The 72,089-nt window shown below is 45.7% G+C and overlaps 1 long non-coding RNA gene across 1 annotated transcript; it reads left to right on the top strand.

Moving 5' to 3' along the window:
* Positions 1–23,174: 23,174 nt before the first annotated feature.
* LOC309636277 lies at positions 23,175–64,931 on the top strand. Its single transcript, XR_014249368.1, has 3 exons — positions 23,175–41,364; positions 41,681–53,446; positions 53,490–64,931. It is a non-coding gene; the product is annotated as an uncharacterized lncRNA (long non-coding RNA).
* Positions 64,932–72,089: the final 7,158 nt, after the last annotated feature.

Genomic DNA, 72,089 nt, shown 5'->3' with positions numbered 1-72,089 from the left:
ATCATTTCATGGTCCCAAATATATTTTACTATGAGGTTTTTTTTTTTTTAAAGCACCAGTAACTTGCATAACCTTTAACCTGTGAGTGTAAACATGCTAAATTTGGACAGGCAGTAAATTGTGACTCTAGTCTTAAAGCCACTTGGGTTAGCCTGGACAAATCTCTTAACCTCTCAGCTGGAGAATCTTTGAAGAGACTTTTGTGGCTTTAACATTCCCGGAGTCACACTGGGCACTTCCCAAATCCCACGGTGGGCGGGGTTGGTGCCCTCCTCTGGGCTCCAGGGTGCCCTGGGCTCCCTTCTGTTGGGCGCTGCTCCTCTGACCCTGAGGCTCTCCTCACTGGTTAGTCTCACACTCCACGGTGTGTTCCTCAAGCACAGGGACTGTGTCTTACCACTGTAGCATCTGTCATAGTTCAGGCAGCTGTAACAAGATATCATAGACTGGTATGTCTGAAACAGCAAACATTTACTTATTTATTTATTTATTTATTTTAAAATCGGGACTCTTTTTTTTTTTTCAAGATAGATTTTATTCATTTTATTTTATTTATTTATTTTTGGCTGCTTTGGGTCTTTGTTGCTGCGCGCATGGTTTCTCTAGTTGCAGCGAGTGGGGGCTACCCTTCGTTGCAGTGCGCGGGCTTCTCACTGCAGTGGCTTCTCGTTGCAGAGCACGGGTTCTAGGTGCACGGGCTTCAGTAGCTGTGGCACGTGGGCTCAGTAGTTGTGGCTCGCGGGCTCTAGAGCACAGGCTCAGTAGTTGTGGTGCACTGGCTTAGTTGCTCCGTGGCATGTGGGATCTTCCTGGACCACGGATTGAACCCGTGTCCCCTGCATTGGCAGGCAGATTCTTAACCACTGTACCATCAGGGAAGCCCAGCAAACATTTATTACTCATTGTTCTGGAGGCTGGGAAGCCAGCACAGTTGGGTTCTAGTGAAAGCTCTCTTCCTGGTTTGCAGACAGCTGTCTTCTTGTTGTAACCTCACATGGCAGAGAGAGAGAGAGAGAGAGAGAGGAAGAGAGAGCGAGCACTCTGGTCTCTTACTCTTCTTATAAGGGCACCAACCACATCATGGGGGCTCCACCCTCATGACCTCCCAAGGGCCTCACCTTCAAATACCATCACACTGGTGGTTAAGATTTCAGCACATGAATTCTGGGGGGACACAAACATGCAGTCCAAAACAGTATCCCAAGAGCCTCACACAGACCTGGACCATTTCCCAAGATCACAACATGAATGGTGCCCCCTGGAGTTGTACGATATGGTGGCCCATCTTATTAGCACTCAAATACTTGTTGAATAAGACATTTAATAAATTATAACATATTTCTGATTCAAAACTTTTTAAAATATTTTTATTCCAGTTAAGTTTGGTGTTGTTTTATAATAATGTAAAATGCAATGCTTAAATAGAAAATGACATTTTAAATTAAAGTCATGCTTTCAAAGAACTTAAGTTAATAGATTTTTTTTTTTCTGAATGACTCTAAGCATGACTTAAATATTCTAACAGGCCAATGGTTTATTGATCAGAAAACTTAGGTATTAAATTACTGGCTGAATACTGCCCTAGGAATCCCATTTGTCTTTAGATTATAGGGTGATTAATTTGATAAATATCCAAGATATATTTTCATCTTTTTAACATCTAAAAGCATAATCTGATGTTCATTGTTCTTCTATGCAGAGATGTTCTAAAGAAGGGTCTGACCCCCCAATTAAGCAATCGAAATTTTTTCCAAGTGTCAATATGCCCCAAATTCAGATTAGTGACAACATCTCACTTACGTGTATTTTTTTAACCTTGTTCTCTCTAGATTCTTCCCTTACTGGAGACACAAAATTCAACAAATCCTGTTGACTCTGGAAAGTAACAAAGACGGATTTAAGTTAATCCAGTGCTTGAAGTGGGACCCGGGGCAGCTTGCCAAGATCATGTTATTCTTTTGTTTGGAATCCTACCACCCACCACCCACTGCCAGGAAGCTCCCTCCTTCCCTTCTTACTCTCCTCTCTTCTTTCTTCCCATCTAGCTGCACGGGGTCCCAACCACCTGTGCCAAGCAGGAAAGGAGACCCCTGGGAGGTCACACAGGGGGAAGGGGGAGGCCCCTGGGCTCCGCAGACTGTGCCATCCTGGGGTAAGCCCGTGGAGACCTCAGGGCGGCTCAGTGTGTACGCAGATATATCAGTGCCGGGGCCTGACTGTAAGTGTTGGTATTGGGTTGAGTGATCTCACTGGTGCTGCCTTGCAGCTCCTGGCTCAGCCGGGTAGCTCATCCCCCGGGAAATCTCCGCTCTCTGCTCACCGTCCTTTTCCCCACTTCGTGGCCTCTCCTAGCGTGGCCTTCAGAGCCAGGGAGAATTCTCCATTTTGGCATCAGCCTTCTACTCTAGCCTGTGAGCTCTCAGAGGGAGGGAAAGTTCGCTTTCTTCTTCAGATCTTTAATCTTGGTGCAGAGCAGGCCCTTCACTGGCTGGAAAAGTGAATGAATGAATGAGCAGAAACCAAACGAGAGAGTGTGCACGGAAGTGCTTTGTAAACAGCAAAGCACTAGGCGAAGCACATGAACATCAGTGACTATTCTCTTTACATCCGCCGCTGCCAGGGCCGTGCCCAGGACAGAGCAGGAACTCAGCACCATCTTTGGAAATGAAGTCTGGAAGGCTGAAGGGAGCCCACGACGGCAGCCTGGGCCCCCAGGAAGCAGAGACTCCGGTGCCGTTCGGTGTGCAGATGTTCGCTCGGGAGAGCTTGTGGCACCAGACCTCTGGGAGGGAGGAGCAGGAAGTGGGACTGGCAGAGGGAGAAGTCGGGCTGTGACGCTAATGGCCCGATGACAGCCTTGGCTGTCCCCGTGGGGAGACCTGAGCTAGGATGGCCCTTCAGAGTTGTTCTGACTTGGGTCAAGATGGCCTGGCCTTTAGCCCCTGCACTGATGAGACATCGGATGTGGGTCGCCCAGGAAGGGGCACGACCTTGGGCCAGGCAGCCCTTCAATCCCCAGAGGTGTGTGCGGCGGGGGGTATGTCTGGCAGCACTACAGAGTCTACTACACCTGCTCTTATGGAATTCATGACCCGAGGGAGCATACTTGGAGCTGAGGAAGCTGGGCTTGGTGAATCCTTCACCCACAGTGGAGGCAGCCTTGAGCTTGAAAAACACAGCCTGGTGTATACATGGCGGGGGGCGGGTCTTTGCTGCTAAAGTGGTTCTGTACTAGGCCAGGTGCTGGGACCCTCAGTAGTCCAAGACTGGGCCTCTGGGGTGCTGGAACGTTCTGTCTCTCGCTCTGAGTGTGGGGTTACATCAAGTGGTGCACTTATGACATTGACTTTCCTATATACGTTATGTAAACTACATCTCAGTAATGCTCTTCAAATTATTTTAAAAGTTTGCAAGAAATGTGTCATGTTCAATCTTCCAGTCTGCCTCCTGTTTCTCCTTTTAAAAGAGAAAACATCATTGGGGTTTTATGACGCACAATTCTGCCAACCCCCAGATGGAAACAAACACTTTAAAACTAAACTATGAGCTGAGCCAGAACGTCAAAATAATCTTTGGCACAAAGCTGAATTTCACTTTACATTTGGACACCTCTCCATTCTCTACTCAAACCCTTTAACAGCCTCCCATCTCACTCAAAAGAAAAATTTAAAACTTTTTTTTGTGGGGAGTTGGAATTGCAACTATTTTTAGTTCTTTTCACAAAACTTTCACTGTGCCTCTACTCTGCCAGCCACTGCTCTGGCTCTGGGCTTGGAAACAAGGGTGAATGAGGCCCAATCCCTGCCCACAAGGGGCACACGGGAGCTTCCATGCACACGTGCCAGCTACGTGGTGGCCGAGCTGGGTGCGTGGGTTGGGGGGAGACAAGGATCAGCATGGACTTTCTGGAATAAGTTCTCCCTTGCCAGTTTGGAGAAACTGCGATCTAAATGGTCTGGCTTGTCTCCTGGAAACCTCATTTTGCTTGTGTTTGTTCTCCAAACTCCAGATCTCCCTGGCCACTCCACGGTGATGGCTCCTATGTTGCCTTTGTGCGTTTGTACTCTTGCCTTTGTACGCCCTTCCTTATCTTTCTGTGCAAAAAGGCGCTTGCCCTTTGATCCCCGGGCTTGCTGTTGGAGGGCCAGTGGCCTCCCCTGGAATCCTCTGCACCCGAGTCTCCTCTTACAAAGCCCTCGCTGCAGGGTCCCCAAGTTCCCTGGTCGGTGCTCCATTAAATTCATACAGCGTCAGCTACTGTTCTCTGGTCTCTTTTTTAAACGGCAGAACTGTACATCTCACCTTGTGGAAGGTTCCTTCCTCATCTCAGTCCTCTTAAACTTCCATGTAAGATTAGCCCACAATACCAAGGTGGGCGGGGCAGCCTGGGGGACCTGAGGGCCTGAGTGACACCTTCAGACTGAGCCTGACCGGCAATGACCCTCCCACCTCTTCCTTCAGCCCCACTGATCCCTTCGCTCAGGAAGGTGTAAAGAACCAGATCTTCTGTTTCCGTTCAGACCCCAAACAGCCTCAAAACCACAGGACACACACTGGTGATGTTTTGGGCTTTTCACTTTGTTGTCTGCCCACTCCCAACACTCCCACAGCCTTGCTCCCAGCTCCAGGGGAAAGAGTGTCCTGCCAACGATCTTTGGAGCATCAGGCATTGTCCCCGCATCCTTTCACTATCGTTTGGGAAGTTCTCAGAATAATCCTGGCCAGCAGGGGGTCTTGGAAGATGAGGACACTCAGCAGCCAGAGTGTGTGTTTGGTTTTTTTTAAATTTTTTTAAAAATCTATTTTATTTATTTATTTTTGGTTGCACGGGGTCTTTGTTGCGGTGAGTGGGCTTCTCATTGCGGTGGCTTGTCTTGTTGCAGAGTACAGGCTCTAGGCACGCGGGCTTCAGTAGTTGTGGCACGTGGGCTCAGTAGTTGTGGCTTGCAGGCTCTAGAGCGCAGGCTCAGTAGTTGTGGCGCACGGGCTTAGTTGCTCCGCGGCATGTGGGATCTTCCCGGACCAGGGCTCGAACCCGTGTCCCCTGCATTGGCAGGCAGACTCCCAACCACTGCGCCACCAGGGAAGCCCCAGAGTGTGTTTTGTTTCCGCAAACCCTGGAATTCATTTGTTTTTCTTGAGCCTGCCGCAATTCACAGCTGGGAAAAGAGATCCAGGACTACAACATCTGTCCAGCTTAGAATAAAAAAGTCACTGCAGATAATTCTGAAAGGCTGAGACTTAAGAAGTGATGATACCAAGAGGAAAAATAATCATTGCCATAGAAAGCCTTCCAGCCTGTCCACACACGTCAACCCAGCTGATTCTCACATGTCTGTCCCCTCCAGAGCCCCAGCTCCAGAGCCAGAGCAAGGAGGCGACTGATTATTTGTAAATTCAAACTGTGTAGACTGCCATTCAAAGTAATTGACCTCAAATCTTTTCTTTAATGTGTTTTTAAATCCCTGGGTACATATTTGCCGATATAACAGTCATAGCGAGGCTGCAAAGAGCTGGAATGAACCTAAAATACTTTTCACACACCTACAGGGTCACTTCAAACCTACCTATCAGCTCTCTATAGAGCCTCACACCTTGATGTTTCAGGGTCTGTGGAGGATTTGGTTGATCGGGAACTGACACAAGCTTTCTCTCACATTTTGAAATTGGCCAATCATAGGGGTGATTTCAAGTCAGCTTCATATTAAAGATGTTACAAAAAAAGAATGAGCTAACGCAGAAAGAGAATTCCTCCCAACATTGTTAATGCTACATACAATGACGGCAAATGCGATGTCAAAAATCACCTATCGTAAAGATATAAAAATGGCCGACAAGCACCTGGTTCAACATCACTAATCATCAGGGAAATGCAAATCAAAACCACCATGAGGTATCAGCTCATACCCATCAAGATGACTACTGTCAAAAAAATAGAAAATAGCAAGTGTTGGTGAGGATGTGGAGAAATCGTGTGCACTATTAACGGGAATGCAAAATGGTGCAGCTGCTATGGAAAACAGTATGGTGGGCCCTCAAATTTAAAAATAGAATTTCCTTATGATCCAGCAATCCCACTTGTGGGTATATATCCTGAAGAATTGAAAACAGAGTCTTGAAGAGACATTTGTACACCCAAGTTCATAGCAGCACTATTCACAATAGTCAAAAGTTGGAAGCAACCTAAGTGTCCATCAGTGGATGAATGAATAAAGAAAATATGAAATATATATATATATTATATACACAATGGAATATTATTCAGCCTTAAAAAGGAAGGAAATCCTATCACATGCTGCATCATGCGTGAACCTTGAGGACATTACAATAAGTGACATAAGCCAGTCACAAAAGAACAAATACTGTATGATTCCACTTATATGAGGACCCTAGAGCAGTCAAAATCCTAGAGACAGAAAGTAGAAGAGTGGTTGCCAGGGCTGGGAAAATGGGGGGGTTGTTGTTTAATGGGGACAGAGTTTCAGTTTTGCAGGATGAAAAGTTGCGTAGATTGGTTGCACAACAATGTGAATACACTTAACAATACTCAACTGAATACTTAGAAATAGTTAAGATGGTATGTTTTATGTTATGTGTATTTTACCATAATTTTTTAAAAATTACACGTGGTTGCCACCCCACTGTAATTGTCATTGACCATCCAGGAGTGTCCCGCTCAAGTGTGTGTGACCCAGGTGTGCCGAGTCCTTGACTGTCTCTTCCTGACCCATGCCCGCCATGGTCCCTGGACAGGGTCTGGCAAATAGGTGATCAGCACACTTTTACTGACTGTCTGAGGAAAAGAGGGAGAGAGGGAGGGAGGGGAAAAGGAATGAATAGAAAATCCACAAAAGATAAATTACAAAAGGACAGTAACCAAAGGAGAAAAGTTTCAGCTTCACCAGTAATCAAAGAAAAGCCTGGTAAAGCAACAATGAGTTTCCATTTCTCACCATGAAATGAGCAAAGATTTTTATTATTATAATTTAAATACTTAATGCTAGCAAGGATTCGTTGAGATGGATAACTTCAGACAGAATTGGTACATTTCTATAAGAAACGTAGTGGTACATATGAACAGCTCTTATAAAAATTCGTATCTTTTGACCCAATAATCCCCTATCTAAAAACATATCCTAAGGAATTGATAAGATACTTAGACAAAGATTTAGGGGCAAAGATGCTTATTACAGAGTCATTTATAATAGCTCAAAGACCAGAGCTAAATATCTGGCAAATGGAAAACTCCTGGGTACGAGATGAAAAATTTTGTAGCTACTAAAAATCATATCTTAGAAAAATATTGAATGATGTAGGAAATTGTTACAGTGATATATACATATAGATTATGCATGTAATAAGACCGGTTTTGTAAAAAAAAAAAAAAAAAAACACACATTGAAAACAGAGAGGAAATACATCAAAATATAATGCTTGATTTCTAGATGAGGTGACTAGTATTGATTTTCCTGTACCTTTCTATATCACCTAAATATTCTAAAATAAGCATTTGCTATTTTCTAATTAAGAAATATGATTAGAAAACCATACAAATTATGTCACCATCTAAGCATCTAAAAGGGCTCAGGGAAGGCAAAAATGACGAGGCATGTTCCCTGTCTTCAAGCAGCAGACAGCAGGGTGGGGAGACCTCCACCACGATGCTAGGAGCGTTGGTGTGCGGGTGACTGGACAGGGCGAGGGAAGTCTCTGCAGAGGGGCGGTGCTTGGGCAGCCGTGAAGGATTTGAACCTACGTCTCTGCTTCCACTGGGCTTGGTAGTGCTTCCCGCTGCCTCTTCTTCCCTGACATCGCTTGTCTTGGGCGCTCTGTTCTTACGGTGGGTGGACAGTGCTTTAGGGTTTATTCTCTCTGTGTAGGCTCAACTCAGCCAACATAGGATATTCTCCAAGGTTTATCTCCTTAATACCATGGCTGCAGCAGGCTTTCACGTCAGTGCTTATTTAAGGCATCACTTGGCTTGCATCCACCCTGGCAAGGATCACTTTGCTCAGAGAGCAGGGGCTAGGAGGTGGCAGGACCCACACTGCCTGAAGGGCCATTTCAACACAAGCCTGGAGTCCCAGGCTGCAGAGCTGGGAGGCAGGTGCCTTGATTGGAAAGTGGGGAAACACCCATAGCGGGGCAGTGACTTGTCCCAGACAGGATGCCAGCTCAGGGCCAGAGCCGGGACTCGGTGCTAGCTTTCCTGACACCCAGGCGGTGTGCACCCTGGTGCTGCTGGAGGGGCATGACCCTCGTTTTCCCCTGGAACACTGGACTCACTGCAGTGGTGCAAAAGGAGACCAGGGCAGGCTGCTGGGAACGTGGGGGTAGGTGGTGGCTGCTTTTAGTACTGGTATGAGAATGATGAAAATTATCTTCGTGTGCACATCAGGGGACCATCTAGATACCTTTTGAAATTTAAAATTGAAAGAAATTGCAACCTAAATACAATATAGCCATCTTCTATTTTGGTTTTATATAGTTTTTTTTTTTCTTGTTTATAAAAGAACCACAAGTTCTGGAAGTTTTAGCCAAAGCAATAAACAAATCAAAAATGTGAATTATGAGTGGTAGAAATAAGACAAACTAAATTATTTTTAGATATTATGTTTGCTTGCTTATAAAGCCCAGGGGCACTACCTAGAGAACTACTGCAGAGAAGAGAATGACACGGTCAAATGAGCCAAGGCAGCCCCTTGTCTGGCTGCAGACTCATAAGAAGGATGGATAGGATACAACCATATAACTATAAAACTATAAACATATATATGTGTATATATATGTGTGTGTGTGTGTATACGTGCATATTAGTTAAGCTAAATAGATACAGGTAAGGGTTGGTAGGAATAAGTGGAAATTATCAGGTGCCCTAAACAAAGCTAGAATGGTAACACGAGTGGATGCAGGTGCCTGGCATTTTTATGGGTGCTGGGGACACAAAAGTGGAAGAGAGACAGAGATCCTGCCTTCATGGGACTTGCATGCCATGGAAGGACATAGATATTAGTCAAAGAATCACACACCATGAAACATAACCATCGGGAAAGTGGTAAGAGGGAAGGTACCCGGGGTTCTGCAAGCATATAGTAAGGGGATTTCACCACGCTGGAGAAGTCAGGAAAGACACAGTTGCCACCTGCAGAGTGAGTGTAACTAACAAGTGAATTAAACAATGAAGAACAAAATCTAAAAGAACTGAAAGAAAACATCAAGGAATGATTTTGGGTAGGACTTTCTTTTTTCTCTTAGTATAATATTAAAGGAAAACATTGCTTGACTTGATCATATCATCACTTAAAGCGTCTTCATGTTGAGAAACTACCACAAAAGTAAAAAGTAAAGTGCAAATTGCAAAAACAATTTGCAATCTACATAAGCAAGAGTTGTCATTTTTTCATATATAAAGAGCTTTATCCATAAACAAGAAAAAGACACATGCACCTACACATAAATAGGCTTCAAACAGGACAGTTTCACACATGTATGTTAAAATAAGTAAATAAAAAGGCCAACAAACATACAAAATGTTCATCGTCAGTTGTCATAAAAGGCACATGAATTACAACAGTATGTCTTTATTTATTTGTTTTTGCCCATGAGATTGGCAGGGATTTAAATGCTGAGGAATTAAAATGTTAGGAAGGTGGCAGGGAACAGGTGGGAATATAAATTGGTACAATTTTTCTGGAGGGCAATTTGGCAAAATCTATCCAATGCTTTAAAAATATGCCTACTTGCTAATTTCACTCAGAGAATTTACCTTCAATCAATATGCGTTTGAGCAAAGATCGTGTGAAGGATATTCACCCCCAATGTTATTTACAACAGAGCAAAACTGAAAAAACGTTAACAGCCTAACAAAATGAAGGATGGCAGACTACTAGGCAGCCGCTGAAATTTACATTGTAAAAGAACCTCATTATGGGGACAAAATGTGTTGCAATATTTGGTTACCTGAGAAAAAAGCAGGTTACACAACAGAAGAATTTGAGTAGGGAGACCACAGACATGAACTACACGTGTATGGAAACTTGATATATGACCTATGGCCGGGTGGCATTACAAACCCGTAGGGAATAGATGGATAACTCAATGAATGGCTCTGGGGTAATTATTATCCATGTGAAAAAATAAAATGAGAGCGTTACGGCACACCACAGACAAACAAATTCCAGGTGGAAGGACAATCTGTGAAAAGAAACTAAAATTTTAGAAGAAAATATAGCATGATGTCTGTATGATCTCAGGAAGAGAAGAATTTCTTAAAAAACAAAGAGGACATACAAACCATAAAACAAACTTTTGGTAAATACTACAATGTTAAACATTAAAAAAAAAAAAAAAAAAAAAAAAAATCTGGGGGCTTCCCTGGTGGCGCAGTGGTTGAGAGTCTGCCTGCTAATGCAAGGGACACGGGTTCGAGCCCTGGTCTGGGAGGATCCCGCATGCCGCGGAGCAACCGGGCCCGTGAGCCACAGCTACTGAGTCTGCGCGTCTGGAGCCTGTGCTCCGCAACAAGAGAGGCCGCGATAGTGAGAGGCCCGCGCACCGCGATGAGGAGTGGCCCCCCCTTGCCGCAACTAGAGAAAGCCCTCGCACAGAAACGAAGACCCAACATAGCCATAAATAAATAAATAAATAAATAAATAAATAAATAAATAAAATTAAAAAAAAAAATCTGTACGAGACAATAGAGCCAAAAAACGGAAAGACAGCGACAGACTGGAAGGCAATGAATTCAATGCACATAAAAGATGAATTACTGCAGAATGTGTGAAGCAGTGCTGCTCAAACTGGTACCGACTGTCCTGAGTCAATCCCCAGCAAAGGTCCTTCAGCTAAGTCAATAGAATGAGATTGAGTTTGGTTCAGAAGCAAAGGAGAGCTTTATTCTTTGATCATGGAAAGGAGAGGTGCGCGAGCCGGGTTCTGGAGCACGCGCTCTCCAGGCAGGCCCTGGGCGGGGCCGCCGTACAAGGGTCTTGTCGGCCGGGAGGGGAGGGGGCGGGGTTCTTGCAGGGCGGGGCTCTCTCAAGGCGCGGCAGGTGCGCGGCTCACGCTCCAGATCCAGTGCGGGGCGGGCGCAGCCTCTCTGCGCACGGCCCGCCGCCGCCATCTTGAATCGTGGTGTCGAGCACAGCGCTTCTGCCCACGACCCTCGGGCTGAGGTCTCTGCGCGGCCATTTTGCACCAGGAACTCTGGTCTGAAGCGCCGAGTTCGCGGCCTCTTCACGCGGCCCCCTGTGAGGAAGTGACACCGGACTAAGCACGAAGGAAAAAAAAAAGGTTAGACTTTATTTTATTACCCAGATTCTATTTTTGTTTCCCAGGAATTGTTAATGGGCTTTGCAGGTGACAAAACTTTGTGCACAGGAATCACCAGGAGATATTTTGAAAATGCAGGTTCCGGTTGAGCAGGTGTGGGTGGGGCCTGAGAGTCTGCATGTTTAACAAGGTCCCAGGTGACGTTTATGCTGCTGGACCACAGACCACCTTTTGAGTAGCAAGGTTATAAAGGACTCCTACAGATGACTAGGAAAGAAGAAATAAGCCCATCCTACGTCCGGCAGAGGGTCTGAGCAGGCAGAGCTCACAAGACAAACCCAGTGAGCCATTACAGCGTCTTAGTTGGGATGGGCTTCTGCTGTCACATCGAGGCCCCGCGATAGAAGTTTATTTCTTGCTCATGTAAACGGGGCACATGTCCTAGGCAGGTGAGGGGCAGCGGCGGGGCTCTCCCCTCACAGCCCCCAGGAGCCCAGGCTGCTGGAAGCCCTCCCATCTTCACTATGGGACTTGCAAAGCTGCCCTAGGAACTGGGCAGCTGGAAGAAGAAAAGAGGTTTTTATGGGCCGGACCTGGAAATGGGGAGGACACTACTGATCGCCTTTTACTGGTTGGAACTCTGAGGCCACAGCCGACGGCACGGGAGGCCGGGAAGTGTAATCCACCTGGACCCGGGAAAAAGAGGAACCTCGTTGGGTGACCAGCTAGCAGTCTGCCACACATCTGAAGAGATGCTCAGCTCTCCAGTGATCAGGAAAATGCAATTAAAACCACAACAAGACATCATTTTACACCACGGCATTGGCAGAGCAAAGTATTAGGACTGGACGAGGCGCCATGCGCATAGAATAGTCTCTCCATCACCTCTCCATCCCCCTCACCTGGTTTAAGTTTTTATTCCATGCACGTATTACCCCCAACATACCATCAGTTTACTTATTTATAATGTTTATTATTTATTGTCTGTCTTCCATCTGACTGTCGACTCCAACAGGGCAAGGATATTTGTCTGTTACGGTAATTGCTATAGTCTCAGTGTCCACAGCAATGTCTGGCATACAGCGGGCACTCAGCAAGGATGTGCTGAATGGAGGTGCTCCAGGTGACCTTGTTCCAGTCACCCCAGCCTAGAACCCAGGCGCCTAACATGTGAGAGCGGGGGCCTCCTAGTGACTCAGCCCTCGGCCATTTTAGACACGTCCAGCCTATAGCTCTTCCCCGCTGAAGCCCCAGGATAAGCCTCCCTGCTAGGTCAGCCCAGATTCCAATCCAAAGTATCCATGAGTATAATCAATGGCTGTTGTTTACAGCCTCTGAAGTTGTTTTTGTTTATTTGTTTTCTTTTTAATAATCTTTTGTTTATTTTATATTTATTTTTGTCTGTGTTGGGTCTTCGTTTCTATGCGAGGGCTTTCTCTAGTTGTGGCGAGCGGGGGCCACTCTTCATCGCGGTGCGCGGGCCTCTCACTATCGCGGCCTCTCTTGTTGCGGAGCACAGGCTCCAGACGCGCAGGCTCAGTAGTTGTGGCTCACGGGCCCAGTTGCTCCGCGGCATGTGGGATCTTCCCAGATCAGGGCTCGAACCCGTGTCCCCTGCATTGGCAGGCAGATTCTCAACCACTGCGCCACCTGGGAAGCCCTGTTCTCATTTTTAAAATCAGTTTATTAAGGTATAACTTACGTTAAGTAAAATTCACCCTTCTATGTGTATGGTTTGGTGAGTTTTGACAAATGTATAGTCATGAAACCACCATCACAACCGATAGATAGAACATTTCCATCATCCCTCAAAGTCCCCTCCTAAGCCACTAAGCTTCGGCTACTTTGTCACACAGCAGTAGTAACAGGGAGCACATTCTCTTGGCTCTATTATGTCCTCGTTTGATGACTGTTTTTCCTGCTCTGGGAATCTCCTCTCTTGGGAGCTCTTGCTAAAGGTCTGTTTTCCTATTAGACCAGAAGCTCTGTGTGGGCTGCATAGTTGTTCCTAGCATAGTTCCTGGCACATAGCAGGTGCTCATTAAATCATTGTTTAGTAAATGGAATGTGATGGAGCTTGATGGTCTGGAGACTCCGGCTTCAATCATGCGTGAGAAAGTGACGTGACTTCTCAGCCTCATGCCGTTTGAATATCAGATAGTCATACTACCCAGCTAAAGGCGAAAGGCACAGAGCTGGTCCAGATAACTCCCTCAGTTATATCTCAATTTCTAATAAATATTTATCAAGCACCTAGTGTGTACTAGGTGTTGAGGATGTGAAGGGGAACATAAGCAGATACGGTCCATGTGCTCATGGAGTTTACCAGCTACTTGGGGGATCACATGTTAATGCAGTGATCACACAGATTACGTGCCCTGGTAAACGATGGTACGTGCCATAGAAGCCCCCCAGTCCTGAGCTAAATGGTTCTGTAATGTTCTCTGGCGCATGAATTGCCATGTTAGAATCGTTGCTCAGGAGGGGAATTGTCTTCTATCATGGTTATTTGCTATCAAGGTTAGGGATATTCTGAGAATCACCCTGTTTATAATAATAGTGGATTCTTCTGAAATAAATGTGTGGAAGGCAGAAATGGGCAAAACCAGCAGGCGGTCGCTTCCCTCTAATAATCTCTGGCTTTAAAATGACAAAATAGACCTTTCAGATAAACCCAGCAGCCTCATAGAAGTTGTCCTGAGAATTCAACCTGGGGACACTTGCTTGAGAACACTGGAAATTTCAACTGCCTTCCCCCTACACTTCAGTGACTTTACGGTCAGGGAAGAAGCATACTGTCTTATAAATATTTCCCATTATGGAACTTTCTGGTAAGCTCCTCAAGTAATTTTAGATCTCAGCTAGTTCTATTCTCCCTGCTGCCCAATACAATATCTTTCCGGGCTGCCGCACAGAAGCGATCTAGGGAAAAGAGAAATTAAGACAATTTCCCAGCGTTGTGTAAGCATTTGCTTGTGAATGCAGGCTGTCCTGCTGTTTGATAAATCAGATATGTAAGGAAAGCACGAGAATCAAAGTTCACATCCAGTTGGATGCTTTACACGTACGTTGCTAAGGTTGCTACAAAATGTGATAATATCCTTCCAAGTATATGACTAATGAGACTACGTATAGCACATCCGAGGCAGCTCAAATGTGTAATTATTGTGAGGATTTCACAGACACATAAATATAATGATCTTCAGCTAAGTAAATTGCTAGCTACCAATGAAATAAATAGGGTCCCTTCAGAATTTGAAATAATTTGGAATGGTAGGTGGTGGGAAATGATTCACCTTAGCTGTTATCTCTGGAACAGTAATGTAGAAATATATCTGCCAACTCTGGTGCGTTTACATTGTTCTTCATATCCTGCGGAGTTTGTCAGAAGAGCTCTGGGCCCTGCTGCCTTCGGCCCCCTTATTCTGATAGGCCTCTGCGCAGCATGGCTCAGCGCTGGGTAGGAGCAGCTAATATTATTTACCTCGGTAGGCATCCCAGCCATAATATTTTTCCAAGAAACACTGATGTGTTTAAAGGTCAGGTTGATACTGATTTGACGGAGTAACATAAATTGATCTTTCTAGCAGTAAAATGGTGTACATGACTTGGTTTAAAGGTTAAACTGTTTTTTGTGCACTGGATAAGTCAGAGATATAAGACTTTAGTACACAAAGTATAATTACCTGTTTAGACAGACAGGGAGATGTGGCCCAGGGTTTGAATTTTCAGAGAGAGGTTTGAAAACAGGAATCTATTGACATCTTGTCATTCTTGAATATATTTCATTATAGGGGGAAAAAATCCTACAAGGATGCTCAGTTAAAAGGACTGTCTCTTTCCTACTCCTAGTTATATGACTGTTGGGATTCCAGGAGTTCAGTTTTAGGGCAACAGGAGAGTCTAAGAATGTTCTCAGATACAAAGATCCCTCAGGGCCAATAAACTCCCAAATACAAAAATCATATAGTAGGTGATTCATTGGTAGATGAGTGAATTAAATGCATCTTTTTTTTTTTTTTAACCCACAAAGTTGGTTTTGATAAATAAGGAGAAGATTCTCTGTAACTAGAATCTAAACATAAGCCAATCTTGGATTCAAGGAGTCTCCTTCATTCATTCCTTCGTACACTTTTTTTTCATTCAAAAAAAATTTTAGTAAGAACTTACACATCACTGCACTATGCTGGATACTGAGATGAACTGGGAGGGCATGGTCCTGACCTTACAATGTACAGTCTGTCTGGGAAGAAAAGTAAAGTGAGAGGAGGTCATGGGAGGGGGAAGAGGACAGCAAGGGAGCGTGGTGCCCTGGCCTGGGGCTAGCACCTGGCCGCTCCACACATCCTCCTCCCCTCTCCCTGGGGAAATCGTGCCTCTTTTCCTCACGCAGGTGCTTTCCACGTCCCTAGTGGGTCCTGGGAGAGGCCTGGACTGAACCAGAGATGGGCCAGGAGCAGCCTCTTCCCCCCGACACCCCGCCCTCTGCTCCCCATTAGCGCCCCCTTTGCTCGCAGGTACAGGGCACCCCTGAGGCCCCACTCTCATGTGCTCTCAGCTGGGGCAGGAGCAGCTCAGGCTTGGCAGCCGGAGGGCGGGCTGTCATCTTCAACACTAGGATGGCGGTGGGGAACCGTGGGCGCTCTGTCCTTCAGGGGAAAGAGGAGACAGGGGCCTGCCCCAATGCCCCCCCGCACGCGAGGTCCCTGCACTTGCCGTGCACCCCCAACCCGGGACCCCCTCCACTGCTGCTGAGTTCCGGCCGCGGCTTAGCGGGTCCCCGACTTTGCCATCAACCCCCGCCAACCTTTTAGAGGTGAGAATCATCCCACAGCCTTATTCCTGTAGGCTGTGAAGTTTCAGTGTTAATCAATATGGCTGGGGGTCGTGTTAAAGGAGAAAAATGCTGGATGGCTGGGGGGTGGTGCAGGGGGGGAAGATGCGGGAGACAGAGGGGGAGTAATGGGGGGCAAGGGCTTTCCTATGAACCGTACCCCCCTATCTTCAGGTTTCTGGTGTGGGGATGGGAGGGTCGGGTCCTTGGATGTCGGAGAAATCTAAGTGGAAACCATCTGTTTCTGTAGTTTCTAGAGGGAGAGGTGAGGAGTGGTGGTACTTGTATTTAAATCATTTTAGTGACAGGAAGACCACTCGGCCTTACCCCAGTCAGTACTTACACTTGAGAAGTTGTTCTAATCTCTTTCTGCCCCTTTTCTGCCCAGGGGAGCTGTTCATGCCTTTCCTGTATGGTGGGGCACCAGGAGGGCCTGGGCCCAGGAGATGCAGATACAGGGAGAAGGAAATCTCCAGGTGCCCTTTAATAATCAGACTCCACTGGAAGGCCTCATTTGTGCCACGTTCGGGTGGTACACTTTGAAACGTATTCCATGGAAAGAACAACATTGTTAATTTTTTTTAAAAAAAGGAGTGAAATTCTATATAGCTTAGAAATACAAACAAGAATATAAACTGGATGGAGAGAGTTTCGGGATATGTAGGCTTATTTGGTTATGTTTCCACCTGTGCCCTCTACCCGCCTTGGATGCCACGTGGCTTCTCTGGCCTCTGTTGAGCATCTCTTGGGCAGAGAAGAAGCACTCAGGGTGTGTTTGATGAATGACTGAATGGTTCAAATACAAGCCAGAGTAATACAATGCCCTGCAGGGGGCACACAGGAGGATGCCTGAATTCCAGGTAGAGAGGCTTCCAGAGGTGGGAGCTTCACAGGGGGCTTCAGGCTGACTTCTAAAGTGCAGGGAGGAGGGGCAGAATGAGAAAGGGCAGGAAAGCACCAGGCGGGATGTATTGGGAGCTGAGTTTTTTTTTAATAGATGAAAAGTGCTTCCCCTGCTATATCTTAAAGCACGAATGACAATTTTCACTCCAGATTTTATGATGAAAGGGAAGGGCTAGCGTATCCCCAGAAATGGGGTAGAAATATTGGTGGAGGATCTGCTAGGAGATGGGCCCTGGGCTTGCCCTGTATCCCAGGAGTAAGCAGGACAGTGTCTCTGCCTCACTAAGTCACAGCTGAACCCTTCCCCCTCCCCCAGGCCACTGCCACCCCTTCTTTTGGACAGATAAGGAAGCTGAAGGACAGAAGAGGGGTAGTGACTTGCCCAGCAGGAGGGGCAGCACCTGGGCAGGCTTTTCCCCGCTGGATCTCACTAAGAACCTGTCCAGTTCCCTCTCGGGGGCAGCCAGGGCGGCCCCTGGATGTGTGGCCCAGGTCTCCCACAGAACATCAGGACTAGGGACAAAGGAGGCTCCCAGAGGTCAGTTCCTGCGCCTGGGCCCCGTCCAGAGCCAAGGCGAGGGGACTCTGAGGACCCTGACGATGCATTTCCATCCAGGGTTGCTGAGCATCTGCTGTTGCTCCCGAAGATCTGCAGTCAGTGTTCCCAGAAGGTATCTCACGACATCCCTAAAAAATGCACCAGGGCCGCAGCTCACCCTACAGATGTAGAAGTGAAGCCAGGGATTGCCCGTTAACAACGTAGGGTGGTGGTTGTCCGGGGAGGGGGGGGCGGTTCCTGGATTCCTGCTTGAGCCGTCGGCATTGGGGAGCAGCTGGAAGCATCAAGGACCATCTTTTTCCAGCATATTCTAAAGCAAGCGGGCAAGCTGGTGAGCAGCATTGTGCATAGGTGATAACTCAGCCGGAAACAAGTGTCATGATTCACGTGTCACGGCTAATGTCTAGCTAATATCCCCCAGCAGGGATGAGCAATTACAAATTCCTGAATTATCTTCCCTGTCTGTACCTCAAACAAACAAGCAATCATCTGTTTCCTTAGCTAACCTCCCCTGGGGTGAGATGGCTGAAAGGTTGAGCGAGACTGGGCCTCCGAGGTGGAGGCCTGGCATTGCCACTTCCTGGCCGTGCATCTTGGGCAGGTTCCTGGGAGGTACCCATATAATAATTATTTTCATATCTGCAGTAGTATACTTGTTCCATAGGGTTACTGTGAGGATTAAGTAGGATTATTAGTTAAAAGTTCCTCGCACATACTAAGCACATAATAAATGTTAGCTATTATTAACTGAAAATTAAATCAAAAATATTAGGATGTGAACATTAATAGATAGAAGCATGCTTAGATTTCACAAATATGTTTAATTTTTCCAAGTCCTATGTTTTAACAAGAGAGCCAAATTGAATCAACACTTAGACATGCCAACTCCTCTGGCCAAGCAAGAAAGCTAAAACAAAACTGCTTTCAGACTTGGCAAATATATTGTATTCTTCAGCAGTTGCTCCTGTAGGCTAAGGTCATCAGGTAGGCTTTTGTCATTCATGCGTTTCAGGTAAGACCCAAATAGAAATGGCCAGGTGGTATTCAGCATCTCACATTTACAAAATCAAGTCTTCTTACTTCTTCATAGACAATGCTTCATGTCCTGCTTCCTTGAAATACTAATGAGATGCCAAGAGATTTTCAAGTCTTTCCATGGGGTTGTATTTAGAAACAGACTGATTTGTGTTTAGTTTAAAAATGGAAGCGTGTATCTTGCCCTCTTGAGCTCTGTAATTCTAAGGCCATCACCGTGAGGGCTGCGATTGGGACCCTGGGGTATCAGTGGGCAGCCTGGGTTCAAGCTCCTTGATTAGTTGTGGTCCTTGGTTTCCACAGACGTTGAAAGTGGGTTGGAACTGAGTGCTTCCTTTTCTCTGATTTTAAAAAATTCACCCACAGTAGCTTCAGCAGAGGAAGGTCTGTTGTAAGCGCAGCCAGGAAGGCTCAGGAATTCGAGTTTCCAGGTAGAATGGTTCTCACAGGAGTAGGGACAGCGGTGGGACAGCCATGTGGTCTTTCCTGAGACCCCCCCCTCCATCTCATTGTGCATCTGCCCAGATCTCGCTCTTCCCTTCCGTGGGTTCCCAGTCTCCACTCCGTCACCAGCCACACGGGACCCATCACGACCTCCCCGGCCCCCTCTACACAAACTCGTGATTAATCCCTGCAGGCAACTGTCCCAATCTCTTAGTTTTCTCATGCTGACTTTTTGAGAAAGGAATCAGATTGGCCCAGCTTGTTTTATCAAACGAAGGACATAGGTCCTAAGTTACCGACCAGCCTGTAGAGGGCTCCCCTTGGATCAGTTGCCTGCCCGGGGTTGGGGGGAGGGGTGGGTGGTCAGCTGTGGCCTGGGGTGGAGAGAGGAGGATGCACTTCCCTCCACAAGCTTTTGGGTGGGCGAGCAGTGTGAAACCCAGCCAGAAAATACCCAAAGACCAGTCCTGCCTTTATATCCTCCAATTCCCACCTCCTTCCCACATGCTGAGAGGGTGTTGACACTTAAGAAAACCTCTGTAGCCTTCTCTCTACTTGGACCAGCTCCATCAGTGCCTGCTCTATGCAGGCTTTTTTGATTGTTTCTTTGTGGTGGTAGTTTTGCCCTTGTCTGAGTGAGAGGCTTGGGCAGGGGAATGAGAATCGGCCTGTGCATCCGAAGAGGAGTTCCCTTCTCTGCTCCTTTCCTTCCTCACCCAGGGCCCTACTCTCTGTGAGCCTCAGTTTTCTCATCTATTACAGGATGTATTGAAATCTTGCATCTTCTCAGGATTTTGGTGAGGATTAGGTGAGATACAGGCTTTGAAATTGGTGAAGAGCTTTTCAAGTGTGAGTTTATCGTTAACAACTCAGGGGAAAGTGGAAGGGAACCTCTTCCTTTTGGAGGAGCCCCACCCGGGGTTGGAGTTCTGCAGTGAGGGTCTCATTTTTCCACAGGGGCGGGGGCTGTGGTTGTAACTGGACCAGATCGTCTTACTGCCAGTTGGAAGACGGCTGCTGTTTCCTCTGCAGAAGCGTCCATTTGCTGCCACTCAATAGCAAATGATTTCCCCCATGTCCTCCCAGCTCCTCTCTTTGGGAAAGTGGGCCTGAGCCTGTCCTCCTAGGGCCTTCTCATCATGTGAGGGAGGGGTGCTCATGGCAGCCAGTTGGGAAATCCCTTCCAGAAGCTTCTGCACCAGAGGCCAGCCCTCTCCCTCCCCTGTGGATGACTCACTTCTTGAGTTTTCCTGCTGACCTCTGCCCACTCCCTTTAGCTATGCTGGTAACGGCTCAGGCCTGGCAACTAGAGATGTGACGACTCAGAAGCAGGCCTGGGGGGTGGAGACTGGAAACAGGACATCAGGGGTTCCGTGGACCGCCCAGTCAGGGACGATGGTCAGTGCGCGCCACCGAGAACAGAAGGAGTGGATGCTCGTCTCAGAGCCCCTCTTCCTGCCTCAGGTGGGAGAGATGGAAGACGTGCCAGAGCACATGGTCTGAAGTAGCCTTGGGGGGAAGGGGCAACAGAGCCGTAGAGTCTTCCTGCTGACAAGCTCCAACACCATCTCCAGCCATTTGTGCAAATGCAGAGCTCATTGGGCCTCCTCAAGCACCCAACTCCATGCAAGAACTGTGGGGCCCACTGGTAGCTGGGCAAGTCCTGCTGCCCCTTCTGAGCTAGAGATGGCAGGTGCCCAGAGCCCAAATCCTGCACTGTCTCTATGCCCAGCCTTATGGCCAGCGGAGGGGAGATCCAGGGAAATGTCGGAATGGGGTTGGCTGTGTCTAGAAACACTTGGAGGGTCAGAAAGACCAAGTGTGCTGTTGGCAGGATTGTGGCTGCCTGCCTGTCTTCGTCCTGTCCTTCCTTCTCGTTTCCCTTTTTCTTCCATTTCCTTCCATCCACAAACATTTACAAAGAATCTGTCACGTGCCACTTACTATATTTGCTGAAGAAGATGCTATGGCCTTTCTAATCCTCTCAAGTCTTCCAAACTATTTATTTCAAATAAATAATTATACAATTACAGGATAGTAGTGGTTCTCAAACATTGGTGAGCGTCAGACCCACCTGGAGGGCTAGTTGAAACACTGCTTGCTGGACCCCACCCCAGAGTTTCTGATTCAGGAAGTCTGGGTTGGGGGGCTCTTGAGAACTTGCATCTCTAACATGTTCCCGGGTGCTGCTGCTGCTAATCTGGGGACCACGGGACACACTGAGCACAATGCAGGGGAAGCACCCGTTAGGAAGAGGGTGAACAGAGTCAAGGCAGGTGATGACCCCAGACCGGGTCCCCCAAAGGTGGGGGAGAGCCAGGTGAAGAGGGGTAGGAAGGGCAGCAGGTGTAAAGGCCCTGAGGTGAGAGAGAGTCTGGAGGAGGATGTGAAAGCTGATCATTGTGGCCAGAGCCTGGAATGGGGTGTGGGGACAACAAGGTAAGAGGTGACCCTGCACGGCTCACCAGAAGCTGGGTCATGGAGGAGCCTCTCTGCCTCTGGAGGGCAAACCACTGAAGGGTTTCAAGTGGAGGGTTTGGGGAGCAAGTCAGATTTACGTCTTAGGACGATTGCTTTGGCTGGAGGGTAGAGAATACTGGAGGTGAAAAAAATAGGAAGCCATTGTACTAATCCAGGCAAGAAATGCTGGTGGCCAGAAGCAGGGTGGTGGTAGGCATTGGGATGGAGAGAAGACAGAGCTGACATAGACTTGGAAGATGGAGTAGACAGGACTTGGATGCGGGGTGTGGTGAGGGGAGAGGGGAGTCTAGAGTGATGCCTGGACATGGAGGGGACCATCTTGGTGTTTGGGGTGGAAAGCAGCAAACAAAGCACTATTGACACCAGCTAGTCTGTCCGGATTCCAAGGGACGAGTTATACCTAAAACATGCTGGGCGAGACCCCTCACCTGAAGAGGGTATTAATTACAAGGGCACCAGGGCATCCTAGGGCACTGAAGCCAGGAATGGGCCAGTTCTTAGGAAACGTCCCCATCATGACACAGGAGAAAGTGGCTGCCTCTTGCCTCCTTCAGCGTCATTCTCTCTCTTTGCCGATCTAACTCCTCTCTTCTCTTCCTGCCTGGTGGACTCTACCTGCCCCACTCTCACTGCAAGATGTTACCTTGTAGTCTTGCTGAACTCTAGATTCAAAATCCTGCCAGAGAGAATTTGATTGGTCTAGCTTGGGTGGAGTGATCAGATTTAGCCAATAAAAATTAAGGATGCCTAAATACTATATAGTGGCATACTTATACTAAAAATGACCCATTGTTTATCTGAAATTTAAACTTAACTGGGCATCCAGTGTTTTTCTGGCAATCCTAACCTAGGCCACATGTTCCCGCTTAGGCTGGTCAGTTATGGCCAGAGGGCCCGGGTGCGGTGGCTGCTGGGAGCACTGCCCCTGTGGTGAGAGGGACAGTTCCGAGAGACGAGGGTCCAAGCAGATGCCCCACAGTGTGGGGCTGTTCCCAGGCTGCGAGGTGCTCAGGATGCCTAACCCTGAGTGTTGGGATCTCATCAAGAGAGGGCAGCTCAGAGTCAGGGAAGCTGGGAGGAGTGAGTTCTTAGAAATCCTGGCCTCAGGCCCCCAGACCCGGGCTCGGGGCCAGAGTCGGAGTCTCCCAGGAAGAAGGTCACAGTCAAAGGTGGGAGTGGGAGTGTGGGGTGGCTGCTAGGCAGGTCACAGGTGCAGGCCAGGGGGCCAGGCAGATCCGCGCGTTGGGCTGGGCGCAGGGACACAGGTAGAGAGGCCGGCATTAGGACAGTGTGGTGCTGTCCTGTCTGCCTCCCCCTGGCTGCTCTGAGTAGGACGAGGGCCACTTCTCTGTGCATCCTGGCACAGTGCCCAGCTCGGAGCAGAAGCTCAATTGTGTTTGCTGCCTAAATAAATCAGACCTAAGCCCAGTTCCCTGACCTGGGGTAGGGATGTCAGGGCTGGACACATGGCACATCGTGGAACGAGGAGCTGAAGCTTCATTGGTCCTCAGGCCAGCATGGGTCCTGGAGTCCAGGGCAGGGCCCAGCGTGGGGTGGGTGTCTCAGTCACAGCTCCCACAAGAGAGCTGCGGCGGCCGGGGAGCCCGGGAAGGCCCCCCCAGGGGTCCTTAGCGACTTCTCGCTCACATTTACAGGTGGCTCCGAGCAGTGAGCCACTTGTGAAAGATCACAGTCAGGACTCTGATTCACGTTTTGGGGGCTTCTGGCCAGTGCTCACCCTGAAATACTGGGCTACCATGCTGTATCTGCACAAACTCGGGGGAGGTTTCATTGCAGGATTTTTCATCAAGTTGTTTGAAGCAGTGAGGTGTTACTAATTCCGGGGAGTCGTGTGGCCCCTGGGGGTGGGTGAACCCTGTGCACACGTGGGCCCTCTTCCCGCAGGCAGAGGGGCAGGTTCCTTCCGCTCTGTATTCATTTCCTCCTGCATGTGTGGAATTGAGAGCACGTTAATGAGAGAGTCATCTCTTAAAGAACTTTGCCTGGAAGGGGAGGCAGAAGAACAAGACCAAAAATGAAAAATGAATAGGAGAGAGCATCACCAACAAGAATGCACGTGTGTGCATGTGCACACCCCAAATAGGAAGCCGCCCCTGCTGGGAAGCGGTGGGGCCTGTCACCACGCGGGTGGACCTCAGGTGGACATCTGGAAGGATCACCATGTGGACATTCACCGTGAACCATTAGCTGGCTCATCTTGCTGGGATTATGGGTGTTTCTTTGTTTTCTTTTTTTCCATTTTGCAAATTTTCTTTAATGTGGTTACATTTCATAATGAAAGAGTGTTTTTTTCTTTTTTTTTTTTTTTAAGAAGAAAAATCCACGATGAGTACACCTTTCAACCGTTAAGTGAGTGATTTTTCAGGTGACGAACACAGAGTACACGAGAAGGGCAGCAAGGTGATGGTTTAGAGAGATAAGACTCCACAGAGAGTTTCCACTTTCGGAACCACATGGTTGATAGTGTCAACTTCACCTTTAGCTCCACGTTATTGTTAATGGGCTGGTCAGTGGGACCAAAGAAATAATTGTGGATTAGGAGTTCCAACAATGGTATGGAAATTTCAAGGCTATTTAGTGTTAGTCATTTTTTTTCCTACAGAAAATGTGCTGTTTAATTCAGGTAAAGTCAGTTATTGTTGAAACAATTCTGAGCCTGGCCAGTGATGAAACAGGGCTCGGCTAGTCTCTGAGTGGATTTGATTTCCTGTAATCAATCCACTGGGTTTCTAAAAACCTTCAAGTGAAAAATCAGTGAGATCTACTGATTAGTGAAGTATGGAGTTAAATGTTGAGAATGGCAGGAATGCACTTTCTGGGTTTTTTTTTCTGAGCACAAAAATTAGGCCCATTGAGCGATAGATGTTTATCAGCTGGGCTCTGTGGGTTTGGAGAGAGTTGGCCTTGTCATGGGCCCCAAGCACAGACTTTCCTAAGGTCCCACTTTTTATTGATCAATGTGAACTGGCTGCTGAGCTGTGCAAACCCCGACCAAGGGGTGGGGGGAATGAAGAGAGAAAGAGCACTGGCCTGGGTGTCACCCAGGTGACCTGGTTTCCTCCACTGTTGCTCTACTGCAGGGTTGCTGTGAGCTAACAAATAACAGATGGGCAGGGCCTGCCCTGGGCTGTAACCCAACCAATGCATGTTATTATTGTCATTGTTAGATTGTTATTGGCACTGGGATCTTCAAAGGCAGTCTGGAGAATATGGCAAACAGCCACATGGGGGAGGGGTAGGAAATCCATGTGTCCTGCGAATGCTGGACAAGAGGCTGGAATCAAATTTGCAGGTGGCCTGAAGCCTGAGGAGGTGCCTGGGTTCTGGAGGGACCTCATCCAGTGGGACAGTGCGCTGACTTCACCTGCAGAGGGAAGTAGGGTCAGTCCAAGCCTGAGGTCCAGACCCCACCTGCACTGGATGGAATAGGAAGCTGGGCGGTGCGGCACTTGGCAGATCTGGGTGATGGACGGTGAAGCCAACAGTGTGATGGGGTCACTCCCCTAAACCCGCAGGGCACCATCCCAGGGCAGGCAGCCCACAGGAGCTAGCCGGTTTTGAGCACTTACTGAGTATGGGCTGCATTCCAGGAGTGTTACGTGGTCCACCTCATGTAACCCCATGATGGCTTTCAATGTAGGTTGATTCTTTACACATGAGAAAAGTAATGCAAGAAATTATGTCACTTGTCCAAATTTACACTCTGCATCGTGAGCCAAGATTCCCATCCAGAAAGGTCAGAATCAAGAGTCCCAGGTCGTCCGTTATACTCAGTTGCACAGGGAACAGTGCTCCGTAACGAATGTCTAACCTTGGCCTTGCCAGTAGCACCAAGGGCCTGCCCTGCCCACGTCATAGCAGGTGCTGAGTGCTCTCTCCGCATCTATGGAGATGATTTTTTCCCTTTAATCTGTTAATGTAAGTTACTGTATTAGTTTCCTAGTGCTGCTCTAACTAATCACCACAAATTTAGTGGCTTAAAGCAGCACATTTATTACCTTATAATTCTGAAGGTCAAAAGCCTTAAAATTAAGGTGTCAGCCCGACTCCATTCCTTCTGGAGGCTCTAGGGGAGAATCTGTTTTCTTCTCATCTTCTACAGGCTGCCCACATTCCTTGGCTCATGGCCCCTTCCTCCATCTTCAAAGCCAACAGTTTAGCATCTTCAAATCTCAACACCTCTCGCCATCCCTTTCTTTCTCTCTCTCTCTCACATCTTTATTTCTGTCCTCACATCTCCTTCTCTGACCCTCCTGTCTTTTCTCATAAGGATCCTTGTGACTACATTGGGCCCACCTGGATTATCCAGGATAGGTTTCCAAGCTCCACATTTTAACTTAATCACACCTGCAGCATTTCTTTTGCCACACAAGGTAGCATATTCATAGGTTCCAGAGATTAGGACATGGATATCTTTAGTAGAGGTGGTGGGCATTAGTCAGCCCATAGCAGTTACATCAGCAAATTTTCTCATGTTAAATTATTCTTGCATTCCTGAGATAAATACTACCTGGTCAAGATGCAGTTATGCTCTCTAGGGTCCCTTTTTATAAGGGCACTAATCCCATCATGAGGGCCCCACCCCCATGACTTCATCTAAACCTAATTACCTCCCAAAGGCCCCATCTCCAAATATCATCACACTGGGGGTTAGGACTTCAATGTGAATTTGTGGAGGGAGGGGGAGGAGACACAATTCAGACCATAGCAATAGACAATGCTGTCGATGGTGTAGAAAGTCCATACTTTCTACAAAGGGTGAGAGAGGTGGGGGATGACTGCTATCTTAGACAAAAGTGGTCAGGGAGGCCTCTGAGCAGAGGACAGTTGAACAGAGGCTGAATGAAAGTGGGGAGAGAGCCATGTGAATGTGGGGAGAAGAGTGGTCCTGGCAGAGGGACAGCCAGTGCAAAGGCCCTGGGGCAGGAGTACTCTTGCTGAGCATGACGAGCAGCAAGGGAGCTAGGCAGAGGACAGGACAGAGAGGTGGCCGGGGGCCAGAGTATATAGGTGGTGCCATAATCTGATATACTTTAAATGCATCATGCTGGGCTTCAAGCAGAATAAACTAAGGTGGCAAGAATAGCAGGAGTTTTAGCCAGGAAGCTGCTGCGTAAAATTGGCCAATACTTTTCCTTTTCTAAATGTTCTTGTCTGGTTTTGACGTTAACATGATGCTAGCTTTGTAAAATGATTTGGGGCAACTTTTCCTCTATTTACTTATTCATGTATTTTGGAGGGGGAATAGTTTACAGCAGTGAGAGATAATCTACTTATTATTCGAAGGTTTGGTAAAACTTACCTGTCAACATGCTGGATCAGAGGCCTTTTGTGTGAGAAGAGTTTTAATTATGATTCAATTTATTTAATAGATCTGTTCCAATTTCTGTTTTTTCTAAATTTACTATTTGTAATACGTATTTCTAGCAAATTAGTCATTTTCACTTAAGTTTTCAAACCGTGGTGTAAAGAATACTTTTTTACATCAAAGTATTCTTCTGATGTTTAAAATCTTAATTATGATTATAATTATATTCCCCCTTTCATGCCTGACAGTTTGTATTGTGCCTTTTCTTTATCTCCTTCTATCTCTTCTTCACCCAAACTTGCCATAAGTTTATCTATTTAAATTAATCTCTTGAAAAACAGATATTGGTTTTGTGGATTCTCTCTATTATTTTATTCTATGTATTTCTTGCCGGCTTTATAATTTCCTTCTTCTGCTTTCTTTGTGATTATGCTGCTGTTCTTCTTCTCACTTGTTAAGCCAGTTTATCCATATTTAATCTTTCTTTTTTCTAATATATATATACTTAAAACTCTGACTTTCCCTCTAGGTAAAACATTAGCAAAACACATAGATTTTGATATTTTGTGTTGAATTTTGTTTTAAAATTTCTAAAAATGTGGGTTTGGGTGTTCTTTTGGGGGGAAAAACTTTTGGTCTACTTGATCAATTTCTGAGGGAGGCGTATTAAACTATAATGCAGGCTTACCAATCCCTTCTGATCTTTCTAAGTGCTTCACAGTTTTGAAGCTATGTTGTCAAGTATATAAAAGCTCAGGCTTAAACTTCTTATCAGCATAAAACATCCCTGTTGCCTCCTTTAATGATTTTCAATTTTGTCTGGTATTAATTTTACTGCATCTGCTTTCTTTTTGTGCTCGCTTAGCTGGGACATCTTTTTTTTCATACCTTCACATTCAACCTTTTCTTGTTTAAATGTGTACCCAGCAAACAGTCTATTGCTCTGTGTATTTGAGAAGACAGCTAGCTACTATGTGCGGGAAACCAGAAGTTTAACATTTAAGTTCTTGTGGGCTAAAGTGAGATGAGCCCCTCTCCCCGCAGCCTAACCCAGGTGGCAGCTGGGCCTCCCGCCTCTTGGAAGTCTGGTCGTGTGGGACCCTCAGCTCCCAGTCCAGCCCCTCTGGCCTGTGCTGTGTGCTCCTCTGTCAACACACTCCTGCGCCGCTCTGCTAGGGAGACCAGGTTTTTTTTGTTTTTTTTTTTTTTCAATTCAGATGAAATTCACATAATATAAAATTAACCATTTTAAAGCGAACAATTCAGTGGCATTTAATTACATTCACAGTGTTGTGCAACCACCTCCTCTATCTAGCTCCAAAATATTTTCATCACCCCGAAATAAAGCCTGTGTCATTAACTCGTCACTCACCCTTTCCCCTCCTATCCCCTGGCAGACACTGATCTGCACTCTGACTCTGTGGATTTACCTGTTCTGGGTGTTTCATATAAATGGAATCATGTAATATGAGGCCTTTGTGTCTGGCATCTTGCACTTAGCATCATATTTTTGAGGTTCATCCTCAAAAATGTAGCTTGTAAAGACCCCCGTCTTTACTGATTTCCCCAAACACCCAGATGCATGACACTTCCTGCCTCTGGGAGCTTCACTCAGCGTTTGGTGTGTGTGCTTGGGCTTGGGGTGTTCTAACCAACGAGCAGGCGGCCTTCTGCCTTTCTGTGGGTTTCATCCCACGTACCCCTCTTCCTTCTCCATTTCCCTGGAGAACAGACATGCTCTTCACCTCACTGGCCACAGACCGTTCCCACTCACATCAAGGCATCTTCCTGGGTTTCAGCTTCCATTCCAAGGTGTTTATCAAAATTCGTCTGAATAACTCAGTTCTCTCCCTGGATCCCCTCCTTGGAGAGAGGACAGAGTGAGGTAAGAGGGAAAGAAATGGCCAGGATTTTATCTGTAAGAGCAGCATCGATGGGTTGGGAGAGATACAGCATGATCCTACATCGTGGTTTTCCTGAGACAGTTCCAACTTATGGCTGTGGTCCCCCTTTCTTGAAAACACCCTGTTTTGGAGGATAAATTATAAGGTCATCTGTAACTAGGGAGTTTGTGCATTCCCTGTTTCAATTACAACCAGTCTAAGGAAAGAGACTCTTCTGTGCAGGAGACGTGGTCAGCCCTGGACACGAAATAGAGGAGAGAGTGAGCAAACGGTGGTGGTATTTGTTCATGTCCATCTAAGGAAGGAGAGTTTGTCCTGGCTAATGGAGCAGGCCAACAGCCAGGCCATTCTTGATGAGGAAATAAGGGCAGGGATGGTTATCAATGAACATGAATATTACCAGTCAAAAGGCAAAAGAATAAATGTCTTCTGATGATGATTTGGCTACTTAACATGCTTTGACCACAGAAAGAGAACATGTCCAACATGGACACAACCATTTCTGATTACATGTAAGTTAAATTCCTTGCTTGTAAATAATCCTGTGTCTCCAAAGCCATCTGTTTGTTTATTTATTTATTTGCATTGTGGGAAAATGTATATAACATAAAATTCAGCATTTTAAGTGTACAATTCAGTGGCATTAAGAACATTCACAATGTTGTATAACCACCACCAGCAGCATCCATCTCCAGAACTTTTTCATCATCCCAACAGAAACTCTGTCCCCATTAAACACTATCTCTCCATTCCCCTTCCCCCACCCCAGGTAACCCCTATTCTGCTTCTGTCTCTGTGCATTTGCCTATTCTAGGTACCTCATATAAGTGGAATAATATAATACTTGTCCTCTGTGCATCTGCTCATTTTCTAAATTTTATTTTATATTTCATCATCAAAGCATTTCATAGGAGCTAACCTCACACGAGGTCATTATAAAATACCTTACGTTTGTGTGATACTTTGTACCTTCTAAGAATTTTCTAATGTATTAGCCTGTTTGAGTATCGTAACGACACTTTAAGGCGAGCACAGCAGACCTTTTTACCTTAATGAGACCGAAGTCCAGAGAAGCTAATTATGTTGTGTGAAGTCACACAACAAGTGGCCAAACCAGGATAAGAAGCCCAGGTCTTCAGATTCTATTATCTTCTCTAGAGTCTGGCAACTTCTCAGAAGTTGGGAATGATTCCTTTCCTTTGGAATCTAAACATAAAGTTCAAGTAATTACATTTTGTACAAGCAAAGGAAGAATCATGCTGAATTTATGAGCATGTGGTTAGGGGAGACTTGTTATGTAGGGTCAGAACCCACTGGTGGAGGGCCAGATGTGGGCCAGAGGTGCCACGTGGGTATCTTGTCTTCATGCCAATGGTCTCCACCTGCCGCCTGCACCTTCACGCTCTTCAGGCCCACCGTCTTTACCAGGGTTTTCTTCCAGGGGGTGGGTTTAGGACGTACAAGCTCTTCCAAAAAGGCATTTCTCCAGGAGCCAGAAAAATCAACTAGTGTGCTAACAGGCTGGAAGACAATTTTGTTTTTCCCAACTCTGAAATAATCAAGACCTCACTGGATACATGTTTGCAAACAAGAAAGGACAATAAGCGTATTCAACATCTAGAGTTTTATTTGCAGTTCTATTGTGTAGGACGGTCATTTGTTAGAAATTGATTATAGCTGTCACTTTGTGAAAACCCTGCTGGGAAATGAAAGCTCGCTGACTTGTGAAATGCGAAGGTCCACCTTCCCTCGTTGGGCACTAAAGACTGTCATGAAGGTGGGAGGAGGTTGATTTAAACAAAGAACAGTCGACAACAGCATAGGAAGCCAGACCACCGTGAATGCACCTGCTGATTCTTTGATCCTCTGAGTTTGAGGGGTTTTCCTCTTTCATATGGCAGCTCCAGGTACATACACTTTCAGTGTTACGACTGAGATCTGCTTTGAGACGGGGATACTAATTTTCTATGGACTTAAGTAAATCAGAGTGTAGGGAGACCTGTGGGGACACAGGGCCTCTGTCAGGGGGGTTTCCCAGCGTGTTTCTGCACGCAGAGTGAAGGCATCCAGGCAGCCATCGACTGCCCCCTGTGGGAGAGATCTTACCGCCAAATCCGTGTAGCCTGGGGCCCCTCACCTCTGGGTCTGGACCCTGTTGCCTCCCAGTTACTACAGGTAGCACTAAATGGCCAGCCTTTTGGGGATTTGGGGACTGGGATCCCGGATGAAAGCCAGTTATATACAATTTCCCAAACTTCCACCAGCCACCCCACCCCCTGCATCTTTCTTCCTGTTGATAATCAAGAGTGCAGTGCAGTCATAGGAAGACTATGAATGACATCAGACACTCATTGGGCACGTCCCATCGGCCAGGCACTAGATTAAACACGTTACCTTCAGTAAAGCGTTCAGTTCTCACAATTGCAAATGACGTGGTTTCTATCGTCATCATTCACAGTTTACAAGTAAGAAAACAAGACAACCCCCCCCCCCCAAATGAACCCCAGTCCCAGAACTCATGCTCCTAATGCTGAGCTGTACTGTCTCAAGTGTAGTGAGGCCCAGGCCAATTCTGTTGTTGAGACTATTTACCTCTGGGCCATATGTTCGGGAAAAACATATTCCATTAAAATTGCTAATGGGAGGGGCTTCCCTGGTGGCGCAGTGGTTAAGAATCCGCCTGCCAATGCAGGGGACGTGGGTTCGAGCCCTGGTCCGGGAAGATTCCACATGCCGCGGAGCAACTAAGCCCATGCGCCACAACTACTGAGCCCACGTGCCGCAACTACTGAAGCCCACGCACCTAGAGCCCCTGCTCCGCAACAAGAGAAGCCACTGCAATGAGAAGCCCACGCACCACAACGAAGAGTAGCCCCTGCTCGCCACAACTAGAGAAAGCCCGCATGCAGCAAGGAAGACCCAATGCAGCCAAATAAAAAATAAATAATTAATTAATTAAAAAAAAATTACTAATGGGACAAAACTGCAGAGACACGTTGAAACCGTGCAATAGGAGAACTTTTGGCACTTTTGTACCCGCGATTGCTTAATATTTATATGTAATGAATCTCTGTGTGGTGTCACGGTGTGTTCCTGTAAACCACATCGTTCAAAAGATCAGCATAATGTGAATCATACTTCTTCACCAGACAATGTCATTGATGGTAGCTAACATCAGTATAGTGCTTTCGTTTCCAATGTATTTTCACGAACATCATATTTGAGCATTCAGCAGACACTTAGCACATTACTGACATGAACTTCCATCAGGTGGGAGTGGTTATCAAGAAAAACCTTTAGCCTAATGATAATAATAATACCTGCTACATTTTGAGCACTTAACTCTGTGACATTGTGCTAAAGGCTTTCGTAAACATTATTTCATTTAATCCTCACAAAGTCCTGTCACCATGAGATAGTATTTATTATTAACCCCATCCCCTTTTTTTAAATAAAAGAGGAGAATGAGGCTGAGAGAGATTAGGAACTTGCCTGAAGTCATTACAATGCTAATAATGTCTGCTGACACTCTGCAGACAGGTGATGGGGATTGTGAAAAAAGAGACCTGGGCCTAAATTATGCAGATTTGAAAAAGCAAAATGAGGCTCAAAGTTGAAGATTGCTCAAGAACAATCTAATAGATTGTGATACCCAGACTTTACAGATATTACCAAAAGGAAAACCATACAGTAACTTCTCATATGAATATATATGAGATGCAGAAATCCTAAATAAAATATTAGGCAATTGGGTCTTATACTATATTAAAAGCCTGTTAAAAGCACCATTCCAGGAATGGAAAGATAGTTCAGGATTAGGAAATCTCTTAATATAATTTGTCGTAAGACAAAAAAAAAGATTATTTGAATATATTCTGAAAAGATAGTTAATAAAATTTAATGTCCAATATTGATTACATTTAAAAAACATTACTAATAGTTTCTCAGTAAATGGGGAATAGGACACTCCTTTAAAATGGTAAAGAGTGTCTACCTGAAACTGTCAATCAGTATCATTTCACTACTAGTGAAATGCTGGAAGCCTTCTCATTAAAGTCAAGTAGAAGATAAGGATGACCACTGTCTTTTGGGCTTGGCATCCCATATGCACAAGTCACCCTCTATTACTGAACTTAGACAAAACACCACAAGCTAGAACCTCCTGAGCAAACACCACTAGGTAGTATGGGAGAACTGGCTCCCTATTGGGGGTGACCTTAGACTTATTGGAGATGAGAAACAGGAGGGAATAGGGCAGATACATCCCATCCTCTTTCTCCCCTTCAGGAACTACCCTATGGTGAGCTTCCTCCTTGCAGCCCTTCTGGGAAGCTCCAATGCCCAGGGAACGTGTCTGTTGAGGGACCTATTGCATCAGTTTGCAGCTTGTCCCGAGATCGTGGCCAGCATATGGTGACTCATTATAGGGCATTACCTTGTGTTTTTTTTTTCGTTTTTCTTTTCATTGTCTGGGCCCTGGGCCTGCACCTCACAAATAAACCATCATCATTTTAATTCTTGCCTAAGGCTGTGTTTTCTAGAGGACCCATGTGAAGACATTACAATAAGCCATTATTTGAAGTGATGTTAAGACTGTATTGTTTATATATAGTTCTTGTCTTCTATATATTGTGATGTTTTGATATCTTAAGAACCTTTCTGGCTGGGGAGAGGCTGTCCCTCCTGGGGCTAGCCAGTTGTTAGAGATAGCAAAGGGCTCAGCTGGGAGTATACGTTTGACATACAAACTTAGCCTGCAGACCCCAGGAAGCAGTATTCTTCGGCCCTACTCCTCCCAGGGCCAGGTACCAGACAGCTGGAGACCACCCCCATAGCCCAAAGCCTGCCAAAATTATTCAAATTTGCCAATCCTACCTAAACTGTTTACCTGCCCTGCCTTCCTCTTCCTGAGGAAACTCTGATAAAGGCTGTGGCCTCTGCTCTCCCTTGGCTTCTGCCCCTCTGCCTCCTGACCACCCTGGTGCTTCCCTGTGTGGCCCTGTGTGGTGTGGGGTGCCTCCCGTGTCTGAGACCTGTGAGTGTAATAACTTTGTTTTCCTGGGTCTCTCCTGCAGCTCCTCTTGGGTCTGTACCCAACTGACCATCACATAAAAGAACTCTGAACAAAGACTTTTATGACCCAGAAAAACATTCACATTTTATCCAAAAAGCACATTTATAAAGCAACATTAATATGTTTCCATTCATGTAAAAAATAAACACAAAAGAAAAAATTTGGAAGAAAAATACTGACATATTAATGGTAATTAACATTGGAGGTAAGATTGTTTCTTTGTGCTTTTTTTTTATTTCTGAATTTTTTACATTTATTAAAAAAAAAAAAACAACAACCCATTTGGGACTTCCCTGGCAGTCCAGTGGTTAAGACACCACACTTCCACTGCAGGGGGCACGAGTTCAATCCCTGGTCGGGAAACTAAGATCCCGCGTGCTGCGTGACGCGGCCAAAAAAAATAGAAAAAAAAAAAAACTATTTGTACCAGTTATCTATTGCTATATTACAAACCACCCCAAAACTTAGTGGGTTCAAACAATATGTTTTATTTGTTCATGATTCTGCAGGTCTGCAGTTTGGGCTGGGCTCTGCTGGGTGGTTCTGCTGGTCTTCCTGAGTCATTCATGTGGCTCCAGTGGTCTAGCGCTTTCCTGTGGCTGTCTGGTCCAAGGTAGCCTGACATGTCTGGTGGTGGGTACCGTTTGCTAGGCCTCTCTCTCCTAGTGCTCTTTCATCTCCAAAGTGCCGGCTGGGGCTTGATCAAAGGGCGGCAGCAGCAGCATTCCAAGAGGGTAGAGCTAGAAGCTGCAAGGCCTCTTAAGGCCTAGGCTCTGAGGTCACCCAGTGTCCCTTCCACCCGAGTCTGTTGGGCAAAGCAAGTCACAAGGCCGCCCAGATTCCGGGGTGGGGAAGCAGACCCCTCCTCTGTCTGAGAGAAGTGGTACAGTCATGGTGTGAAGAGGCTAGTGTCCAGGGATGGAAGGAATGGTCAGGTTCTCTTGGTAAACATTTGCAAGCAATCTACCGTGCCATTTTAAGGGATTCTTCTTCTCAAAGTTTCTTCTAGTCTGTGTACCTATATTGAGACAATAATAATGATTAACACTTTTGTATTGATAATTCTGTACCAGACTCAAGATTGTGTTTGGACTTGAAAGAAAAAAATTTTCAAGTATTAAGCAAGTCCTGCGGTGAATATTTTTCACCAAAATAGATTGGCTGTTCCTCTCCATCAGTTTGAATTAGTGAGATTTACAGCATATGTATCAGGGAAAGAAAACTTCTTTAATTTAGTTCCTGGCTGCCAGACAGATTGTCAGATTTGTGCTAGTGATCAGAAAAATGAATTTCTCACAAATCTGCAATTAAAACCGTACCCGCTTTCCATTCCTGATTACGTGATAGGATAGGAACCATCTCCCCATAGCTTGATGTTATTAGATTAGCAAGAAGATGTCTAACATGACTCAGTGTTGTTCTTGAGAAATAATTAGCTACCTAAGTGGGTAGACCTCCATGGAATACAAGTATATCTCTTTTTATAACATTTAAATTTGGAGGCTTAATTATCCAGTGAAAAATAGTTACTTTAGCACTTTAGTCCATTTGGCTATATATTGACATTATTAAAATGCTTTCCTGGTCTTTATGCAAATTGCTTTTTTAAAAAACCAATTTATCTCCTAGCAACCCAAAGTGAAATAAGCACTGAAAAATGACATCTCAAGAAGACTTTGGGCTCTTAATCCAAGTAAATTCCTAGGGCTTATTTGTGGATTATCTGAATGAACAAATGGTAGATTTGTGCCTATAGGTATATTAGCAGCTGAGTCACTCTCTAAACTTTTAAGCAGCTAATTAAATAGCCAAGTTCACACAAATAAACAGTAAAATGTAGTGCATTTGGTCACCAATTCCAATCTGTAAGTATGCACTCAGCTGAATGGGAGAACTGACCGTGAAATTACTCACCTGTACTTGAAAGACTTGCCCAAGCTCTGGAGCCTGCGGAAGCTTCTTTCTCTTTTCTCTTTTTAGGGACGCACCTTAGCCAGGGGGTGCTGGCAGCCACCTCACCTCCCAGAGCCTTAGCTTCCTCCTCTGTGAAATGTGCCTGAAGTCTGTGTTCTAGATTCTAGGTTGAGAACACAGAGTTGGATAATGGGTGTGAAAGTGCCTCATTGCTAGACATCCCAGAGGTGAAAGCCATGGCTCTTCCTATGGATGACATAGCACTTAGGATGTAAGCTACAGGCCCAGCAGTGACCTGGCAGGTACCACCCCACCCCTGCCTGCCCACCTCCCTGGCCGTGAGCTGTCAGGCCCGAGGGGCCACGTGTCCCTTTGCTTCCTGACTCAGTTGCCTCTGCCATTGGAGGGCACTCAGACCCGCCCGCTCCAGCTGGCTGCCTCAGGAGGCGTGCCACTCCATCTCTGACCCCAACGTCTGGAGCCGCGGTCTGGGGAGAGCCCTGCTTGCCCTGTGGAACGTGTCACTGAAGCCTCGTAAGTGGAGCTCAGGCTCCTAGTCTCCCTGCTGCACTGTGGCCACAAGCTCCTCCTGGTGGGAGGACAGACAGTCCCCTCCCCACGCAAGGCTGTGTCCAGCTGGTCGTGCTCCCAGGGCTGCTGCTTTTCAGACCCACTTACTTCCACAGACGGGGATGCGTGAGCCCGGATAGGGTCAGAAGTTCGCCACTCCCCACCTCTAGCAAACGGCCACTTCCCTCAAAGCCCGTTCTCTGCAGTGACTTGCCCATCTGTGTTTGTTTTTGTTTTTTTCAGGGTTCCTTGAGAGTGACAGAAGCCAAATTCAATTCCACAAGTTTAGGCCAAAAGGGAATTTTTAGGTTCAGGCAATACAGCCCCCAGAAGGGCATAGAGAGACTGGCTTCGGGGATGACCATAGCCAGGCCACGTCTGGTTAGGGTTCCCCAAAAGATGAGCCTGAGACAGGGACATGGCTGCAGGTCATTTATTTAGAAGGTGTTTCCGGAAAGCCCGAGTGAGGATGTAGGGGAAAGTACAACAGGGAAGCAAGAATAGCCATGAGGACGCAAGTGAGTGTTGAGTTACTGCCTCGGACAACTGGGCTCTCTGGCAGGGACCCTGGAGAAGCCAGACTCTTCCAGTGCAGGCTGGGGAGGCTGAGGCACTTATCCACCAACTGCCTTCCCCTGCTGACTGAGGGCTGCCCCTGGGAACCTACGCTTCGCTGTACCTTGGGGTTGTCTGCTGGGGAAAGCCCAGGCAGAGAAGAAGAAAGCGGCCAGGACTCGAGGTGGGAAGCTGGCCCCAGGATGCTGCTTCTGCTGCTGGAGAACCCAGGTGGGCCAGAGGCTTTGGGGTGGGCACAGGCTCCTCCTGCTCTGGGCCCAGGTGCCCTAGGGACTCTCTGTCTCCTGTCTGTCTGTCGACCTCTCTGATTGTTTTGCTCCTTCTGACAGCAAGAGGGCTTTCTTCAGGGAACTTGATCTCAAGCCCCTCTGGGCTGATGTCCATCACAGAGGACTCTTCTCTTCTGGCTCCAGCCATCAAAGTCCCAGGGAAGGACTCTGATTGGCCTGGTAGGATCGTGTGACCATCCCTGGGCAGTCCGGGTGATGGAGGATTATAATTGGCCCAGGATGGGTCACTTACCCACGCCTGGCCAGAGGGATGAGGTATGTTCCCAGAAGTGGAAATGTGAGGCCAGAAGAAGCTTTCGGGCACTTTCCCCATTACATGTTGGCCAGGACCACACAGCCCACCTGGCAGGCTTCAGACATTTTGAACTTTGGTAAGGAGAGTTTGGGGCCTTGATCCCTTCCTTCTCAGAAGGCTTCTGGACACTAAAGTTAAATTAGCCCTTTTCTCCCCCCTCTCCACTTTTACTTCCAACTGACCAAGGCCTGCAAGTTAAGAAGGTGCTTAAAACTCATAAACTCCATCTAGCTGGGTATGTTTTTATGGTATACTGGGGAAACTCTCTTCTTCCATTTATCAGGCATGAACAAAATTTGGAGAAAAGATTTTGACAAAGGATACTACCACAAAAGAGTGAATGGAGAATTTAAAAATGTTTTTCACACCGTAGGGCAAAGTGACATTTTAGTTAGATTCATGCTTTCTCTTCCCTTACTGGAAATAAGACTTTCACTTGCCTGACCTAGTGAGTGTTAAGGGGATCCTTTCATAGCTCAAAGACAAGTACAATATGCAGAAAACTAGTGGTAAAAACCAAGGGGACGTTGACTGGAGTGAAACTGATTCTCCAGAATATCATTTTCCATGTCTAATAAGAAATGTGTCTTCTCAGAATTGGACGTTCATTCATTCTTTCCTTCAACTAATATTTATTAAATATCCAGCAGGTTCTTAATAAATTGTGTTGACAGAGATCAATAACATTCCTGCTTTCAAGGAGCTTACTTTGAGTTGGGGAGACAGAAGATAAGCATGCATGAATGAAAAAACAAGAAATGCAGTAAAACAGGAAATGTTCAAGGAAGTCTCACTAAGGATGATCTGGACTTTGAGTCAAGAGTTAAATAATCTGAGTCTTTGGTGTGATGAGTTGGGGGGAAGCAGCTCAGGCAAGGCACCAGCAAGTGGCAAGGCCCTGAGGCGGGAAGCAGTGTGGGGTGCTCAGGAACTAAAAAGGAAGCACGAGTGTCTGGGCTGTGGTATGTGGGGAAAGGGAGATGGGGGTGGTCAGAAAGGCATTCCATTGCAGGATCAGGGCCATGGTGGAGTGGGGATTTTGATCTCACTGCAACAAGAAGCTCTTGGAGGGCTGTGAGCAGGGGAATGGCACATGTGGTCTTGGATTTTGAAAGGTCATTCTTGCTCTTGTGAGGCTAGCCTGCCGGTGTGCAGGTAGGATGAGCACGGTCCAGCTACTGGTCTGGTCTGCTACGGGTGGTAGCAGAGGAGAATCTAGAGAGAGAAGTGGCAGAACTTGTTAATGGGTGGGATGGACAGGGTGAGGATGGCTTCCCTTGGCTCTTCTTCAAAGAAAACACAGCCCACTGAATACCGGCTAAGCCTGCAGCCACATTTGGCTGCATATATGAACTGTCTTCTCTGAGGCACTGACAATACCTGGGTCCTGTCCATGTTATCTTGAGACAAAAGAAAATCCAAGTCAGAGAATGACAGAAAATTTAGTGCTGTTAAATGAAGACAGTTTAATTCCAGTTGAAATGTTGTCTCTGTGCCAGCAAACAAGTTTTACTCAACCACTATCCTTGAGTGACCCAGGGATTTATTTTCATCATTCATAGTAGTCAAGTTGAGCTACGCCAGAATTAGGTTTTGATGTGAATTTCAATTAAGGAGCTTCAAAGCCTGTGGGTTTGGATGCATGTACTATCAGCAGCTCTCAGAGTTGCATCCTCTCCTCACCTGAAGCTGAAAGTGCTTTTGGAAAACCCTGTTACTACCTCCCCGCCTCCCCCTCCCTCCACCACACACAGCCATCCATGGATTCTCTGGGAAATCACTCCTTTCCCTGCAGGACTCTGTGCTGGGGGAGCACAGCTTCCCATTGGCATTCAGGACTCTCCGGTGGGCACAATTATTTTTAAAATTTGGAAAAAAGCATTTGGTGATTAATGACTATACCTTTGATACATAAGCCATTTCCAAGGCACTCTCACACATAATATGTCATTTGTTCATCTTAGCAGCTCTGTGAGGTCAGACAGGCTTGTCCTTTTATTCCCTCTTTCTCCTCTCTTTGCTCAAATTCCCCCAGATCAAAAAAAGCCCCTACTCCTTCCCGTTATTTGTGCAGTCTACAAATTCTGCTGCCAAAGAGCTGAGTGGGAAAGGAAGTGATTGTGCAGGGCACAGAGTCAAAGGAAACAACATGAGAAAATCCTTCTGTTATAATTTCAAGTAAAAAGAGCAGGATGCAAAATTGCCAATACAGTCTGGTAAGACTGCATTCAACATGCACACGTGCCTAGAAAAAAAGAAAAAAGACTTGCAGGAAATATTCCATAGTGTTAACCACAGTTGTTTTGGGATGACAGGATTATTTTTACTCTGAATTTTTAATATTTTCCCATGATTTTAAATAATGAATATTTGTAGTAGATATGTATTGTTTTGTTCGTTCAGAAAGAGCATGTGAGACCTTTCAGAAAATTCTTCCCTTGCTTCAACCCTGTGCTCCTGCTGAGGGCCGCCCCTTACTGCACCCTACCTGTCTGGCTGGAAGGATGGACACGTGCATGACTCAAATTGAGCTAGTAATGCCACCCCGTTCCCTGAGCCCAGTTCAGGCACGGGCATAGGAATCAAGCCAGGTCACACGCAGTACGTCCTCTGGTCCTAGTAAGTCAAAGAGGAAGACAGGAAAGAGGGTCGGAGTGATGCAATGTAAGAAAGACTCAGTATGCCACTGCTGGCTTTGAAGATGGAAGGGGCTACAGAACAAGAAATGCAGGCAGCTTCCAGAAGCCTGAAAAGGCAAGAAAATGGACTCACCCTCAAGCCTCCAGAAGGAAGCAGCCCTGCCAATACCTTGACTTTAGCCCAGTGAGACCCATTTTAGACTCCTGGCTTCCAAATAAATTTGTATGGTTTTAAGCCATTAAGTTTGTGGTCATTTGTTGCAGCAGCAGCAGCAGGAAACTCATACAGAAGGAGAGAGCCACCTCTAAGTGTGGGGAGCCTGGGCTTTGTCAGGACACCAAGGCAGAGCAACAAGCTGGCTGCAGACCCCACCTTGGGGGGGATTTGGGGGGACCCCGCCTTCCCCATTGCAGCTACGATATTCAGGGGGACCTGTCAGTGATGGTGCTCCAAGCACACAGTTTTAGTTCTAGGGGTACACACTGGGCCCTGGGATTAATGAACTGAAGCTAGAGAGAGTCAGTCACTCTGGGTGGCACAAGTGGGCCATCTTCCCAACCATGTCCTGCAGGAATAGGGCACCTGGGGCAAAGGGGCTCTGCTGTATGGGAGCCATCAGCAGACAGGAGGTCAGCTGAAGGGTCCAGGGGCTGGTGCTGAGTACTCCTTCTGGGCAGCTTGAGTCCCAGGGGTCTGGGGACAGGCCAATGCTGGATGCTCCCCCAGCCCCCGTTTCCACCTCACAGACACTGAGTTAAAACCAGTCAAGGTGAGGAGAAGAGAAAGGGTTGTTGGAGTTCCAGGAATGTCACTGAATGAACTGGGGATAGATGTCTCTGTCGTTGGATCAGAAAAGTTCTCTTCCTGGGACAAGAGCACAAGTGGAAGCCCTCATACCACATGTCCATGATGATCATTCAAAATACCATCAATCTAACAAGCTATTAAAGTATGTCCCATCCTCCTCACTTGAGAGCTGCACCGTCATAAGAAAAATTTAAAAATATATGTTTAAATATGTTAAAATTTTAGATATATGTTAAATATTAACCCATTAAAATAAATATGTTGTAATATGTTAAAAATATGTTTGACTATAGTTTTTACATGACAGAAAGTTAGCAAAATATCAAAGATGACCAAATTTAATTATTGTGTATGTGTACACATTTTGCTGATGGGTCAGTAATGGATGGTAAGTAATAAAATAGAGATGCGTAATTCATAGATTACTTACAGCATAAAGTTTATATTTCTTCTTCTTATTTTTTTTTTAATTCATTTTTTTAAATTTATTTTTATGGCTGTGTTGGGTCTTCATTTCTGTGTGAGGGCTTTCTCTAGTTGTGGCAAGCGGGGGCCACTCTTCATCGCGGTGCGCGGGCCTCTCACTATCGAGGCCTCTCTTGTTGCGGAGCACAGGCTCCAGACGCGCAGGCTCAGCAATTGTGGCTCACGGGCCCAGTTGCTCCGCGGCATGTGGGATCTTCCCGGATCAGGGCTCGAACCCGTGTCCCCTGCATTGGCAGGCAGATTCTCAACCACTGCGCCACCAGGGAAGCCCTATATTTCTTATTTTTATTTCAGCAAAATTATTCTATTGTCATTATAGAGATTTTCATATAACTTACATATTGTATGGAATAATGCCATATTAGACATTTCTCGAGTTAACCATAGTTCTTAGATTTTTATTAATTTCAAGTTGGAGAAACTTTGTGAAGTGGTAACTACTAGAGTCATCAATAAACCTCAAGCAACAGAGTCCAAAATGATCATGAACTGTACATGTCACGTTCACATATTAAAATGGCATCAAATATGATAAATTATTGCAGAAAATATAATTTTATCATATAAATTACTATCATCTATTTAGCAATTCTAGCCATCTCTTAAAGCAGTGTCTAGATTTATTCAATATTTCTTAATTCCTTCTTTCAAGTCTTTCAGTGCTGGGCTTTTATAAAGAAAACTGAAAATATCAGTAAATGGCTCAACTTTTTCACATCTCTACTCAACTGAGACTATTCCTTATTCCATAATAACCAGAAAATACTCTCTATAGAAACTAATTTGGGAATTACTTTTATGTAGATCTTCATAGTTATCCAATTATTTTTTCCTTGTGTTAATTTCTTTATATTTTAATGCAATGCCACATATTTCACATGTATTTTCTTTTGATTTTTTTAATAATTAAAAAATGAAGTAGCTACACAAACTATTCTTTTTGAAGCTTTTGATAATATTATTGAGAGCAAGCAATAATATATACCAAGCAACAGTGGATAATGCAAATTCAAGATTATTTCATTTTCTACCCATTCGTTTTTTTGGTGGAGGTTTTGTTGTTTTGCTTAACTTTTCTCATATTTTGTTTAAACTGAACAGCAGTTAGTTGGCGTTCCCATTGTATGCCTGAGAGAGGTTGTAAGGTCAAATTTGATGTATGTTTGATCAAGCTCTTCCCGTTTTGGGAAGATCCAGAAAATACTTTTTATACTTGCTTAATTATTCTGAAGGACACATCACTAGGGACCAACTTGAGATCATGTGTTAGTGACAAATCCAAACTGTGAGTTACATGTGGGGTGTTTCTGAATTTTTGACAAAATTCTGGCCCATACACCTTTTTCCTTACCAACTATGTTTGTGCCATTTTCACAGACTTACTCTCAACAATCTTTCAAATCAATGCCTAAAATTGAAAGTTCTTTTTCCAGTTCTTTACTTAAATCAAAAACTGTACTTCTAGGTGTGAAAACAATGCAATATGTTCTTGTTTTCTTCTTCAACAACACATATAGCAAATGTTTGTTGTTCAATATGACTTTTGTCAGTGGTTGCACTGACAGCTAGTTGCATTGAGTAATGTTTCCTTATGTTTTTATGTTACATATGATTGATTCTCTCACTTTGTTTCCTGCTACATTAGTAATTTCATTTAAAATTATTCATCCTAGATAGTGATTGCTTGTTTTATTACTTTCACCCATCCTAACATAAATAAAAATTTTTGGCCATCCTAACATAAAAATTGGAATTATTTCTGTTAAACCTAGAAAAATTGTATTGCCTTCTATAAATATTGTGCTGTTACTACAGTAAAAAGTACCATAACTCTTGGATAAATATTGGACCCAAAACAATATTTTTTCAGAACATCACATCAGAGTTCTAAACTGGCATTTACTTGTCATTGTTGACCATGATTGGTGGTTTGCTATTTATTCAGCCTATTTTTAAATTTCTGGTGCTTGCATGTGTACTTTTTTCAATGTGTGCAAGTGACATTTTTTATTATTTTAATAAAATATCCAAATGTTTCTGGTCACAAGTAACTTCTTTGGCCAAAGTTGATCTTGAAAATTGGTTGTGAATTATGTAACATTATGTAACAACACACTTTGTCTTTCTCCTTGGAATATGAAAACCTGCTTTCAGAGGTTATTTCTCCATTTGAAAGAATTTTGGTATAAAATTCAAACTCTGAGTTTTCTGCCATACTCATCCAATGAAAAATCGTATTAGCTGATTTGAATTGGATTGTGTTTTGCTAGAAACATTTCCATGCTGTCAAAGAGGGTTTGACACCAGTGTTAGGATCGTCCTACAATAAATGAGTGACACTCCAGAGAGTTCATCTGTCTCATCCAATTTGCTAATGTCATGAATGGATTTTTCTACATCTTCCAATGGATAGGCCAGAATTGCACTTGCTGCTTCTGAGTTGTGAATTCGTTATGAACAATCCTCTTTTTCATTCTCATTGCTTTGATCAGTAATTACATCTTCATGTAGTAAAGAATATGAGGTTCCAGGGATTTCATCTAAGCTCTTGAAGTTGTGAATTTTATTTGAATAATTTTCTTGCTCATTTTCATTGTTTTGATCAGTAATTAAAACTTTATTAAATATATAATTTAAAATACCTTACTAGCAAATTTTAGATGGGTCATGCCTGACACAGACTTCTCACTTTTATTATTCTTAGCTTTAAAAAATTTAGACAGACCACTTATTTGAAGGTATTCTATTTATTTTTTCTTTTCAGTGTTTTTCTGAGCTCCCCTTTCTATTTTTTATTCCTATCATGATCTTGCCTTATATTTATTCTCAGTGATTTAAAGATTAAAAATAGAATGTAGTTGTACTTAAAGTAAATATAATTTAAATATATTTATATCAAAAAGGAAATGAAAGCAAATGTGACCAAAAAATCAACATTTTTCATATGTTTTTAAGTTACTTTCTTTTAAAATAGTAAAAATATCTATTACAATTAAAAGGGAAAATGGAAACTATCATAAATGAGTGTAAAAAGTGAAAGTATTTTTTAAAATAACTTTTTAAAAGATTTTTGAATTTATTTATTTATTTATTTATTTATGGCTGTGTTGGGTCTTCGTTTCTGTGCAAGGGCTTTCTCTAGTTGCGGTGAGCGGGGGCCACTCTTCATTGCGGTGCGCGGGCCTCTCACTGTCGCGGTCTCTCTTGTTGCGGAGCACAGGCTCCAGACGCGCAGGCTCAGTAGTTGTGGCTCAGGGGCCCAGCTGCTCCGCGGCATGTGGGATCTTCCCAGACCAGGGCTCGAACCCGTGTCCCCTGCGTTGGCAGGCAGATTCTCAACCACTGCGCCACCAGGGAAGCCCGTGAAAGTATTTTTTAAAGTTGAATTTTTATTTAACTTTGAAAATTTAGCTACTCATATTAAATAGTTCACAAGTACAGGATTACTTTCCGTTCTAGTGTTCAATGTCCAGTTAGCTGCAAGCACAGGAGTTGATACCACACTTCATGCATGTTATATCTTGATCCATATATATGCAAATTTAAAAGTAGTGTGAATTATTTAACTATTGCAAAATGTTTTTCAGAACGTCTGGGTCACGAATTGGAATATGAAGAGAAACAGGAAAACGGACTGTCAGCATCACACAGAATGCTTCATTATGCAAGAACCTCTCTTGGTTGTCCTATCTAGGAGAATGCATTTGACAAGGTAATGAATTAGTTGTTTATCTTACCTAAGCATTTCTGCTGCTCAAATCCTCCCCTGTTCTGAAGCTGTGTCTATTTCCGACATCTACAGGTACAACCCCAGACCGTCATGGCATTTGAGCTCGGGTACTTTTTGTTTCAAGGACATAGCGCAAGAGGTGTAAAGAAGTGTTTCCCTAGGGCCTGAGCCACGTTATTCACCTGAGCGGATGTTTAGAGTTGCCGGTGGCACAATACCAGCATCACCTGTCAGATCTCCAGTGACAGAGGCACCCATGTGTTCTTTAAAACATTGTGTGTGTGTGTTTGTGATATGCAGAGCCCTCAGAAGTTCGGAATCCAGGACAGAGGCCCCTCTTGCCTGAAACTAAGGGTGGTACTGAACTTTAAATACTTTTATGGATGGAGAAACTTAGTCTCTCCATGCATCAATCCATCCATCTTTTCTTCCAATCATTTACTCAAAAAAACCCTACTTTTTGAGTACCTCCTGTGTACCAGGTACTGTGCTAGGTGCTGGAGGTTGGGGCATTGAGAACCCTTTTTTGGAAGAAAATAGGGAAAGCTGTATGGATGGGGCAATATCAGACATGTTTTTGGGAGTGAGAGATGCCCAGGGAGAGAAGAGGGAGAAAGACTATTTAGAGTGAACAGTTTGTGCAAATGTACAGATTCATGAAAGGACTTTGATGTCTAGGTTTGAACAAGGCTGGAGGGCAGTATTCCACGGAGCCAGGAACACACAATAAATCTAGAGAGGTATGCTGGAGCCTATTTTTGAATGGCCTTGCTGCCAGGTGAAGGAGTTTGTACTTTATCCTACAGGCACCAGCATGACATGATCATAGTGTTGCGGAGGAAAATCTTTTCCTCTACCCTCTTAGGTTCAGTGATGGGGATCATGCAAATTAAACTCACAAAAGCCAGATTAACGAAAGAAAAAACAGATTTCATTAGATACATACAGGCGAGTTCACAAAGAAATATGATTCAAGGAGGTGGTTAGACTTTGTGGCTTATATACCATCTTACTGGGGGAATGGGATGGGGCAGAGGGATACTTCTGGGAGAACAAATGACTCCTTAGAAGAGGGGAAAAAAGGGCACTTATGGAAAAGCAAATGACTTTTTGGAAAGATAAATGGGCCCTTGGGAGAATAGATGGGAGATATGATAGTCTTGTGGCAATGTCTGTTTGGGTCAGAGAAGGGAAGATTAGAGTTGCTCTGGGAGAGGGGATTGATGACCACTGAGTTCTTGTGGGGGGCTTTGCTTTTAGTCAGATAGGGGATTTCAGGAACTCAGATGTCTCAGCTCAAAATAATTTTACAGTGGCTTATTCTGAACCCCTTCAACACTGTGGCGATTGCCTTAAAATGGGAGAGAACAGAGAAATCTAGAAGACCCCCTAGGACACTGTGGATGAGTTCGGGCAAGAGATTTTGAGGCTTAGATCAGTGCTTCTTAAAGTGTAACGTGTACACGGCGCATCTGGGGATCTTGTAAACATGCAGATTCTGGTTCAGAAGGACTGGGGTGGGGCCTGAGGTTCTGCATGTCTGTCGTGCTCCCAGATGTTGATGCTGGCGGCCCATGGACCGCACTAAATAGGAGGGCTTTCACCACAGCAGGAGGTGCAGATGGGAGGAGAAGAGTAAAGGTTCTTGGCTTCAGCCGCACGCACGGTAGAATCACTTGGCCTGCATCCAGAGCAATCACATCCGAATCTTTGGGGGTGGGCCTAGATATCAGTGTCTTGTAAAGCTCCCTGGGTGGTTAAAACTGCAGGTAAGGTTGAATGGCCGTGTCTCTGAGCCAGTATCAGCGGATCACCCTTCCATAACCACACCACTCCCATCCCTGTACACTAAGTTCTCTGGCTTTTAACGTCAGAGCTGATTCCCGGCAGCGTGCATGGAATGGCTTTGGGGACCTGAAAGACAAGCTGAAGACAGACGCCAACAGGATAGAAATCATGACCATTTTATCTCCATCTTCCTTGTTTGTGATTTTGCTGTCTCACAGAGTCAGAAAGCAAAAGCAAAAATCTGCTGTTGTTTACCACAATTGGGTAAACATCCTTGAACCCTGAGCTGCTACTGCTTTCCACAGAAGACCGAGCTAGACAAAAAGCAAGCGTGAAAAAACAAGTTGTGTTCCTTTGTGTTAAAAAATGTCAGCTGCTTTTTCTAATTACAGAAATTATACAGGCTGATGGTAAAAACTTTCAAACATGATGGACAGGTAAAACCCAGAAAGGGGCAGTCCCCAATATCAAGTTGTTTTATTTTAATTTCCATTTAAATAAAAGAACTCAATTGTGAAGGCGCTGAAGCTCCAACACAATTGGAACTGAAAACAGCATTCTTGTCAAGCTTCCCCAGCATCAGCCCATTAGCTGTTCGTCTTCCAAACTTTCTCAGACGTGAAGCAGCTCTCATCATCTCACCTGGAGCGATCACTGCTTAATGGTAGTGATTAACTCTCCAGCTCAGAAGGCAACTGGTTATTAAGTAACAACCCCCTGCCACGTTATCTTTCTCCAAAACAATGCGCTCACAAACCCCAGTGTTCTCCTCACTCAAGCCGTGCGTGCCGCAGCTCTGGGGCAGGTGCCCAAACGGATCCATCCCCAGGAAGGCACCGCACTTCCAACCAGCTCCTCCCACGAGAGGTTTAAGAATATGTTGCAGCAATTTCTAGTGATTAGACGCTCTTTCTCTGGTTAAAAAACCCACAAGTTCGTGCTATTGATGAAATGTTAAATCATAAATCTGTTAATGGAATTAAGGAAATAAAATATAGATTATTTTTAAAACATTGAATTGGCACAGTTGTGGGACATATGGGGGAAGCTATTAAAATTCTGCGAATTCTTGAGCATGCCAGAGGAAGACTGGAAGGAGAGGCGTGTGGGACTGACGAACAAGGCAGCTGGCTCCATTAATCTGAGATGGAAACAGAGCCTCGGGATCGGGGTCCATGCTGGGTTAGGACATGCACACCTGTAGGAAGCCTGTCCACTTCATTAGAACTAAAGGGAGATGGATCATTTTGGATGTATCTGTCTCCAAAGGATTGGGGGCTGAGATGCAATGAATGAATGAAGGGGGGTGGGATGAGATAGCTGGTGGTCTGGCTCATATGATAATTTAACAAGGAGAGGATAATTTAATGGGTGATGGGGAGTGTTATCACAGAGGCCCGTAAATGGAATATTTTAGCCAAAAATGATACTTTCCAAGTTTCTTATTTTATTTCCCCACATAAGGTCAAGAGGAAAGTTCCATCAGTTGAGATCTAACAAATTTAGTCCCTTTTCATACTCAATAACCTCTCTCTGTACCCCACTGTTTCCTTTGATGCAGTTAATTCCATTCACCTTCCTGGTGTGTCCTGAGCTCTCCAGCTGATAATCCTCAGAAGCTCTCCTCAGGAAGAGCCCACCTGCAGTGGGGAAGTGAATTTTCAAGTTGAGTTCAGTTTCCCCCAGTGCATATCACTCTTGCAAGGGGATTTCTTTCCCTTTTGATTAATGATGCCATTTTGCTTGGAGGAGCTGATCTACTGATTCAGGATCAGGAATTCAGGAGCTTACGTTCCAAGTGAATGGTTTTCACCTTTTGGGTGCTCCTTATTTCCTCTTCAGAGAGTTCAGTTAGTGTTCTAGAATACAAAATTCTCCCCATTCAGCCATTTCTCATCTTTCTGACCCATTGCCTCACTTTTGTCGTGTCCGTGAAGCAATTCAAGCCACAGCGATGCTGATTTTGAAAATAAGTTGGGATCAAAATACGAAGCAGTATGTCCCTGATGGGAAAGGGAAAAGGGGCCATGTATTTTTAGATCCACTCTAATCAACCACAATTGCCTGGTTAATTCAGGTAGAAATGCGGTCTCTTTCCACCGAAATGATCCAGGTAATTTAGGCTATGAACTTTGGTGTGCGCTGGTAGACACTGATTATAAATGACTCACACATTAGTCATCCAGTAATAACTAAATACTTTGAAAAAAATTGCTCCCGTCAGACGTCTTGATTTCTTACTATTTATGATGATCAAAAACTCATCATGTACGGGGAGGGGGAAGGGTAAGTTGGGACAAAGTGAGAGAGTGGCATGGACATATATACACTACCAAACGTAAAATAGCTAGCTAGTGGAAAGCAGCCGCATAGCACAGGGAGATCAGCTTGGTGCTTTGTGACCACCTAGAGGGCTGGGATAGGGAGGGTGGGAGGGAGGGAGATGCAAGAGGGAAGAGATATGGGGACGTATGTATATGTATAACTGATTCACTTTGTTATAAAGCAGAAACTGACACACCATTGTAAAGCAATTATACTCTAATAAAGATGTTAAAAAATAAAAAAATTTAAAAAACTCATCATGAAAGCACTCCAAATATATTAAGTGAAAGATGCAAGGTGCAGAACGAGGGACATAATATGCTGCCATTTATGATAAAAGTAGGTGGAGAGGAATATATATCTGCATTGGATTGTAAATGCTTTAAAAATCTCTGGAAGGAAAAAGAAACAAAAACAAGAAACAAATCTAAGAATGCTTTTCCCCTGTTGGGAGAGATGAGGAATCGGCATCCTTTGGGGATTTTTTTTAACATTTGAACCATATGAATGAATAATTTGGCAAAAAAAACAAAAAAACAAATAATTATTTAATTTAAAAACCTCCATACCAAGTAATTGGTGATTAGTGACTAAACAAAGGAGGGGCACCTTTAGATACCCCACCAGCTTCTCTCTAGTATTTGTTCCTTGGCTGAAGGGAACAGTTAAGGCAGAAATAAGGGCTAACACATTTGCCTTCTCTCCCAAGCAACTGAAGAAGACCATCGAGCCTGAGGTAGCAGGAAGAACCCCCAATCACTTAGAAGGTTGCTGGCCAGCCTATGGAGTGTATGCCCCCAAATCTTTGTGCCCTGACCTGCACTCAAAACTGGTTTAAATGGCAACTTTTATGTTATATATATATTTTATCATAACCTTAAAATTTAATATACAAAAACCCATTTAATTATATATTTTAAATGGGTAAATTATATGGTTATGGGAGGTGTAACTCAGTAAAGCTGTTTAAAAAATCAGAGGAAAAACCCTGCCTTTCTTTTCAATTGTTGTAAGCTCTTTGAACACACTAGTATCCCAGTGCCTTTAGGAGGGCTGGCTTGGCAGGGTGCCAGTAAATGTTTGAGGACTGAATGATGATTCACATTAGCCATATGGATGGTTCATATTCACCTACTAATTCTCTCTGGCTTATATTGGAAACCACCTCTGTATAATTATCTGGATCTCCATTACAGGAATCTAGTCATTGTCTGTCTTTTACAATTTTTTATGGTTAAAAACAAAACAGAAACCATTTTATGTCTCTACTTAAGAAGAAATCACGGGCTTCCCTGGTGGCACAGTGGTTAAGAATCCTCCGGCCAACGCAGGGGACACAGGTTCGAGCCCTGGTCTGGGAAGATCCCACATGTCATGGAGCAACTAAACCCGTGCGCCATAATTGCCAAGCTTGCGCTCTAGAGCCTGTGAGCCAAAACTACTGAGTTTGAATGCCACAACTACTGAAGCCCATGCGCCTAGAGCCCGTGCTCCACAACAAGAGAAGCCACTGGAATGAGAAGCCCGTGCACCACACGAAGAGTAGCCCCAGCTCGCCACAACTAGAGAAAGCCCGCATGCAGAGAACCAACACAGCCAAAAATAAAATAAATAAGATAAATTTTTAAAAAAGAAGAAATCACAACTCAACAATTAAAAAATCAAGTAACCCCATTAAAAAATGGGCAAAGTGCTTGACTAGACATTTCTTCAAAGACAATATACAAATGATTAACAAGCATATAAAAAGATGCTCAACATCACTAATCATCAGGAAAATGCAAATCAAAACCACAGTGAGGTATCACCTCTCATCCATCACAATGGCTACTATCAAAAAGCCAGAAAATAACAAGTATTGGCAAGGATGTAAAGATATTGGAACCCTTGTGCCGTGTTGGTGTGATTGTAAAATGGTGCAACCTCTATGGAAAACAGTATGGAGGCTCCTCAAAAAAAAAAACTACTGAATGATCTAGCAATCCCACTTCTGGGTGTATACCCAAAATAATTGAAAGCAGGGTCTTGAAGAGATATTTGAGTACCATGTTCATAGCAGCACTATTCACAATAGCCAAAAGGTGGAAGCAACCCAAGTGTCCACCTACAGATGGATAAAGAAAATGTGGTATACTCATACAATGGAATATTATTCAGCCTTAAAGAGGAGGGAAAACCTGTCACATGCTACAACGTGGGATAAACCTTGAGGACAATCTGCTAAGTGAAATAAGCTAGTCACAAAAAGACAAATACTGTATGATTCCATTTACATGAGGTTCCTAAAGTAGTAGAATTCATAGAAACAGAAAGCAGAATGATGGTTTCCAGGGACTGGGACAGGAGAAGAGGGATGTTGTTTAATGAATATAGAGGTGAAAAAGTTCTGGAGATCTCTTTTACGACAATGTGAATATACTTAAGACTACTGAGCTGTACACTTAAAAATGGTTAAGAAGGTAAATTTTATGTTATGAATTTTTTACCAAATAAAAAAAGAAATCAGCTGTAAGATTGTAAAAGCTTGCTAATTGGTGAAGCTTAGTGATGGGAGGAGGCTCACAGAGGTTCATGAGGCTGCTGTCTCGATTTTAGAGTGCTTGAATTTTCTGTAAAAAAAGTAACTGAGAAGTCTGGATTTCTGAGGATCCACTGAGGATCTGGATTTCTGAAACATCCAAAGGGGTTGAGAACGCGTGAGCCTGGGCTGCAACACCGGTTTGCACTTGGGTCACCTTCGGCCACGGAGGGAGTTCAGCGCTGCCCATCAGACCTTGGACCACACCTGCTAGGAACCTAGTCAGCAACAGTAGGCAGCCCATTTTTACTTCTCAGGTTCCTCTAATACCCGACAATAATCTGCGCATCACCCTAACTCTGTAGTTTTCTATTGGAGAGACGCAAATAAACTGATTATAGGACATGTATTTCTGATCTATTTTATTTACCTGATACCTGATGAAAAGTCTCTGCCTACCTTCCTGGAATCAGCAATATCAACAGTCTTGATGTTTTATTAAGCTTTTCAAACACACCATTGATCCCCCAGCCTGAATACGTTGCTTTGTTACCATGGCTTTAGTCCCAGTGCAGCTTCCCGGGGATATTTGCCAAAATATTCTTGGATTCATTCGTAATCCATTTAGTAACTTACATTTGAAGGATAATTACTTGTGTAAGATATTAACCACATTATTATGCCCATTGATGGCTACCTTGGTGAGCTGGTAAATTATATAAAAAGAATAATAAATAACGATGTAATGTTAACCAAATGTGGAAGATTGAAAGGATAGGCTAGCTTTCATCCAAAGTATCTCTACATTATGCCAAATTTCCAGATGCAAATGGAAGCGAGTGCACATCTGGATGTTTTATTTACCTGCTGTCCAAATGTCTATACATTTGGACAGATCACAGAGAGATGGATCATTTTCAGTGCTGCGGACACAGATGTAACCATAGGCGATTCAAAGAAGACCACACTTAGAAGATGATAAAGATGATGCTGAAGAGAAAGTTACAGGGAGACAAGTCCAGGGGATACGGATATATTATGAGAGGATGATATTCCAGAAAGTAATAATGATGGGATATTTGACATATACACATACAGTCACATAGTGTCGAACTCAGAAAAAGCAGCATTCTCGGACATGGAGGGTTTAATTGGGATCCCATATAGTTTACAGTGGTCTTGTATCGCCTTCTTTACTGGGGAGGGGCTAGGAAGAGAGGCATGAAAAGCATTTCTAAGTGCAGTATTCCTCGCCGTTCAGCCGGCTGACTGAGCTCTCTTGACACTGGCTCATGAATTTCCAGCCCTTGAGTTATGGGTCTGAAATACAAATTGCCCCCCCAAAATAATAATAAAAACAAAGGGTATGCAATTTTGTGTGGTATTTCCCTTCTGAGGTCAGCCTTTGATCTCTGCAGCATACTGAGAAATCAAGTTACCGGGTATTTTTTTCCACTTCAGCCATTTGTCAGCATATGCCATAAAAATCTGAGTTGTCCCTCTTGATCTTTATCAGAGATCGCCGTTTGCTTTGATCTCCTCCTCTGTGTATGACATTTGTGCAGGGTTTCCCTGTTTAATTGTCTGACTTCGGGTTGCTATTTTAGTGTAAAGGTTAAGAGTAGTGCTGTTTTGTTGTTTTAACTCCTAGTGTCCTCAAGCCGGTCGTCCAGGTAAGGCATTCCATTTCCCAATGTCCTCAAGCCGGTCGTCCAGGTAAGGCATTCCATTTCCCAATGACACCTGGTCAGTGAGGTCAGCAGCGTTGGCCTCCTTGCAGTTTTGCACATATATGAATTTCTGAATTGCAAGGAGACTCGTGTCGTGGAAAGTTCATAAAGTTGTCGCGAATCTCACGTTGCCAGTATCTGTGTAGAAGACATCAAGGCTAGTGTGCAAAAGCACACACCTCATTTCCCACAGTCTGCCAGGTCCACGTCCCTCAGTTTACCTCCTTCCGAGTGATCACCCACAAGGGAGGATGATTAGAAAAAGGGTACCGCGCATGTGCGCACCTTCTTCTCCCTCCCAGCGCTGTTCAGGTGCTGAGATCTGTGCGCGTTTCCCAGCTGGTGGCGCCTCCAGAGCCCGTCCCCCCCAAGTTAGCATAAGGTTCTCAATTGGGACCTTGAAATCGCACGTATCAGGGAAAGGGGGTCGACATTTTGGGGGGCAAACAATGTGCACAGTGCTTTGGAAATGTATCTTGTGCTCTCACCATCCCATGTCACACACGGGAAACTGGGGCCGACGGTGCTAGGGATTTTCTTCCCATTCTTCACTATTTTTAGGCTTTTAAAGACTCTCACTTTTTTTCTTCGTTCTGTGATAGCAAGGAACTTGGGGCTGTCATAGCTGTGTTCACACTTGTGTCCTCAAATTCATGGTCAAGCTTTGCCCCAGTGAAGGCAAATGGCAAAGGCTGGGAGGCAGCGGTTGGAGTGGGAAAGAGGGCTGGGAAAATGGGCCGTGTTCACAAAGCACTTGAGAACACACTTGAGTCCCACAGAGCACTTGGGGGTGGCGACAGGATGAGCTCCCTCCCGAGGGAAGGACCACAGAGCAGTTATTTTCCCCATTCCAACCTGTGGGATTCAGCTCAGCATCCTGAAGAAGTCCGAGAACAGTGGAGGCCATCGTCCACCCATGAGGATGGGCCCTCCTTCCGTCCTCAGGGATGGGAGGGTCTTAAAAGCAGAATGTGGTTTTCAAGGAGCAGCACCTTTGGTGACCCTGACGGAGCGGGCACACATGTGGGATGGATGGCAGACTCTTCCTTTGTGACACATGTCACCATGTGATGAACACATGTTGGCAGATGTTGGCTTGGTGTCTGTTGAATGAATGAGCAGAAGACCATTTTTACTGGGGGAGCTAAGAAAGACTCTCTGTGGTGGCTGTGAAGGGAAGCAGAGGCCCGGGGTGGAGAGGTGAGGCTGGTCCAAGGGAAAAGGCAAATCCTCATCCTGGAAGGGAGTCAGTCACAAGTGGGCGGCTCAGTCAGGACAAGAGGAAGACGTCAGGTGGGCCAGGGGTTCAGACTGCCAGGTGGAAGAGGCCCTGGGGCAGGCGCGTGCGGGGTGGCAGTGGGCAGGTGTATAGAAAGGAGCTGGGGGGGCTTCCCTGGTGGCGCAGTGGTTAAGAATCTGCCTGCTAATGCAGGGGACACAGGTTCGAGCCCTGGTCTGGGAAGATCCCACATGCCGCGGAGCAACTAAGTCTGTGCGCCACAACTACTGAGCCCACACACCACAGCTACTGAAGCCCGCACACCTAGAGCCCGGGCTCCACAACAAGAGAAGCCACCAATGAGAAGCCCACGCACCACAACAAAGAGTAGCCCCACTCGCCGCAGCTAGAGAAAGCCCGTGCACAGCAACAAAGACCCAATGCAGCCAAAAAAAATACATAAATAAATAAATCTTTAAAAAAAAGAAAAAGGAGCTGGGCAGAGCAGGGCCAAACCTTAACTTCCTGGTGTGAAGGCATCAGGACAGGGAGGGAATAAAGAAGGAGGGACAAGAAAAAGAAAGAGAAATAAGAAGGAATGGAGAGGAAAGAGGAAGAAGAGGACACGGGAGAAGGGAAGGAAAGAAGAAAAGAGGAGAGAGGGAGCAAACATGGGAGGGAGGGAGGAGAGAAGAAAGGAAGGAAGAAAAGGAGAGGAAAATTTCCTCCTCTCCTATTAAGGCCGGTAGGACACGATTGTTTTATAAATCATCACAGAAGGTGAGGGAAAACAAATAGCAGAAGAACTGGAGCAGCTGGTCTGTGATCTAGCATGGGAGAAGAGGCCCCATGTATCCATAATGAAGGAGTGAGATTGACAGGAAAAAGATGGGCCAGGCAGAAGAGGATAAATAGTCTCTCCGGCTTATTTGTAACTTTCATTTTTAGGTAAGGATGATTGGCACATGGATGGCTTAGATGAAAGGGGCCCCCTGATCTTTAACTTGCAGGTCACATGGAGAAAACTTCAAGAAAATGTGCCGACATGGAGATGTCAACGTGAGTGACAGCCCCGCGCGAGGTGCCTCGCACTGGCTGTCTCCTTGGCATGTATCACTTCACAGCAATGATGACTGCCGTTTGAACAGAAAGACGCCCTTCCCTACCAGGGTCAGGAAACTGACAGGGCCCACCCATTAATAGAAATAACTGTCATTTAAAGTAAAATGCTTGGTGGAAAACTTCAGAAATCTATTAGATAACATGGGGCCTGTGATCGGGGCACCCATGAATCACGGGCGCTCAGGTACGGCACGGCGAGTGGGAAACAGTTACATCCGGAGCAGCTCATTCCGCCAGCCGTGTGGTTTCTTCATGCTGACGTGTCAGCGGCTTCTCCTAATTTATTGCCCACCTGTGTCTTAGTTAGGAGGCTTCCCTGTGGGACAGTGAGGGATGGGATCTGAATGAAAAGATGGATGACAACATAGTTTCTGATTTGATGACTTCTTATGGCAAAAACTCTTTGGTGATGGGGCTTCTTTGGTGAAGATTCTTTCCCGATAAAATAACGAAACCAGTCGTGCTCACTGCTGAGAGAGGCTCAAAGCCTAGGACCTCCTCTGAACTTTCATGGTGTCTTATTTTTTTGATGCAAATGAAATATTGCATTGAGATATTTGGCTACTCAAGAGGATTATATGATATTTAGGAATTTTTTTCTTGAACATTCAATAAATTTCTTAATTAGAGGGGCCTAAACTACACAAAAATGTTGGTACTTGATGATATGCTTGCAAGAAATGGTCCTTTATGGCCTGTTTCTGGGTGTGTGATGTCTGTGGTTTGTGCTGAGGCTGGTGGTGTAAATAAAAAACATAGGTGTTGCACCCTCCATTGTCTCATGTGATATGATCTTTAGAACAATGGTAAGGTGAGTACTAATGGGGCCCTATTTTACTAGGAGACAGCTGAGGTGTGGAATGGTTAAGGACTCTCCCAAGAGCAGCCACCTACCTCAGACTCCAGTAAATGGCGCCACCTTGAAAGGTAGGAGTTATATCCATCACTTTTAGGTGAGGAACCTGAGGCTCAGAGGTTGTACAGCTGATAAGAATAACAGGAATTCATCCATAGTTTATCATGCTCCAAAACCTACCACAAAGAGCTTTCAAAGAAGACTGTATCAGTCTTCTTTTGCTCTATAACAAGCCTTCACAAATCTAGTGACTTAGAAAAACACCCATTATCTCACAATTCCATAAGTAGAAGTCCACTGGGCTCAACTGGTCTCGGCTTAGGGTCTCACAAGACTGAAACCAAGGTGTCAGCTGGCTGGGCTCTTATCTAGGGAAGAATCTGCCCATTCAGGTTGTTGGCAGAATTCAGTTTCTTGTGGTTGTAGGACTGAGGTCCCCATGCCCTTGCTGACTGTTGGCCAGTGTTGCTTTTGGCTCCTCCCAGCTACTCTCCCGTCCTTGCATGTGGCCTTCTCCACCTTCAAAGTCAACAACAATGCATTGAAGCCTTTTTGTGCTTTGAACCTCTCTGATTTCTCTATCTGCCATCAGCCAGAGAAAAGTCTCAGATTATGTTAGGCCCACCTGGATACCCCCCCTATCACAAGGTCAACTGATTAGTAACCTTAATTAGAGCTGCAAAATCCCTCTGCCACATCACACACCATGATCACAGGAGTGACAGCTCGTCATATACACAGGCAGGGATTACATGAGAGTGAGGGTCATCTTAGAATTCTGCCCACCACAGACCATGGGCTGGGACTGCTGGCCCTTGGGTGCTTAGTGGTGCACCCTTGGTTCGAGAGACCCCACTAACTGTTTTCTCCCAGAAGGCTGAAGCTGAACCTAGTTCTACTCAGGCCACTCATAGTTCCCAGGCAATAAAGGATGGCCAACTGGAAAGAGCACAGACCCAGGGATCTGGAGATCCAGGTTCTAGCCCAGGCCCTGCCACTCACTCACTCTGGGACCCTGGGCAGGTGGCATCACTGTGCTCTCTATAGTGGATAACTGCTTTAGAGTCCAGATATGAATGTCTTTTAAGGTCCTACCGTGTGCAAACGCCCTGCGAGGCAATGAAGGTGACCCAAGGAAGGAATGAGGCATGCCGCCTGCTCTCAAGGAGCTTACGACCTTGAGTAGGGATACAGGTCACCAGCCAGAGTCCACAGACCCAGTTCTCCAACAGCACTCAGCCAACAAGTCCTGTTTTCATCCAGCCCTCTGCTCCCAGGACTCTTGACTGAATTACAGTTTACCGCCTGGGCTGGGTGCAGTCACTCCCTACGTCACTCTTGTTGCCCAGCCTGCTGGAGCACTCCTCCTCCACCCAGCTGCGGACACAGGCTCCTCCCTTATGTCTCCGTGGCCATGGAGGCTTGGGGGTAACATCAGGGCCACAGTGTGAAGGAAGAAAACTTTTAAATAGATCCCAGAACGAATATCTCCTAGAGTCCATTGGCCATGCCCTTGGCAGGGGCCCCCTTTTGGCTCTCTCTCGCCTTAGGTGTCCATCGCAGACGGCCACACTTTGCAGGGCCAGCTGGCTCCTCCCAGGAGTGAGGGGATGATTTTGATCATCTTCCTTTAATAAGAATTGATTCAAGGCTGTGTGCTTCCTCTCAGCCCAGAGGAGGAAAGAAACCCAGCCCCCTGACTGGTTTCACTGACAAGATGCAGCTCCCTGCCTGGCAGAGACATCCTGGAACATCAGCACACGGTGTTTAATTGTGTTGTGGCCTCAGCCTCTCCAGCCCAGAGCAGGCTTGGGGCTCCACGTTGCATGACCACAAGGACACTGACATGTCCTTCCCGCTCCCAAACAAACAGACACACAATCTTTTCCCAGGGACAAGGTCAGCCTCCACTTCTAGCGAAGGAGGAAACTGGGGGCCACTTTAAAATTGCAGTTTTCCTCCTTTTTAGCCATCAGGTTTTCAGAAAAATAAACATCAGTGTGAGTTCAGCCCCAGAGCACTCAGTTAGCAAACATAAACATCAGGTGCCATGAAGGAGTGTCCCAGGTCACACTCCCTGGAAACAGACTCTGAGAGGGAGAGCTGCATGAAGACATGTCCTGGAGAGTATCATTGGGAGCTGGATCTCAGAAAGCAGGGATGGGGCAGGAGAAGTGGGCCCACCATGCAGGTGTAGCACAGGCCCCAGACGATCCTACAGGAACTCTGAAGCCAGAGTCTGCCCAAATCAAGGGAAATAGGCTGAACTTGGTCTCCCAGCCTCAGCCCGTCACTGGCAGCAGGCTCGCTTGAGGCATGTGACCTTGAGCAAGTCTGTTCTCTGTGGCCAAAGGCAATTGCCAGTGAAGGCTGCTGCTGTGAGCAGCTGGGGGATGAATGCTTTCGTCCTGAAGAGTGGAACTGGGCAGAATACCCCAGTATCCACTGCAAGGAGGCACAAAGAGTTACAGAAGGAGAACTCCATTCCAGGAAGGCTTCCTGGAGAAGTAGCATATAAGCAACCTTTGGAGGACTTGTAGGATTTGGAGGAGGAACCACGTTACAGACAATATGGGGCCAGGATCTGTGCCCACCTGGTAGCCCGCTGTGACTGTGTAGATTGCCCTCAATTCCTTCCGTCTCTGGGAAGCAGGAGAATGCTGGGATGCCTGCAGCTCTAACAGGGTTTGACCCCGTGATCTCCCATCCGTCAGAAAAATGCATGGGGAAATAAAAATAATGGAGAGGTTAATTAATGGTGCCTGCAGACTTCTTTTTAACCTCCTCCACTTCACCATGTCAATAATAACCCGAGAGTAGACTTTCCCCAGGATATTCCAAAGCGTGACTAATTGCAATAACACTGAACACATTTCCCACACTCCGTGTTCCCTCCAATTTGGAAACTGATTTTACCCTTTTCCAGATATATGATGCAAAACGGGTGAGTGCATTTGAACATATTTACATAGTAGAAGCTCAGATGCTAAGACCTGAGCACGTTTAGCCAATCCTAGGCACTCCTCTAGAAACCAGGCCCAGCAATAGCCTGACAAGTTAGTGCCCTGTTGGGGCGTGAGGGCAGAGACCTACAGAATCCCCTACTTCCATTTATAAAAATGCCTTTTGAGAATTAATCTAGAATCACATATGCAAGATTTCTTTTTCTGAAAGTAAATTTTGCCCCTAAGACATTCACATTGCTTTTTTAAAGGTCATGAAAATACATTTATTGTCTAATTTTTATTTAACTCCTGCGACGTGAGCCTCTTGGGCCGTGTATGAGTCCAGTGAGGACCAGGCAGTTTATGTGGCCCTGTGGGAGGTGATGCATGCCTGGAACACATCAGGGACACAGACGACTTGCAGACTGTGCTTACCACATGCCTGGCCGCCCAAAGCACCAAAGAAGGAAGCCAGCCATGCGTTTATTTTGTGCCCCAAGCAAGGCACTTGTGTAGATTACCAAAATGGCCATCAGTTATTTGACTTCCTCTATCTACCACCGTGGAGCATCCCCTCCCACGCTGGCTCTAGGCTGGCCTCATGTCGTGCTTTGGCTACTGGGACATTAGAAAACAAGCCAGTGAAGGCGGAAAGAGTGCCTGCACATTGGGGACTGCTCTTTTGCTGCCTTTGGAACCAGGATGTCCACATGTAAACAAACCCCAGCTTGTCTGCTGGGTGAGGAGACACATGGCTCAGGCCATCTCTATTGCCCAGCCGATGGCCAGCCAACCACCACACAGGTGGGCGAGGCTATTTCAGACCGGCCAGCCTCCAGCTGACCTGCGAGCTGACCATGGGTGCCTAGTGGTCTCAGCTGAGATCAGCTCACAAGAGTCCATCTAGCCCAGCCCAAATTGCTGACAGGCAGCATTGTGAGCTGAATAAATGGTGCCATTTAGACACTAAGTTTGAGAGGGCTTTGTTATGTAGCAAAAGCTAATTGATTCAGTCCTAGCCCTCAGTCTCTTCGTCTATAAAGCAGAGAGAAATTACTTACTTCATAGGGTTTCTTGAAGCTGAAACGAGTCCTAGCCCATGAGTGGTGCTCAGAATTTGCTTGCTCCATCCTTTTCTGCAAACGAGATGTTGTGAATTGGCCCCAGTTGTTTACTCCTCTCTCCCACCACATTCTTGTCATGGCCCTTTTGGGGGAGTGCTGACTTTGGGCTTGGCCCTGTGACTTGCTCTCATCAGTGACATGTGGACAGAAGTGACAGTGACTGGTTTTGAGCCTAGACCTTGGGAGACCTGGGGGGTTTCCACGGGCCCTCTAGCCCCTGCCATTGTTATGGGAGGAGTATCCTCTAGATCAGCCCCAGATTGCAGGAGGAGGAGGAGGAGAGACAGGTCCTTGCAGAGCTACCTTGAAATCTCCCCCAACCAGAGCGATCGGAAGCAGAGCTCAGCCTAGATTAGTCGACACCAGCTCGCCTACACGTTGGTGAGGATAAATCATTGTTGTCTTAAGCCACTGAGGTTTGGGGTTCTTTGTTACACAGCATTATTGGGATAATGGCTAACTGATGCAGATAGGATCCAAATTCACTGACCACATTTGAAAGGCTTTGTTCTGGACAACACTCACAGGTGTTTGGAATCAAGGCCAAAGGAGAGGAGGTATAGCAGGGGCTGGCCCCTTACTTCTGCCATGTATTTGTTACCCATGAAAATGCTCATTGACCCCTGCAGACCACTCTGTTGGGAGTAGCAGAAACTGAGAATGACAAGCCTTTCTACAACTGACAGACAATCTGCCTTGTGTCAAGGGCTGTGTAAACACTCTACATGCACCAGCCCTCCTATCCCTCAAAACAGCACTAAGAGGTAGGTACTAGCTATACCCGCTCCCCAAGTCAGGAAACAGAAGCAAGTGGGATTGAGAAACACAGCCAAGGGCCGGAGAGCCGCGAATTGAAATCCAAGACCCAACCTCAGCAGTGTCTCCCACCTGACCACAACTCAGCAGCCTAATTCCGCTTGGTAAGCCCCAAATCTCCTGGGTTTCAGCTGCAGCCAGACTCAGCCAGTGCTCTGTGCTTATTGCCCAGGCCAGCAGCACTGTTGCCTTGAAATACAATATTTCGGTTTATGAACTCAAGAATGCCTTTGTGCAGGAAAACGTTTCCTTATGCCCAGATTCTGCATTCATAATGGGTGTTCCACAAATCACTTTTTTTCTTTTCTTTTTTAGAAACCTTTAGGCAAGTGTGCAGCAGAGTACTCATTTCTGTGAACACATTTAATTTTCACACCTGAGTTGGTTGCAACTTCAAAAAGAGCAGGTATTGTCAGGCATAGAGGAGCCTCTGTGAATAGCTAGTGAGATATGGAAATTTCCTGCGACAGAACATCACATTGGAACCCTGGCCCTCCTTTCATGCTTTTCTCTTGCACAGATGATCCTACCAGTAGGGGATCATATAATTTATCTGCCAAACTGGGACACCTGTAAGAGTGAAAAGGGGCTGGGAAAACACGTGTAACCTGGGACTTTTCTGGGCAAACCAGGGTATGTGGTTGCCCCCCCACCCCCGTCAGGGAGCTTTACAAAAATAATGATAACTAACCTTTGTAAAGGACTTTATGGTTTACAGAGCAGTTTCACCTGCTCTGAGAAGCATTATCAGAGTTATTACTTTACAGGTGAGAAATCTGAAACCCTGGAGTTTTAAATGCCTGTGAAAAAGCATGCACCCAGCAGAGTGGGGACTTGAATCTAGTTTTCTAACTCCAGATCGGATTCTCTCTTCTACAGCATTTTGGTGGGTCCTTAAAATCGTTGTCGATGGCCTGTACATAGAAGTCACTTGATAAACGTTTGTTGAGTGAATGCATGAACATAACAGCCAAAAAATAACAAGTAACACAACAGTGTTGTATCTTGTGATTTTGTGAGGGGCTCAGAAGTAGTTTGTAATGTACAAAATGGCTCTGTTCCCTTGGAACTTCTCTGAAATCTCCTAATAACTTAATTGCTCCTTAATAAGAAGGGATTCTGCCAATATCCCCTTCTTCTCCTCTGGGGTTGCTAGAAAAGGGTACTTTGTTCTTTCCAGCATGGGAGGATTTGGTTGAGGTCTGTAATCAGCAAAGTGGGAATGATGTCTTTTTCATGTGTTCTCTGCCTCCCCTCACCCGCTCCAGCTATCCTTTCCTTCTTTTTAATTTTGACATGCACTTTTATTCGTGATGCCCGCCTTCTACCCAGTGTCAGAGGGGGTGCTGCTACTTTTTATGAAGGCTTTGAAAGGCTTCCTCTTCCTCTCCAAGTTTCCACTGAGGCTGTGTTTGCTGTAAACACTTATGAAATTAGTTAAGTGGTATAATTCCCCAAGCACTTCGTTCTTACATTAGCCTTCATTTTTTCTGGAGAAAAACGCTTTCATTCCTAGGACCCGGAGACAGCAGGGAGTGAGGTGAACGGTATAACCTACTAAAATGTTTTGGCCACGGCATTCCATGGATATAGCTTTTCATGATTTTTTAAACAGTAATGTTTTCTAGAAGTAAACTCACAAGGAAGGAAAGAGAGCTCTGATCTCTCTGTGCTTAGCCCTCAGGGCTTCCGTGGCGACCTTCGTTCATCATCTCTGGCAGTTTACCAGGTATCTCAGAGACTTGCTTTGATCTTCAGGAAGACCTTTCTCTGCCTTCTTGGATTACCCAAGCCACCCCGCCTACTCTGACACAGTGTGATAAAGTCCTTAGCAGAGGACTTGAGGGCACAGTTGACGTTCCTCTTAGTACTGGACAAGGGAGCACAAGTTTGGGTTCAGCCCATGCCTGTGGCATCGACCTTCGCTGTCCAACCAGATGGTGTGATTGCAGGACGTGTACAGGGTGTTCAGCATGTAGGAGGCCGAATGTGGCTGTCGGCATTTGTCAAACAGACTCTGAAGTAAAAATAGAAGCAAGGGGTCCCCCACCCCAGAGCTCTCGAACAATCTTGTCCCCACAAAGTGTAGATGTTCCTTATAGACCCCCAGCTTCCTGGCCTTTGCCTCTCCTGGCCCAGCCTCCTTTAGAGGCCTGTCTGCCAGCTACTGGAGTCCAAAGGGCTTTTGAGGTTGTGTTCCCCTGGAGTCAGCTTTGAGGTGCATTAGTCAGGTTCTCCAGAGAAACAGAACCAATAAGATAGATAGATAGGTATAGGTATAGATACAGATAAAAAATACAGATACAGGTATGAGGAGATTTATTACAGAAATTGTTCACATGATTATGGAGGCTGAGTCCCAAGATTTGTTGTCTACAAGCTGAGGAACCAGGAAAGCTGGTGGTATAATTCTGTCTGAGTCCAAAGATCTGAGAACCAGGGGGGCTGATGGTGTGAGTTCTGGTCCAAGTCTGAAGGCTCAAGAAACAGGAGAGCCAATGTCCAAGGGCAGGAGAAGATGGATGTCCCAGCTCATGCAGAGAGAGAATTTGCCCTTCCTCTGTCTTTTTGTTTTCTTTGGGCCCTAAACAGATTGGATGATGCCCATCTGCATTGGGAGGGGCGCTCTTCTTTATTCTGTCTGCCAATTCAAACAGTAATCTCTTTTGGAGACACCCTCGTGGACTCACCCAGAAATCGTGTTTTGCCAGCTATCTGGGCCCCCTTAGCCCAGCCAAGTACACACACAAAATAAGCCATCACAGATGTATGCATGCTCCAGAACTCCCTGCAGGACTGGGGCTGGGGCTGGGATTGTCCCTGAAATTGTCCCACTGCCACCTGGGTCCCCAGGAGCACTCCTTTCGTATATCCCTCACACGAATTCTTATCCTGGACGAACCTAACCTATAACTCCAGTTTGTAAGAAAAGTGCACGTTTGCAGGAAGTGAGTATTTCAGCAGGAATCTCTTGAGAAGGGAGACCCCTTTGTTTCTGCGCAGAGTGTTTGCTCAGGGAACTCCAAAGTATGAATTTCTCCATCAGCACATATGCCCTACAGGCTATCAGCCTCTAGCATGACAGTCCATCTGCAGGTAGCACCGAGGGTTGTACGGCGCCTTACGCACCTGCACGTACCTTCATGGCTGAGTCAGTTTGCTCACTCATTCAGTGGTTCGTGCATGCGCTGAGGGCACAGGACTGCATACGCCTGGACCTGTCCTTGGTGCAGGGACGCAGACAGGTTAAGACCCACTCCCGGGCTCCAGGGGTGCACCGTGGGGAGACAGACACGTAGCCAGCGTGACTTGCAGGGGAAGGAAGCGCTGCGAGCACAGCACGGTCCGTCTCCCCCACCTCACTGCTCGCTGAAGGCGGAAGCCAGGTCTTGCTCATCTTTGCATCTGCCTGCCCAGCCCAGGGCCCTCACATCGGGAGGAGCCGACCGAGGAGGGGCTCCCCTCCTGGACCATGTGGGGTTGGGTGGGATGAGGGTGGTCGGAGAGTCTTCCTGGGGAGCTGACGCCGAGGTGGCCACAGCTGGGCGAAGATGGATGCGGGGCAGAGTTGTACCCAGAGGAAGCAGCAGGCTGTGAGATGAAGGCCCAGTCTGTCCTAAGAAATTAGAGCAGTGGGGCGATTCCGAGCCCTGGGGGCAGGAGAGAGAGCAGCACACACCCGACCAAGCGCACTCGGAGCCTCTGGGTTGCAGATTAGAGTGGGGAGAAGTGGGACAATAGAAACCGTTCAGCAGGTTGGGGGCAGGAGAGGATAAAAAAACACTCCAGGGTCAGGGCTAAAAAGGAGAGCGCTGCATTTTTAGAAAGCATGACGTCCCAGATGCAGAAGTGGTTAGAATTGGGGTGAGTGTCTGCATCTCCGGAGGTGTAATTATGAGTTCCTTTGAAAAGGTGCCTACTGTGTGTTTAGGCCGTGAAGACGCCCAGGGCAGTGGGAACCAGGAGAGCAGGGGTCTGGTCCCAGCCCTGTCACCAGCCCTCAGTGTGACCTTGGGCAAATCATGTGACCTCTCAGTCTTTACATTAAGTGAGTTTAAATTCACTTCTGGCACTAACATTACAGGATCCAGTTTGAACCCCTCATTTCTCAGGGAGGAAAACAAGGGACCAAGTGATGGTTTGGGGCCACACTAGAGGCCTGGCCAGTAGGTGGCCGAGCCAGAGCTCACAATAGCCCCCTCAGGCAGGAAAAGTCTGCAGCTTAACTGAAACATCTGGGGGGACACATCTGCCTAGAACATGAGGTACAGCCTTCCTCCTCCCAAGCCCACTTTAAACATCTTAACTTTCTGCAAAAGAGAATATCAGCAGAAAGACCTGAGGGCTTTTGAGGAAACCAAATGAGATAATGCAGGTCAAATACTTCTAAAATAAAGTGCCCTAGCAATGGAAGATAGTAGTAGTAGTGACTGCAATGGTAATAAAGCCGTTTGTGAGCTTAACGGGCCAGACCCCGCTTGTTCTCCTAGCCTACTGAACCCTCCCCCCACACACACACACACACACGCACACATGCACAAACATGCACACCACACGAACACTCTTAATACACTATGTTACTTATGTGGCATATTTAGTATCAAAAAGGCTACATTCTCCCCCCCACCCCAAAAAAAATCCCCATTCTAAAAGTATCCAGTGGTACCCGTAATATCCTCCATCCTTTCAGATAGGGTTGCTCCTACCTAGGCTCACTGACCATTAAGGTCGATGAAAGGGCAGGGGAATTCATGAGCCAGCGTTCTCGAATCTCAGCTCAGCAGCGTGAAGTGCAGCAGTTCAAGGCAGCAAAATCAAGCTGAAGGCAGAAGTTGGGAGCGGCAGCAAGCAGCGAGCACAAGGCCTGAAACAGGTGAAATTACTAAGTCACCCAGCAGAGGAAAGACTGTTTTACAGCCAGAATAGGATAAGCTTTGATTTAACTTTATTACATTCAGGGAGTTATGAAAAGGTCTTTGGTTGGGTTAGAAACCGGGTATCTTAAGTCTTGGTGAAATTTACAAAGCGAATTCCTGGTTACACAGGTAGTTTAAAAATTACCCAGTACCTCTATTCAAAAAGAAGAGATGAGAAGAATTCTGATCTGTCTGTACAGTCCTGGGGATCTCACTGCAGCCCCTTTATGCACACAGGACCCTTGTGTGCCATTTCCACCGCAGCCACAGAGGAGAAAGTCCAGGGGCACCAGCTCACCATGTCTTGTGTCCACTCCCGCTGGGGAGCTCTACTGGTCCACAGGCGTGTGCAATGGAAACAAGATATCCATGTGCGACGCTTGCCCCCTGTCACCTGCCACAATCCACACCCCCCGCATCCCCCTGACGTCCCTTGCTCCTCTTCTCTTCTTCCTCTGTCCTCCAGGGAGGGTTCTGCCTTTCCCCACGTGCTTCCCAGACTTCCAAGACTGGATAGAGAGACTCAGGCTGCAGTGGTGAGAGGGAAGAGGGACTCAGTAGCAGGAATAGACTCAAAAGCCACGTGGGTTAAGGATCTGGGACACTTGGAAGCAGAATTTTGAGAGTGAAGTGTTTATAGTCTGAGAGCCCCTGCAGGGACTGTGTAAAAACTGGAGAAAAAGGGGAGGAAGGAAAAGGGGGTTTTCAGAAGTGTTTCTAGATACTGTAATTTGGATTTCCTCCAATATTCCTGCAGAGGAGATTGGAGTTATTTGTAATCGTTTGTTGTTGCTTGACGGTTTCTAACATGACAGTATCTGAGAGTAGACGGTGTGAGGCCGCAGGATTTACTCAGGTTATCCACGGTTGTCTTGGAAAAGCTGGAGCAGCCTCCAGGGCTTCTGAGGTTATTTTGCTACCCTGCATGTGAGGAGCTGTGGACCAATTAAGAAATACCTGAATGTGAGTTGAATTGTATGAACAACCAGGTCCCTCTTGCTTTGTCTCTGTCTTCGGAGGCCAGCCTGGTTCCTCCTGAGGCTGTGGAACAGACCCTTTCCATTTTATCTACTTGACCATTGGTGCTGCCTTTGTGTATCTGCGGAACATGAATGTGAACATATCTGCTCAAGAAATCCCCAAGTTCACATTATGTCTGGTGCATATCTGAGATATTTTCCAGACCCCTAGGGAAGGAAGAAAAAGTGAAAGAAAGGAAAGAAAGAAGGCGAGATAAGAAGGAAGACAACATCGTCCACCTGCCCTGAGCCAGGCACTAGGTCTGATACTTGGCACACTGAATGCTCTTCAGTCCTCCAATAACCACACACTCATGATTTACATGATTTCCTCAGTTGTTGAGGAAACTGAGACTCAGAGAGGTTGAGTAACTTACCCAACCAGTAAGTGGAGAGATTAGAACCCAGTTCTACCTGCTTGACAAATCTGAGCTCTTTACAGCAGGGCACTGGCCTGTCCAAGCCTCATGCCATACTGCCAATCTGAGCCTCTCTGAACAAGCCAGTTGTCCGTGTGCAGAGTTCTGTGGACTGAGAAAGATGAGGCTCCTAGGAGTTCCTGCAGGTGAGAAGCCTGCAGTCATACAAGTTGAGTCCCAGCCCCCTGAGGCCCGGCTGGAACTGACCTATAGGAGCATGAAAACAAGGCCTTGGAAGGATGTCCAGGCCCCAGTATCCTTGTGCCATTTGGAGACAGTGTGGTCCAGTGGGAATTGCTGGGAACCAGGAGAACTGGGCTCCTCTTTATGACCCTGGGGAGTCAAACTCAATGAACCTCAGCTTTCTACTTTGTAAAATGGAAAAATAATATTTATTAAACCCTTCCAAAGCTGTTAAAGAATAAAATATATACTAGATGTGAAAGTCTACATAAAAGAACAATAAAGAATACATAGTGTTTGCTTCAGTTATGATTACGTCTCATACAGTAATAAGGTTTTTGCTTTGTGTGGTTTCACATTCTTGTGAAGTAGGCGGGGCAGGCATTTGTGTCCCCATTTAGCAGGTATAGAAACTGAGGCTCAGGAAGTTCCATGATTGATAGATGATAGGGGAGCCCTTGCCTTCTGAGTCCTCATGGCCTGCTTCTCCCTCCCTGTTGCATCCAGCACCTGTCTGCTCTGTCCAGGCCCATCACCTGCCTAAAACATCCTGAGTTGACAAAGGCTTTCAAGGCTGACGTTTGGTCTACTTGTGGTCCAAAATGTCACCCAAAGGGGCTACCAGCTGTGGCCAGGCACCACCGGACTCAAATCAGAAAAGGAGTGTGTGCCTGGCCCGTTATCACTCATAGGAAGGAAAAGCCACTAAAAGAACTTGTACTGCTGGTGGCAGGGTGCAGAGTGTCACCTTCAGACAAGAGGGAAAAGTAACAAATGTGAGTACCCCTCAGTAGGGCTCAGCAAATGAATTTACTACCTCCAATCTCAAAGTGTTGGTCTCGTTTCCATGGAATAACATTTATTTCAGTTTGATGGATGAGGTATAAATCAACTTCTCTGTACTTGCTGAGTGTACTATACTGTTTCTTTAACAAAAAAAGTTTGAAAGGTAATTCTTCCCAGAACTGGATTAATGATTGCATGCCTCCTGTTACCAGGGTTTGTAAGACGAGGATTGACAGCTGTTTGAGTGCTCCCCAGCTGGGAATGGTTTGTTTAACAAACACGGCAGGACACTTACATGTGCCCCTGGCTGCTTGTTCTCATTCCCATCTCGTAGAATGGCACTGTGCCCACTCACAAGCCATCAGCTCCCTGCCCTTGGGCAGAGGTGCCAGGGAATTGGGGCTGTAAACTGGCATCGAGCAGAGCACAGAGGATGCTCGGCTTTTCCTTTTCCTGAAGTTACTTGGTGCCCCCAGCAACCCAGGACCCCTGCATCCGCTCCACGTGCACTTTCCCAGGCTGGCACCTGAGTATTACAACAAGATTCTGAACAAGCAATAGTCACCAGTGTGTACTGAGTATTTATTAGGTGTCAGGCATGGGTTAAACACTTGAGATTCTTTCTCTCACTTAAGCTTCACGGCAACTTTCGCAGGTTTTCAGATAGATAATATTATTACCCCCATTCTACAGATGAAGAAGTGGAGGCTCATAGAGTTTAAATAACCTGTCCAACATCTCCAAGTTGTAAGTGGCAGAGCTAGCAGAGACCCAAGGGCAGGACCAAACAATTCACAGGTAGGAAAATTCAAGTGGCAATAAACATATGAAAAAGTTGAAGACTGGAATAAGTTAAAATGAAAGCAACACTGGTTTACCATATCTTATCTGTCACATTAGCAAGCAAATAAATATTTCTTATAATAATACTCAGTGCTGATGTAGTGAATTAGAGGTGGCCACAGATTCTTTGACATTCCTCCCGCTGAGAAATGATGTCTCGGAACCCTCTCCTTGAACCTGGGTGGGCTCTGTGACAGTTTTGACTACAGAATATGACAGAAGTGATGCTGTGCCTTAAGACACTGGCAGCTTCCGCTTCCTGTCTCTGGGAACCCTGGCTCCCCTGTGGCACCCGGAGCCACCCTGTAAGAGGTCTGACTGCCCTGAGACCACACAGAGATGGGGAAGGATCTGACAGAGCCCAGCCTTCCAGCCACGCCTGTAAGCGTGCGGGACATGTGGGGAAGCCTAACCCTAACCCTAAACCTCCAGACAAGACCAGCTGCCAGCTTAACACCTCCAAGAAACCCCAGTCCAAAGTACTGGAGTTTCTCCCCTTTTAAGAATATTTTATTTATCTTTTGAGATTATATATTCATTATTGCTGATCTTATACAATCACTTAGACATAAAGATTTCCAAGAGCCTCTCAGAAATGGCAGTCCTTAGAGGAGCCCATGCAGGGCAGAAGAGCTGGCTGGCTGAGCCCTGACTGAATTCCTGACCATTGTCAGAGAATAAAATGCCTATAGCTTTAATTGCTTACTTTGGGGATGGTTTGTTCTGGAGTGGTATATAACTGGAAAAGCTGGTGAAGTGGAGTGTTGAAAGCACTCTCAAACCCTGTGGGAGCAGGAAACACTGAGGAAAACATTCTAGAAAGCAGTTTGGTAATGCGTACCTAATTAGGATTTTAAGATATTTGTTTCCACTGATTCCATTAGATTCCACCATTCCAATAGGTTGAGGGATCTGTTCTAAGCAAATAACTCAAAGTGTGGGCAATACTTTATAAAAATTTCATTTCAGCTTTATTTATATTAACGTAAAATTGAACAATCCAAATATCAAACATGATGGAAATTTAAGTTATTGCATAATCAAACAATGTCACATTCTGTGGTGTTTTAAAAAGAGTTTTTAATGACAGTGGAAAGGACTCTAAATTGTTTTTAATAGTGCTTAACAATGTTAAAAATACATACACACATGAATGCTGTAAAGAAATATGCCAAAAATAATAATCATAGTTGCCTCTAGGTAATGGGATTATGGTTGATTTCCCCCCTAATTTTTCCAATGTTTCTCTACTTTCCAGATTGTTTATAGTGAGACTGCTTTACTTTTTTCTTATGAGAAAATAAAGTAAAAACAAACAAAAACAAAAAAAGGAGGAGAAAAGCCTTTGAAATTAATACCAAGAGACTACTGAATGTTGGGTGTGCACTGGGGTGGAGAAAGCCTTTCACCCGAATACAAGCTGTAAGCTATGCAGGTTGACATTTGAAGAAAGACACTGTCTTTCCAAGGATACCATGAATTTACACTTAATCTGTAAAGGTTTGAGCAAAGAGATCCAGTGAAGTCCTATGGGATAGCGAGAGCTGCCGGGTCCACACATCCCCTTCTTCAGGAAGCCCCAGTCCACTGGCCCACCCCAAGTAGGACATGATCCACTCCCCAATCCCAACCTGATTCTGAATTTCCGAAGCACTTGATCCGTCTTATTCATTTAAGCCTGTTTAGTGAGCGTTGTCTCCTGCCAGACCCTGTGCTCGGCACTGAGGTCCAAATTGTGGAGCCGGCTCTTGCCTTCAGGACTTTTACAATCTAGTCTCAAGGCCCCAGCACCTTCTAGATTGTACCAGATGCTGCACCCATGGCTTCGCTCCTCCGTTAGCCTGCAAGGTGTCTGACAGCAGAAGCATCCAAGTCAGACCCTCCTCCCTGTTGCCATGGTACCGAGGCTGGGGATGGGCACATAGCAGGCACCTGTTAGGCATCTCTCTGTGGAAGGAACGGTGCCTCGAAGGCCCTGCCCACTTCTCTGTATTGTCACCAGAGTCAAATACGCTAAAGTACACAGTGTGTGGTGTAAATGGCAAACTAACATACAAGCGGGAAGAGCAGAGTTATTAATTACACAGAACGCAAAACACTGAGCATTTTCACATAAGGGGAAAGTATTCCCTGATCTGCATTTGTCTGGGAAGCAATTCTGCCTTCTAAATAAGACTTTCTTGTTCCAAAAAGTGGGAGCAGAGAAAATAGATCATCAGTCTCCAAGATGTCAGCTCCCAGGCAGAAGCTGATCAGAGCACACGTCTGAAGTCTTGATTGCTCCTGCTATTGTTCTGTTGTGGCAGCCTTTAATAACAGCCTTGATGAAAAGGGTAAG

Source organism: Balaenoptera borealis (genome assembly GCF_965194805.1).
Source record: "Balaenoptera borealis genome assembly, chromosome: 10".
Lineage (NCBI taxonomy): Eukaryota > Metazoa > Chordata > Mammalia > Artiodactyla > Balaenopteridae > Balaenoptera > Balaenoptera borealis.
This window is presented reverse-complemented; position numbering and strand designations above follow the sequence as displayed.